The sequence below is a fragment of the Martes martes genome, assembly GCF_963455335.1.
Source record: "Martes martes genome assembly, chromosome: 2".
NCBI lineage: Eukaryota > Metazoa > Chordata > Mammalia > Carnivora > Mustelidae > Martes > Martes martes.
In genome coordinates, this window is record NC_137889.1 from 89,229,105 (window position 1) to 89,301,193 (window position 72,089).

The 72,089-nt window shown below is 39.4% G+C and overlaps 1 protein-coding gene across 2 annotated transcripts; it reads right to left on the minus strand.

Moving 5' to 3' along the window:
- Positions 1 to 1,060: 1,060 nt before the first annotated feature.
- On the minus strand, positions 1,061 to 47,602 carry SPARCL1 (SPARC like 1). 2 transcript variants are annotated; one of them, XM_080797544.1, is made up of 12 exons: positions 47,087 to 47,486; positions 46,198 to 46,271; positions 21,295 to 21,359; positions 18,069 to 18,242; positions 16,695 to 17,690; positions 15,110 to 15,182; positions 14,216 to 14,334; positions 13,379 to 13,499; positions 11,317 to 11,453; positions 9,266 to 9,414; positions 8,296 to 8,444; positions 1,061 to 1,750 (listed from the first exon to the last, which is right to left on the minus strand). In XM_080797544.1, exons 3-12 carry the CDS (start codon positions 21,346 to 21,348, stop codon positions 1,722 to 1,724), a joined length of 2,001 nt encoding a protein of 666 aa, XP_080653670.1. In that variant the 5' UTR covers positions 21,349 to 21,359; positions 46,198 to 46,271; positions 47,087 to 47,486; the 3' UTR covers positions 1,061 to 1,721. The 2 variants fall into 2 exon arrangements, with proteins under 2 accessions (XP_080653670.1, XP_080653669.1); XM_080797543.1 differs by lacking the exon at positions 46,198 to 46,271 and having other exon boundaries at positions 47,087 to 47,602.
- Between the last annotated feature and the right edge of the window lie 24,487 nt (positions 47,603 to 72,089).

A 72,089-nucleotide genomic window follows, 5' to 3' on the forward strand; every position in this document is an offset into this window, starting at 1 on the left:
AGTGGACAGAAAATTTAAGGTTCTAAAATTTTCTATTATTAAATAATATTTGTCAGTCCAAAATGACCTTATTTTCAAATAAAACATGTTAAATAAACAGGTAGTGTCTTTATAATTAAAATCACTTTCACTGTTCTAAAACATTTAAAGTGGTAATTTAGTTCTAATTAATACCTCCAAATATAATTTCACTGTTCCTAACAAATTCATAAATTTATAACTGTAATTAAGACTTCTCATGTCATTTCTCTGCAGCTACAAATAAAAACATTCTGAATTTTGGAATAATTTCTAAACCTATTTCTGTAGCTGGAGAAAATTATATATAATATTTAGACTTTGATTAATCAAACTGAACTTAATTATTTAGAAATGATGGGTGTGATGTGATCTGGTTAAGAACAAGTGACTCACAAAGCTAAGAAAATAGATAATATGATTTTGAAGCTAATCAGAGAAAATTATCCTGTTAAAAAACAAGCTTTTCCAGGAGTTCCTTCAGATGAAATTTCTTGGGCAGATTCTCTCAGTGACTACAATAGACAAAGCTCTTAACAACCATGATGACACATTTTTGATTATTAAAAAAAAAAAGACAATTGCATTGATTATCTTTCATTTCAGATAGGAAAACATGTAACAAAACCATTTTATTTTCTTTTAAATATTGTTAAGTAGAATATAGAAGGTGTCAGATTCTTTTACTGCTTTGGTTCAGACCTTGGAAAAAGCTCTATTATGGTGTCTTATTATTTTCGCAATCTAGCCTTTACTGTATTAATAGTTACCAAAGAAGAAAGAGTTCAAATGAAAACAAAATTTCTCTTATGACCAATTTCTTGCTATCAATTTACAGTAGTAATATTTATCTCTGACTACACTGGACATTAAGACACTTCAGAGCTTTTTTACGGTCTGCATTATCTTTACATTACTTTTATTTTGAGGACACGAAATGTGTAGAAATTTTGTAGGGTCCCCCTTCCCCCCAACAGCTGCATGAAAGTTAGAATTAGTTGTATTGAGCAGTGCATAATCATCCATATTTTAAACCGAACTTAGTAGAAAGCACTTGAATTTATTTCTTTTCTGTTTAAATTTACAGTACAACGAAAGACATTAATAAACATCTACCATTTAGCAATTGAGTATTTGTTTCCTATAGGAAACATCTCCCCCAACCACACTCACTTCTTTAAAGTAGTAGGACCTAGGAAGCACAATGATAATTTGATTTGAAGTGTGAGTTCTGAGTTGGTCTTTCACATATGGTTGTTAAATAAATGACTGGAAATAAATTTGAGTAAGCATTTAGAATTTTATTAGGACGTTAAGATGCTGAAAATAATACACATTAACAACAAAAGAACATTATACCATTTTCTTGAAGTATACATGATACTATGAACAAAATGAATGTAGTATTTTCTTGAAGTTTTATAATTAGTAAGTATCTCATAAAGGGATGCAGAGAGTGATGACTTAAACTCCTGTTCACAAACAGTACACAGTATTTTGAATATGCTGACTTTATTTAAAGTTTTATTTCCAAAGCTAATGTTAAATGCTTGGTGCATACACTGTTAGCAAGCAATGACTCTCATTGTCTTCTCATATATTTTGCTAAATATAATCTACAAGTATTGCGGCTGCATATATTTTCAGGAGTGGTCAGGAACACAGGAGGATGCTGGAATGTTTGAATTCTCTCAAATCTTTATTCAAAATAGGAGGTTTTCATCTATGTCTTCTGTAAAAAACAAAAACAAAACAAAACACACTTTCAGAAAATAGCCAGAGTAGTAATAGAAACAAATAATGTCAGAGCTAAGGGATTAGAGAAACCATCTAATAAGACTGTAGGATGGTTCTTGACCCTAGTAGGGCATCAGCATCACCTGTGAAGTTTTAAAAAGATACCATATGCTTTCAGTTATATGTGGAATCTAAAAAACAAAACAAATGAACAAACAAAAGGCAGAAATAGAGAACAAACTGATGCCTGCCAGAGGAGAGGGGTAGGGAGATGGGCAAAATGGGTGAAGGGGAGTGGGAGGTACAGACCTCCAGTTATGGAAGTCACAGGGATAAAATAAAATAAAAGGTACAGTGTAGGGACCCCTGGGTGGCTCAGTAGGTTAAAGCCTCTGCCTTCGGCTTGGGTCATGATCGCAGGGTCTTGGGATCGAGCCCCACATCGGGCTCTCTGCTCAGCAGGGAGACTGTTTACTCTTCTCTCTCTCTCTGCTTCTCTGCCTACTTGTGATCTCTGTCTGTCAAATAAATAAATAAAATCTCTAAAAATTTTTTTAAAAAAAGGTACAGTGTAAGGAATACAGTCAATGGTACTGTAACAATAGCTTTGTATGGGGACAGAGGGTAGCTACACTTGCAGTGAGCATAATGGTAACATATAGATTTGTTGAATCCCTATACTGTACACCTGAAACTAATGTAACACGATGTGGTCAACTGTACCTCAATTAAAAAAAAAAAAAGATGTACCCTCAAGCCTTATCCCTGGCCTCCTGAATCAGAACTTCCAGGGGTGGGCTAATGGCATGTATACATTTAAAAACCTCCACTGATAGTTCTTTTTTTTTTTTTTTTAAGATTTTATTTATTTATTTGACAGACAGAGATCACAAGTAGGCAGAGAGGCAGGCAGAGAGAGAGGAGAAAGCAGGCTCTCCACGGTGCAGAGAGCCCAATGCGGGGCTCGATCCCAGGACCCTGGGATCATGACCTGAGCCGAAGGCAGAGGCTTTAACCCAATGAGCCACCCAGGTGCCCCCACTGGTAGTTCTAAAGTAGGGTTGAGAAGCACTGATAGAGGCCCAGCCAAGAAAGTGTTGAGTATACTAACCTCTAAGGATTGTTAAAATATAATAGAAATAAGTAGAAGTATGGTGTCAATTAAATCCAATTTCCAACCAAGTAATTATTATTTTTTGTGCATGCACGAGAGAGAGTTAGAGAGAGAGAATGCACGCACCAGAGTTGGGCGGGGGGTGGGGGGAGAGGGAGAGGGAGGGAGAATCTTAAGCAGCCCTCACAGCCAGTGTAGAGCCCAACACAGGGCTCAATCTCACAACCCTGAGGTCATGAAGCTGAAATTGAGAGTCAACTGCTTAATGGACTGAGCCAGCCAGGTGCCCCTCCAACCAGGTAATTATACAAGAACTTGTTGCCTCACCTATGGAAGAAGACAGCATCTCTTAGGGGTTATGAGACCACTCCTACCTATGTGGCCCACCCTCACTCAATAATTGTTGAACAAATGCTTAAGCAGATGAACTTGAAATACATTAAACTAATACCCTGTCTGGAACACCAGGTAATTTTCCTGCCCAATATAAGTCTCTGCCTAAGAATAGGAAAGATTACAAACTTTGGCATATTTCTTTTGAACAATGGTTTCATTTGTAAAATGGACATTTTAGGCTCATTACTTGTAAATTTACTTACTGTTGTGCTCATACTTTTTGTCTTCTTTCCGTTGTTTGGATGAGAGATGTCCCTCCTGCTGACTTTAGGCTAATTCTCTGCCTGTGCCCAGGATCTCTTCTGACCTCCGAAATTCTCCCCTAATTTTCCTCTTTTGCTTCTTTTTCTTATATCCTCTACCTTTCCTTCCTCCCTGGGCCCTTCCTATTAGCATTTAAATATGCTGCAGATCCAGCCTTGAGAACAGCACCTGGCTCTATGTGGACCATCTGTAAACATCTGTTGAATGAATGAATGAGCCAGTGCTCAAGCTTATTTTATTCCCCGAAGTGCTTCTCTCAACTATATATGCCTCTTTAGCTCTTTCCTGCCTTTAAACAGCCACTCTTTACCATTTCTCATCTATTCTTTCTTAGTCTATAGAACCTGGCTTCCATCTCTACCATTCCTCCAAAATCGCTCTTACTAGGGCCACCCAGGATATCCTTAGGTCTATGTAAAAGGAACATTCTTCTTAGACTTTTATCTTGACATCTCAGCAGCATCTGGCACTGTGATCTCTTCCTCCTCTTCAAAAACCTCCTTTGACAAGGCGCTCTCCTGTTTTCTTCCTTCCTTTCAGGAAACTTTTCATTCTTTTTTGTGAACTCCTTCTTCCTCCTCTATCTATCATCCAGATGTTGTTGTTCCTTGGTGTTCAACCCTAGAGCCTTCTCCATGTAACTCAACACATTTTTCTTGGGAAAGCAATTCCCTTCTATGGTGCTAATTACTTTCTGTATGCTCATAATCCTCAAATATGTACTTAAGTTCCAAAATCCCATCTTGAAAAGCTGACTTATGTATTTATCTATCAACTGCACCTTGTCTCCCACATACTTAAAAGTTCAACATGTCATAAGTGGAAGTTATCATCTTCCCCAAATCCGCTTCTGTTCTTGTGTTTTCTATCTCTGTTTCTCTGTTTACCTGCCTGGCCTGAGCAGGGAACCTGAGTCTCATACTTCTCTTTCTCTCAATCTCTCTACTATCTGCTCCCTGCCCCCACATATTTCCTAGCAAACTTTGTCTTAGATATAGATATAGATACAAAAATATCTATAGATATAGATACAGAAATATCTATACACCTTGAATATGTTTATATTCTTAAATATACCTGCAATATGTTTATATTTTTAAATGCATCTTGAATAGGTTTCCTTCTTTTCCCCCACTGTAACTGCCCGAGTTCAAGTTCTCATCAACTATACGTGAACTTACCACAAGTCCTCTCAACTCTTTTCGGGCTTCTCCACAATGTAACCAAAAGAATCTTTCTTAAATACAGATCTAGTGAAATCACTCCCTTGTTTAAAACACTTTCATGATCCTCCAGTACTCTTAGCATAATGTCTTTAACTGGTTTAGTTGGACCTGCATGATCTGACTCGTTTGCTCTGTTGGTCTTGAACTTGGAAGGTTCTTCTGAAGATTAAAGTGGATACACGGTATGTCATGGGCACTAAATAAGTAAGACTCCTTCACCTTTTAATTAAACCTCATTTTTACACATAAGGAAAATGAGACTTGCTGAGGTTAAGAGGTATGCCTTAATTCACATAGCTAGTGAATGACAGAGCTGGAATATTTGAGCACATCTAGCTCAGATAAAAGTCAGTTAAAATTCAGGAAAACACTGGCTAAAATTTATCTCGTCTTTCTGTGGATTTCTCAGCCATAAGGGAAGGAAGGACATGCTTAGAAATATTTTGTTTTGTTTTGTTTTCCCTAGCTACATCCCAAACCAGTAACTTGTTTACTTATTCTGACGGAATATTAAATATCTGCTTTATTGGTTTACTATGTGATAATTCTTTCCCTTCTTCGAAATAATGTAATCATGGCCAAACCACAGTGAACAAACAAGATCATTAGGAGCTTTTCGAGTCACTGAACTCTAAGCCCTTCCGGCTCCTCCCAGACAACCACCCTGCACAGAGCCTGAGTGAGACTACATGCTGAAGAGCTGCCAGAAGTTTCAGAACAGTGAAGCACAACTGGTTTCCTTAAATAAATGGCCTCTGTTCCAGTTCGATCACTCCGTTAAAATCAAGTGCAATATAAAAGGGCACACACAAATATGGTCTGTCCCCAGATTTGGGGAAGATGATAAACTGAATGGGAAAACTTAGTTTTCCCCCTCTTGATAATGGTGGAGTAGAGGGAGTAGGATGCGGTGGCTCTACTTGGGTATATTTTGTCCCTTTTTAAAAATTTGAACTCAATCAGCCAACATATAGTACCTCATTAGCTTCAGATGTAATGTTCAATAACTCATCAGTTGCGTGTAACACCCAGTGTTCATCACTTCATGTGACCTCCTTAATGCCCATCACCCAGTTACTCCATCCCCCACCTACCTCCCCTCCAGCAACCCTCAGTTTGTTTCCTAGAGTTAAGAGTCTCTCATGGTTCCTCTCCCTCTGATTTCTTCCCATTCAGTTTTCCCTCCCTTCTCCTATGATCCTCTGCACTATTTCTTATATTCCACATATGAGTGAAACCATATGATAATTGTCTTTCTCTGATTGACTTATTCCGCTCAGCATAATATCCTCCAGTTCTATCCACGTTGATGTAAATGGTAAGATTTCATCCTTTCGGATTGGTGAGTAATATTCTATTGTATATATATACCGCATCTTCTTTATCCATACATTTGTCAATGGACATATGGGCTCTTTCCACAGTTTGGCTATTGTGGACATTGCTGCTATACACATTCAGGTGCAGGTGTCCCTTTTGATCACTACATTTGTGTCTTTGGAGTAAATACCCAGTAGTGCAAATGTTGGGTCATAGGGTACCTCGATTTTTAGCTTCTTGAGGAACTACCATACTGTTTTCCAGAGTGGCTGTATGAAAAGCCCACAGTGAATATCGTTCTCAATGGGAAAAAACTGAGAGATTTTCCCTAAGATCAGGAACACACCAGGGATGCCCACTCTCACTAGCTGTTCAACATAGTACTAGAATTCCTAGCCTCGGCAATCAGATAACAAAAAGAAATAAAAGTGCTTGGGATGTCACATCCATATTGGCAAAGTAGAAGTCAAACTCTCACTCTTCACAGAAGACATGATACTTTATGTAGAAAACCCAAAGACTCCACCCCAAAACCGCTAGATTTCAAATTCTGTCCTTTTTAACATAGCAATTAGAAAAGGCAGTTTCAGGCATTTTTAGGAATATATTTGAATTTATAAGTACTGTGCTTATAGAATAGATGTTAGAAAGGAAATTGGTATTATTTATGCAGGTCTCAGTCTTACTAGCTTGTTAATTTCCTATCAGTGTTAACAGGATATAAACAGTATGTCATGGCCCACCTCCAAGAGCTCCTCCCATATTATAGCAGGGTTGTCTGTCTGACCAACAGAATATAGAAGAAGTAATGTATGTTACTCATGCAATTAGGTTACAAAAGACATTACAGCTTCACTCTTGGATTCTTTCACTCTCTGTTTTCTTTCTGATCACCCACTCCGGAGGAAACCAGATGTGGTGCTGTTAGCAATCCCATGGAGAAGACCACATGGTGAGGAAATGAAGCCTCCCAACATAGTGGCCATGTGGGTGAGCTTAGAGGAGATCCCAAGCCAGAACCATCCAGGTAAACTAATCTTAGATTCCCGATCTTGGAAACTGTGAGATTTTAAGCTTCTAAGCTTTAGAGTAATTGGTTTTGCAGCAATAGGCAACCAATACACAACAGCTGGTGCTCACAGAAATACACATTCTTTGCTCATTACAATTGTGTTTATTTCACAGAACAAAATTGCAGAGGAAAAGAGCTAAGCTTCTCTGCTTACCTACTTATCAATAAGTATATTCTCCTACTCTCAGCTCTTTTCTTTAATATCAAGGCATTCTACATACCATGAAGAATATTTTTAAAGTGAAGGTCATACAAGTTACCTCTTTTTGGGAAATTCTGACCTTTGATGAACTTACTTCTCTTTATTGATTGGCTGGACATTCATCCTACTTGTATGTTGTCAACATATGTATAAAACCCTTGCTTTAGAGATTTGATGTTTACTGTTGATTTACATTGTGCAAGCGGTTCTGATTTTTCATTTTTTGAATATCTTTCAAATCTTGGTCATTAAAAACATGCTTGCTCATAAAAATCAGCTTTAACTTAGGAAAATAAAAGGAAATACATTAAGACATAACCTGGCAAAACAAATGTCTAAAACAAGTTCCTCCATCACAGGAGTAATGAAAGAACCCTCTGATTATTATTATTATTATTGTCATTTATATTATTATTATTACAACTACTATTATTTTTGTCATTGAAGATGCAGTCATGGATTAAAGGCATAATATCTGGACACATCCTATTGTGATAGGAGGCCCAATCTTTAGTGTATCCATAATGAATTCTAAGATTTTTCTGACATCTCCCACTGGCAGAATCAGACTTGTTCTTTTACTCTTTACCTATGATTTTTAGAAGTTTGGACCAATACTCTGGCTAAGAAAGGATATAAAATCCCTCCTTTCTCAGATGGGTAGTCTTCTGATATTTGGCACAGCTCTTGGGATTGATGTTATTTTCTTTGGTTTAGCCAACTGCTAAGACCTCGGTGTATCATAAAAAGAGTATCGTAACGGAAGTAGGCAAGGACCTTGCCATGACAGTGTGTGCACTGAAGGAGTCCTACCTGTGGTGCTGCCACCTTCCTGCCTGGAGGTTTCCATCTGAGGATGCCACAGGACCTCTCTAGGAGGGCTGCAGGGCTTAGGGCTCTGCTGGAGAAAAGGACACCCCTTTCCCCCGGCTGATGATGAATTTACCTTCTTTAATTCCAAAGCAGTGGCCCCACTCCATCAGGGTGATGTGCTTATCCTTGTTGGGGTCACACTCCTCAAAGAAGCGAGTTATGCAGTGTTCCATGGGCACCAGAGATGCTCGCAAAGGAGCTAGCTCAGAATGAGTCAAGACTCTGCAATAAAGTGAATGACACTATGTTAAAGAGTAGCTTACATATTAAATTAATTTTTAGGATAACCAAGGTGTTTTTCTTCCACAAGGTTGATAAGTATGCCAAATAAATAGTATACTCATGAAAAACTGTAAATGAAATAAACTATTTAGGGGTAAGACAGACAGTGCTTGGGATGTCACAAGGTTTCCTTCCTCACTGGGAAGTATCCTCCCACCATCTTAAATTTATAGGGATGCCTTCATGTTTGTACAACCTGGCTCTTACCCACTGACCACAACTGATTGTTCTAGGTGTAGGCATTTGACCCAAGTTGGGCCAATCAGATTATCTTGGGAATTTAGGATCAAGAATGAGAAAGAAGGGGCGCCTGGGTGGCTCAGTGGTTAAAGCCGCTGCCTTCGGCTCAGGTCATGATCCCAGCGTCCTGGGATTGAGCCCCGCATCGGGCTCTCTGCTCAGCAGGGAGCCTGCTTCCTCCCTTCTCTCTCTGCCTGCCTCTCTGCCTACTTGTGATCTGTCTGTCAAATAAATAAATAAAATCTTAAAAAAAAAAAAAAAAAAAGAATGAGAAAGAATTGAAGGAGTCTCTGCTGCAGGCTAGGTCTTAACACCTAAACTTGGGAACCGTGGTGTGGCCATATTCTGTTCTTTTCAAAACAGTTTTGTGTTTAGACACCTAACCACATATTTTTGGGATTGCAGTGTTCTAAATCAGAGCTGGGAAACTTCTAAATTTGTTTAGAATTATCTTTGTACAGATAACTAAGACATTAATGTCTGGGCGATGACCTAGTAAAGGAAAGGTAAAGAGTTTTTACCTGTCCATAGGATGTTGGTCGAGTTCACCAAACTGCCAGTGCACAGGATATACATACATGTGGTAGTTTTTCTTAAAGTCCCTTAAGAGAAGGTCAATGGAATGGTCCCCAGCCAAGAGCCTCTTTTCATCCAGGTAAATTTTCTTGACCTGGGATTAGGAAGGGAGAAAATCATCAGGGAATCAGACAAGTGTAATGGAATTATCATTTGCTAAACTTTACTTAAAGAGTGATAGTGACATGACAGAGGAAAATAAGCCCAGACCATCATATGAGACCAAAAAAAAAAAAAAAACTTTCTAATCAACACTATCGATTTTCTTAGTTCTACAGAGAATAACAGCTAACATTTAAAAAAAAAAAACCCACAACCTGTGGTTTTCAGAAGAGATTTAAGTATTTTTTGATTTTTCTTTTAACCAGGTACTATTCATCACAGTAGGAAAATGTTTTAATGAAAGGGGCTGAACTGACTCAAGCAAAATTATTGGTTAGTAAAAAGTCTTGTTTTTCCCCTGGTGGCATATTCCATTCTTAGTTCTCTGGGTATTTTTGTACAGTGTGTGCTTACAATCAGTCTAGCTGTTGTGTGACACCACTTGGCCATTCTCATTAGATTTTCTCTGTTTTGTATATAATGCTCTCAAGGTTTTCATGATGATGTATTAAAGAGAGAGGACAGACATTATTTCCAGACAATTCATGTAAAACTCTCAACTTGTGATGTTACTCATGAAGTAACCGGAAGCAATTCGAACAGAACTTCTACTTATTCCCATGGCCGCCTCCACCAACCTCCCTCCTTGTTATCATGGATGAACTTCCTGTGCTCTGAATATAAGCCCGACCTTTCACAGGTGCTCAGGAGCCTACCCCTTTTCACCTCTTCAAGAACACTCAATGGCAGCTGGGCACCTTTTCTACCACTCATTAGTTTTTCCTTCTTTATTGGATTACTAGAGAGGCATACAAACGTCCTCTACCATCTCCCACTGGTAGATGGGACTCATATTCCCTTCCATCTGCCCCCCATTTCATTTTTCACCTTTATAGCAAATGCTTTGAAAATATTGTGTGTATTTGCTGCTTCCACATCTTTTCCCCTATTCTCTTTTGAACCCTGCCCACTCAGGCTCTTCTCCTCTCCATTCTGCAAAAACAGCTTCTGTCAAGGTCAACTCTAGGACCACCACATGCCAAATCAGTGGCCCACTCAGTCCTCATCTTAGATCCTGTAAACAGCATTTGACATAGCTAATTCACAGCTTCCTTTTTGCTTAATTTTTTCTTCAGAGCATGTTTTATCCCATCTGACTTTTCTTACACATGTTTGCATATTTATTTACATGTTTATATATGTGCATGTATGTTCATATTTGCAATATGTATATACATACATACATCTACACACACACACACACACACACACACACACACTTATTTGTTCAGAATCTCTTTGTCTAGAACGTAAGGTCACGAAGGCAGAGATTTTGTTTGGTTTATTGCTGTACCTCCAGTACATAAATCAATTCCAGATACCTAAGATGCACTCAATAGCTATTTGATGAAAGAATTTTCTCTGAGAACTTCTGGAATAAATATTCTAAACTTTAAAACCCTGATATATTACTGACTTTGCAAGTAAGGAATTTCTCTTATACCATAAATCTGTATGGCCTAGGAAGGCAGAAAATATGTTTAAATTTAAATACTATGCCTGGCCCTGAACATAGAAATGCTGAATTGAGGTTTACTTTGCTCAACCAGGGTTTGCTCTGGGCGTGAGTTAAAGAGTCCTTGCTCGGGCCACTGTCCTTTGAGTAGGAATGGGGTGGTTTGGCCATGTCTCAAGCCTTGTGGCATGAATGGTGACCCCTACTATTCTGTTAGTACGTATAAACTTACCAGGTGCGGGGGGAGGCAAAGTGGGCTCTTGCTGATATGCAGAGGGAGGTAGGTCCCTCTTCCCCGCCCCCCCCACATCTTTTTTCCTCAGGCCCTGTAGGTAGACACTTAGGGATCTGACCCCCGGATGACTTTGGATAACTTACTTTATTTCTCTGCTTCTCGTTTAGATATCCAGCATGTTCAGGGTTTGCTTCATAGAGCTGCATGAGGATATTCTTGAGCCAGTCTCTCATCCTTAGGGGAAACTGAGTCACTTCAAAGTCTGTACAAATAGGAATGGCTGTTCCAAGAGGAAAGAAAAGGGATTTTTTAAAAAGATTATTTATTTATTTGACAGAGAGAGAGACAGCGAGAGAGGGAACAAGTAGGGGGAGTCAGAGAGGGGGAAGCAGGCTTCCCGCCAAGCAGGGAGCCCGATGTGGGGCTCGATCCCAGGACCCTGGGACCATGACTTGAGCCAAAGGCAGACACTTAATGACTGAGCCACCCAGGTACCCCAAGAAAAGAGATTTTAACCTTTAGGTCCTACTCCTATCTTAAGGCAAGTCGTCACAACAGGAAGCCTAACAACATCTGGTGGCCGAGCGCTCCCTCACTGACTTAACATCACAACAGTGTCCTTAACCATGGCGGCCCAGCAGGACTGCCTAGCGTGCTTTATAAACACCCCAGACACGGCTTCCATTCAAGGAAATTCTGATGTGATTGCTTCGGAGTGGAGCTTGGGCATCAGGATGTTTTAAAAGATCCAAAGAAAATTTTGAAACACAGGCAAGGCTGAGAACCACTGTTCTAGAATCAGAAAGTGGGCATGTAGAGGTAGAGGACACAAGAACTCTTCATTAGGAGAAAAAAGACAAAAGTGGAAGTTAGATTATGCTGTGGTAACAAATAATGTTCAATCTCAGTGGCTTAAAAGAACAAAGGGTTTGGTTCTTTTTCTTAGTTTTATTGAGATGTAAGTGAGTAAATTCAAGCTTACTGTGTAAGTTCAAGGTGTACAGCTTAATGCCTGACATCCATATTTTGTGCTAGGACTACTACAATAAGTTTAGTTAACTGTTATCATCTCATCCAGTCACAAAAGTTTTTACTTTTCCTTGCATGAGAACTTTCAGGATCTACTCTGAGCAACTTTCAGATATACTATTTAGCAGTGTTAATTACCATCACTGTTTTGGACGTTCGAGTCCAATACAAGTTGGCAAGAGGGCTCTGCTCATGGCAGTCTCTCTGGGGCTCAGGATCATGAGGACACCACCATCCCCAGACAAGGTTGGGGGAACATAGACAACCACACACTAGCTCTTAAATACATCTGCCCAGAACTCACATGGAGGCTTTTGACTGAAATTTCATTGAGCAGCTCATATGGCCACATTTAACATTCAGAGCGCTGAGAAGTTTAATATTCCTGTGCGTCAGGAAGGAGAAGAGAACTGGAAATATTAGTGAGCATGGTTAACGTGGAGAATTACTTAGTGATAAGGAGATCCAAACACACTTGAGAGTATCTTGGGGGAAGGAAGACAATTAAGAAAACTTCTGGAAGGATATATTGTTATAAAACTTCTTGGCGGAGACTTAACGTACATTGAAAAGAGGACAAGTAATTTAGCAAAATTCCAATGACTTGTCTCAGTTATTAAGTGGTAACATTATCATAGTGGTTCTGAACCCTGGCTGCACGTTAGAATTGTCTAGGTTACTTTAAAAACAAATGAAAAAACAATGCCAAAGCCCCAACCCCGTCCAACTCTATCAGTCTCTTATAATTAAAGCCTGGGCATTTTTCTTATTCTTTCTTCTTTTTTTTTTAGATTTTTTTTTTTAAATTTATTTGACAGACAGAGATCACAAGTAGGCAGAGAGTCAGGAAGAGAGAGAGGAGGAAGCAGGCTCCCCGCCGAGCAGAGAGCCCGATGCAGGGCTCAATCCCAGGACCGTGGGATCATGACCCGAGCTGAAGGCAGAGGCTTTAACTCACTGAGCCACCTAGGTGCCCCTGGGCATTTTTCTTTTTCTTTTTCTTTTTCTTTTTTTTTAAGTCTCTCTAGTAGATTTTAGTGAGCATCCTAGGTTCAGAACTACATTAGGCTTTTTCCGTTTGCATGTATGAGTATGTATATATATTATTCAGATATACAGAGATTCACCCCAATCCTCTCAGCAATGGTGGTTGGCAGAATAGTGATGGAATCTTACATTTGCAGGCTCCAAAATAATCCAGCTGTAGTTGGTGCCCTTTTTTGGTCCCTTCCAGTTTACATTTAGTAGCAAACAGATGACAGGAGCTAGCATAGGTCTGGTTGTCAGTGCCACAAACCTAGGACAGACAAGCGTGAGAAAAAGCTCATGTTTCTGAACGTACAGTGGGGAAAGACCCTGCTCCTTAAAGCTTACAGACTGACTGATCAACTGTGCCAACAATGTGGTCACGTAAGTGAAGTTATTAAAATGATAACTGTCCCATTTGGTAAAAAAAAAAAAAAAAAAGAAAGAAAGAAAAGTCAACTAAATTATACCAGTGGTGAAGAATTTAGCTCTAGATAAGCTCACTAGAATGCAAACTGCAGATGTTCCAAGGATACAGTGAATTTTAAAATGAGTTCTAAAGATCAATGCCATTATTACCCTTTTAGGGCACCGTGAAAACTCCTTGTTTTTTTTTTTTTGTTTTTTTTTTAAAGATTTTATTTATTTATTTGACAGACAGAGATCACAAGTAGGCAAAGAGGCAGGCAGAGAGAGGGGGAAGCAGGCTCCCCGTGGAGCAGAGAGCCCCATGTGGGGCTCGATCCTAGGACTCTGGGATCATGACCTGAGCCGAGGGCAGAGGCTTTAACCCGCTGAGCCACCCAGACGCCTGAAACTCCTTGTTTTTACTGGTATTTGTTCCTGTTCAACATTATTTCAAGTATTAGATGATAACCAGGACATCTGCCTTTTTTTTTTTTTTTTTGCCAAATATTTCAATTGCAAACCACTTTCGTTCAAATCGCTATTTGGGACCCTTTAGAGACCCTTTTGTAGAATACTTACCTGGTCAAGGAGTTTTGTAGGAGGACAAGTCACTGAATCTTGGCAAACACAGTGGGGTTTTCCCTGTTGGTCAGCCTTACAGATGTGTCCTCTTTTACACTGGAAGTTCATGCAAGAATCTAACAGAAAATTTTGGACAAGAAGCATGAGCAAAGCTGAACTGAGTATGCAATCTCAAATTCATCCAGATGATTAGCTCTGTTTGCATTAAGGAGAAAAAATTTGGGAAAATATTAGAAACCATTTTAATGGACATGTTAATGTCAAGATAGGGCCCTCTGGCATTAGACTGTTTTACACAATAGTTAAGATTTTCTGTGCAGTTTGAATTTGGAATTTAAAAACAACAACAACAACAACAACAACAAAACCAACCAAACAAAAATTAAAAAGAACAAACAGCTCTTCTTGGCCTGCCTACAATGGCCATAGTCTGGAGTCTATAATTCAAGGCTGTCCAAGTTGGTCAGAAGTTAAATAAGTCAGGAAATTTTTATCATGTTGAAATTAAAAATGTCTGTGATTGGGGTATGCAATTGGGAATTAGGTCTGAATTAAATAAGGTGTCTAAATTTACTAATAAGTTATGGATTTGAGATTAAATAAGGTAGAATTCATTCTTCTCAGAAGCAAAAGGATTTTGGAAAAAAGAAGAATCTAGATTTCATACTAGTATTACAATAAGACTTCCAGATTGTAAACACATTTGCCCATAGTTGTATATCAGATGTGTGCAAGTGAATGTCAACAACTTATGAGAACATTTTCTTGGGGAGGATTTGGGAGAGGAAATTTCTGTGAAGCAGTGACAAATGATGGAATGGGGACAGCCTAAGTAACCATTCCATTTCTTCCTTGATACCGTCACAAGCTGCCTGCTTAGCCCGTACTCACCGATACCATGCACCATTCTGTTGTCTTCATATGAACTTTCATCTTCTTTCGGTGAGCTCTCTGCTTTCTTGGCCTTTATAATAACAAGAGCAGAAGCTGAAGTCTATTTAGGGGAAAGCCATTATAATTTGTATTCCCACTGCATACCTTCACAAAGCTTTTCATACCCAAATCATTTCAGATCTCAAAAAGGTACCACCTGTAATTGTGAAAATAGCAACACTTTGAGAACAGGAGCCATTTGTGTCTTCAACTGGATTCAGTGCTATATCTCTGGGGATTACTCAATCAAAGTTGGAACTAACATCTGGAGCAAAGTTGGAACCTTCCCTTTGGATTTTGGAAAACAGTAGAAATGTAGTATTATCATGTGATTCCATACTTAAGACACATTCACATCAGTAATCCCTATGAAGCTGTTGATAAAGTTTTCTTATCAGATTTCCTTTTTTTATTTTTTCAAGATTTACTTTTTTATTTTAAAGAGGGAGAGAGCAAGTGTGGGGAGGAAGAGTAGAGGGAGAGGGAGAGAGAAACTCAAGCATGTTCCATGCTAAGCGTGGAGCCCTACATGGGGCTCAATTTCACGATCTTGAGATCAGGACGTGAATTGAAACCAAGAGTCAGATGCTTAACCAAAGGAGCCACCCAGGGGCCCCAGGTTTCTGAAGGGTAATAAAACTCTTACCGTAAAATGGCAGCAGAGGTCTCAGAAAGCAGGGTTACTGTTGACTTTGATCACCAAAAGCTATGTCAAGTCCTACTGGGTGGCTGCTAGGGTTTTGCATGAAAGCTCCGAATGATTTAAACCCAATAACAATATGCTTCCCCCCACTCCCACTATGCTGTGGTTTCCTGATGATCATTTTGGTGTGTGTTTGCTTAATAAAGTTACAGCTGAAGTCTTTATTCTTAATCTTTATAGTTAAATCAACAGACATTCCTGGATCTCTTACTACATTAGAGGCATTTTGCTATACATTGGTGATTCAACTTGAGTATTACATTGCATTCACTCTCAAGACATTGGAACAATAGTTGTCAGTGTCTCCCAACCCTCAGATCTGTCAGAGTTTATCATTCTAGTTCACTCCAGCCACTTTCAATTGCCTGTATCTGCCCCTCTGTGCCCAAAGTATCATGGCAATCTATCTGGCCTGCTCAAAGGAGAGACCAAAAGCGCTGGGGAATTAATACCTCTTCTAGCAATTCTCAGTCTGTATAAAGCCCTAGCTCCCTCGCTCTCCAGATGGGGTAATTCAGAGGAATTTGCTTTACATGGCTTTAATTATGTACCTTTGATTAGCTTCCTTTCCTTCCCTGTATCATGTTCCACTCCTCTTTGTTCCCTGAACTTGTCAAACTGTACTAAAATCCAGGATCTGCTTCTAGGGGAACCCAAACTAAACAGGCACTTTCAGCCTAGTGATGGAGATACAGAGGGAAATAAATAATTTTGATATATTTTCATAATGTGCCGATAGAGATAGGCATAACAGACTGTGAGAGCACAGAGAAAGGTCATGGCTATGTCTTGATAAAGCTAACTGCTCTATCAGAAAAGCATTATTGTAAAGAGTCTCACCTCTTGGTATTCTCCAGGCTCACTGGCATCTACGTTCCCATTCTCATGTGCTCTCTCTTTTTCTTTTTCTTCTTCATATTTGAGGTTATAGGCAATGGACTGAGATCTTTCAGCCTCTACGAAGGTCTCACTTGGGATGAATTCGTAGTCATCACTTGCATCGTGTCTGGGGTCATCCTCACCATCAGCATTAGCTCCGTGATTTCTGGGCATGTTACCAGCTTCAGTAGGCTCCATGGGCAGAGCTTCAGAAACAGACTTCTTATCTATCTCCTCATGGTTGCTGATAACATCAGGTTTTTCTTCTTGGCTCTGCCATTCAGCATCTTGATTGTGCTTGTTAATTTTTGATGCAGTTTCATCTTCCATTTCTGCATTGGAACTATCCTCTTCTTGTTCTTGGTTACTCTGATCAAATTCATCTTTCTGCATCTTGCTTACTTGAGTTGGCTGACTGGACTCTTCCAAAACATCATCAGATTGGGTACTGTCTTCTTCCTCCTTGCTGTTAGAATGCTCCTTGGGAAGTTCTCTCCCCCTTTCTTGGTTATCATTGTGGGTACCAACTTCTCCTCGTTCTTCTTCCCCTTCCTCTTCTCCATTGGAAATATCTGGATCCTGCTCTTGGTTTCCTTGATCACTTACATCTTGGCTATCTTTGTTGCTCCTATTCAGCTGAGGATGTAAATCATTTATTGGTTGTTCCTGTTCTTTTTCTGTTTTTGTGATGCTTTCTTGTTGGTTAGGATCTATAGTGGAACTAACATTAGGAGCAAGGGAATCAATGTTCTCTGGGACTTTTTTCTTTTGAGGCTCACCCATATCTTCTTGTAGGTCCAATATACCTTCAGATGGTATATACTCCAAATTCTCACTTAAGTCACTTTCACTTTCCTCTTCATCCTGTAATCTGAGCTCTGGGCTGTAACTCTGGTCCTGATCTGCTGACTGGTCATGGTTTTCCTCCTTTGACTTTAGTACTGAAGATTTGTCAGTCTTAAAAGAAAAGAAGTTTACTCTTGAAACAAATGATAATGGAATATCTATATTTTATTTATAATTCATAAGACAACACTTAATATTATTACTCTTTATCATCACATAATATCAAGTAAACTCATATATGATGTTCTCCACATTCTATAGCTAAAAGTTTAACCTGAATTCAAATTTTGTGAAATGACATGATTATATAGCACCTTGGCCGAAGGTGTAAAACTCATTCTCACAGTTCTTCTGGTGATTGATGTGATCACTGTCTTTTAAAAATTAAACTGACATGAGTGAGAATGAGGTAATATCCTTGACTACGCTTTGAAATCGAGACCTTTGGAAAATTTTAAAATTGTAATAGTGTAACCATGTTTCTTTTACCTCATGGTTTGGATGATCTACAGACACTGCAATTTCCTTTTCATTTTCTGCATCTTCAACCCTTAACATGGGGCTTGCAGTGTTGCTAGGTGTTACTAGTATTTCAGCCTGTTGGATGGAACTCAAGGAATCAGCAGTTGGTTTGGAATGATCAGACAGGAACCTTGCATTTGTCTGAAAAAATTAGAAATTAGCTCATGTTATTCATGTCTAGATGTTAACATTTAAAATTTCCAGTTACTCTTTTATTGTCATCATTATTAGTAGCAATATGCTTCATATATAATGTCCCTTAAAAGATTCTCTCGGGGCGCCTGGGTAGCTCAGTGGGTTAAGCCTCTGCCTTCAGCTCAGGTCATGATCCCAGGGTCCTGGGATCAAGCCCGGAATCGGGTTCTCTGCTCGGCGGGGAGCCTGCTTCCTCCTACCTCTCTCTGCCTGACTCTCTGCCTACTTGTGATCTCTCTCTATCAAATAAATAAATAAAATCTTTAAAAAAAGATACTCTCTAGAATTTTTAAGAATATAAACAAATGTCCATATTATAATGTTAAACTAAAACAGAATCACAAACATATTTAAGAAAATGTTATATATGCAGAGACTAGGTGAAAATGGAGCAAAAATTTTTTCAATAATAGTGTCTTTGAGCTTTCGAAGTATTTTCTGTGCTTTTCAAACTTTTAAAAAAATATAATATTCATACTTTATAATTTTGAGAACTGTTGTTTAGTAGAAAGTCCAAGTGAAATTAAATTAACCAAAGGATATAACACTACATTTCCTTAAGTTAACTTTTAAGTAACTGCTGCTAATTAGCAGAAAAGATATAAACTTTTTATTCAATGTTTATTTTCTTAACACTATCAGCCTTATATCCAACAAGAAATCTTACAATAAAAAATAATTTAATGTGGAACTAATTCAAAAGTAGTGTGAAACAGTACACTTTATTCTAGTCAAGAAGAAGAGCTATGGAGTATTATTTCAAGGAGAGGGATGGCTCTATTTCTAGCAAGACTAAAGGCATAGAGGAAGAGCAGGCAGTGATACAATGGAGAAGTTTAACAACGGACTTAGAAGAGATCTCCCTTCAAGTCTTGACTCTGTTATTAAGAATCTGTCACTTGACAAACTGTAAATCCCTACCCTGTCTTCTATCAAGGATTTCATAAGCAGAAATATCAAGATAAGTTGACACATATATAAAAGTCTGGAAATGGTAAAAAACTACCCGAGTGAAAAAATGACTGTTGTTAGCAGTGGTATGATACAGTGGTAACACTGTGAACTGTCTGATACCGTAAGCAGGCATTCACCACAAATCTTTATTGGAGAGATACTATGGATGCTCAGATGCCAGGCAGATCTAGGTGTAAGTACAGAACTCAGATTCTATTTGCACTGACTTGTCTTTATGATTACATTCTGTTGTACCGATTATATAAGGAAAGACATGGCATACAAGATTCATTTTAGATGCTGTTTGCTTTCTTGCTTCTCATCACCTTCTCAACTAAAAGGAGTAATGATATTTGAAAAAATTTCCAAAGAAGCCATTTATAAGAGAGAAAGGAGAAAGAATGGTGGCCAGTCTGGCAGATTGCCAGCAGGGACATCATGGAAGGCAATGGAAGGAGGAGATTTTAGCTTATTAGTGGGGAACCGCGCCCCCTCTCTGCACCCTTCTCCCTCTGCTCTGCCTCCTTAAGCTGGAAGAAATGCACAAAAAGCACGGCAGCTTTTCTTCTTTCAGAAATTTTCTGAAATCAAATTCTATTTTATTATTATTCCCACAGCTATAACAACATAACATCTAGAAATTTGTGTGGAATCTCCTAACCACACAGAATTCACTTATTCTGTAGAATTCAGGCAGGTGAGGAAAATGATACAAGATTTTTAATGGGTAAACCGTATGAGAAGATATTTAGCATTTTAGCATCTGACTGGATCTGCACAAGGAACTGTCCTAAAGAAAAAACATCTAAAATGTGTCTACATGTAGATGTGTTATTCAAACATTAGGTTGAGAGACACTTTTGATGTCTGTTTACATAGTGGCAACAGCTGCAAGGGCAAAACACATTTTTAGGAGAAAACAATGGGTCTGTGGAAGCTTCTTTCTGTCCTGAACATAATTTATCCCACTTTTGTAATTTCAAAGGACAATGTATAATTTCAGCTGGAGTAACTCCAGTTACTTAAGCATAAGCCCTAGCAGTGTTGTCATACACTCTGTTTTCTAAGAACTGCCTGGTCTGGGCGGCATGATGTTTGTCTTTGCTGACACATCTGTCAACCAAATGTTAGCCACCAGCTATCCAAAAACCAAGGACAAAAGCCTAGACAGAGTAGAGAATGAGGAAGAGAAGGGATGAGAGAAATTACTTTGTTTCTTTAGAGGAGACTGATTCCTCCATTTGGTGAAAAAGAAAAAATGGCACAAATCCTTTGGTTTGATTATAGATTAAATGGATCATTTGGGAGACACCTAGATGATCATCCAAGCCATGGTTCTGCTAACAACAGCAACAACAAAAACTTTCAGGTAATTTTAAGGGGGCTGACATGGTCTCAAATGATTCTGATTTGTGTGTAGACAATTTATTGCTGTGTGAATGGTGGGGACAGTGTATCTGATCATGAAGAAAAAAAAAGTTCTAGTTCTATTTTCAACAACCTCCACACCACCCCCCACCTCAAAGGATGAGTTAGGAGCCGATTTATGATTACGATTCCATTTCCTGCCCCTAACCCATCGGTTCCTGTTTTATTACAGACTCAGAATTGATCAGCCAGTATATATTTGAACTCGAAGAAAATGATGCTGAAGGGTATGGGTATGCACTCCCAAGACTTCTCATACTAATTTCTTGGGCTTCTCATGCTAAGTGATGAATTTTCATAGGACAATTTATTTCTTCCCGTTCTCGTTGGCATTTATGCCCTGGCACATCCCCTTTCTAAAAACCGATAATCGACATTTTCAGCTTTTGATTTATTCTATCTTGTGGAATCTGGTAGTTCTGAAAGAAGAATTCTTTTAGAAAGTATTTTATCTCAATTTTTCTAGTTGTTTGTTCCCTGCTTGGGAAAAAAATGACATTAAAATTAAAAAGAGAATTTCAAACCACTATATGCATACATTTTCTTTTTAAATGGAGGATGTCTAAATTAAATGTCAGGAAGGAGAGATGTAACAACAGAAAAAAAGGATATTTACCGGGATTGCAGCTGCAGTTCCCAAAATGTATAGGAAAAAAAGCACAGTCTTCATGTTTTCTAGGCCTGTGAACCAAGAAGATAATTAGCAGTGGTGGGTAAAATTTCCTTGTGAAAGATTAAAAGATAATCTCAGCAAATATTGAGCTTGATATTGATCCTTACAGTTAAATGTGATTATTGTCTTTGTGTACACTAACATATCTGGAAAAATGGATTAATGAGTTTTTACCCAATTGTGTCTCTGTGAGAATGACTCCTTGATTTTCCGGCCCAGCTGTGTTTGGCAGAACTTACCTCTCTTTATGCTTGTGTTTCCTTGAATAGAGGCGCTATGCAGATTTGGGTCTTAAGATTTGTGAGTGTTCACAGTGAAGATAAAAGTGACAAAGTGAAATAGTATATAGTATGTCAGGTTAGGATAAAACAACCTGCCTCTTCGGGGGTGAAGAAACACATACATTCAATGCAGAGTTTTAGGAATGAGACATTGTGCTGCCTAAAGCAGTCATCAGTGTTCATCTAATTTAGAGGTCTCACACTGGCAGTCTGTGTGGGTGGGTGGGGGCCTGCAGATGGGTTTGGTTTGGCAGGCACTGCGTATTTTAAAAGAGCATTTTAAAGTCCAAAGATTTCATGTAAAAACCCAGATCTGAACAACAACAACAACAGAACAAAACAAAAACTCCACCCTCCCCCACCGCCCCCCCGCAACTCCCCCAGATCTGCAGTTTCTCCTGAACCATTGGGCCTCTTAGCAACCACTGGTCTTCCCAGCAACAGCTAGCTGGATCTGAGCAGAGGCTCTCCTCCAAAAGAAGAGCTGGCATTTGCCCCTGGTCTGTTTCAGTTCTGTTATTTGCTTTGAATTTGAGTTTGGTTTGCTCTAAATGAACTTTTTCAGTTGAGAGATGAGGCAAGAGAAGCTCAAAGAGGTGAAGTAAATTGGCCTCCTGGGGAACTCTCTTAAAAGGAGTGGGTGATGTACATTTCCCTGTGGAGTATTTCTAAACCTGGCAATCCAACTCCATCTGGGATTAGGAACAGAGTTTCTAGTCTTTAAAAGATATTCTCTGGGTCTCCTGGAAATAGTAGGTGACTCTTTTAAATTATTTTTGCAATCTTTTATACATAAATGTATCCATAGAGCTTTAAATAATATTTTGAGGTTTATAAAGAATGTAAACAGTTTCTTCTACTGGTTACCTCAATATTTCAAAACAGATGCTTAAATAGACATTTAAAATAAATACATGTTTAAAAAACATATTAATGTTTAAAATTATTCTATTGATTTAATACTATAATAGCTATCATTTAACACACATACCATATGCATGCACACAATGCACAAACATACTCTTCTCCTTCCCCATTTCTCTTCCTAAACTAATGACATCACAATTCTTACTTAAATCACTATATAACATTTATGAATAATGTGTATATTCCTCACAGCTGAGCCAAGTAGTAATTTCCTGTGTTGAACCATACTTACATTTATTCTTGAACAATATTTTGTTTTGTCTGGCCTTAGAAATTGCCTCCCTTTTTTTTTTTTTTTTTAAGATTTTATTTATTTATTTGACAGAGAGAGAGATCACAAGTAGGCAGAGAGGCAGGCAGAGTGAGAGGGAGAAGCAGGCTCCCGGCCGAGCAGAGAGCCTGCTGCGGGGCTCGATCCCAGGACCCTGAGATCATGATCTGAGCCGAAGGCAGAGGCTTAACCCACTGAGCGACCCGGGTGCCCTGAAATTGCCTCCTCTTTTAATATACTTTTCCATGTATACTTATTCTTCCCCAGTTTTCCAACAACATTTAAAAACTCCTTTTAATATGGTAACAATGACAACACTAGAACAACAACAAACCCGTAAGAGAATCCCCAAGGCTCTTTTCCCCCTTGGAGTTGTCTCCCAGGTGTTGGTTGTCTTGCTCCACATGACTGATGCACCCCAGGCAGCCGGCCTGCTTTCCTCCTGGCAGGCTAGTCACCACCTCCCTGGGAATCCCCTTTCCTTTGCTCTTTTCCTGGGTTTCAGTTCTTGCTTCCTGGGTCCCATATGTTTTTCTTTTTTTTGGTGTTTTCTTTCATTTCATGGACCATATCCTCCAGAAGCTTCCAAAAGAAACAATATATACGGGACAGAAGTTTTGAGACTTCGCATATTAAGAAAACATGAGTATTTTATCCTTCACTTGATACAGAATTTTAGATGAGAACATTGCTTTTCTCAGAAATTTAAAAGATATTCCATTTTCTTTTAGTTTCCAGTATTGCTAGTAAGAATACCAATGTTGTTTTTTCCCTAGTTTTTTAAAAATGAGAATTGGTTTTTTTCTTTATGTAAGCTTTTAAGTTTTTTCTCCAAGCTTCAATATTTGTTCTTAGTATCCTAAGGTATTACAATCTCTGCCTTATTTTGGATCCTTTAAAAAAAAGAAACAACTATTTTTTTTTTAAGATTTTATTTATTTATTTGACAGACTGAGATCACAAGTAGGCAGAGATGCAGGCGGGGCTGGGAGGGGAGCAGGCTCCCCACTGAGCAGAGAGCCTGATGCGGGGCTCGATCCCAGGACCCTAAGATCATGACCTGAGCCAAAGGCAGAGGTTTAACCCACTGAGCCACCCAGGCACCCCCTATTTTTTATTTTTGTAATCTCCACACCCAATGCAGGGCTCAAACTCACGACCAGAGATTAAAAGTTGCATGCTCTTCTGACTAAGTCAGCCAGACACTCCAGTTTGGATCCTTTTTAATTTACTTTAGGCCCTCATTAGGCCTGTTTCATTTGGAAATTCATATATTTCAGTTCTGAGAAATTTTTTTTAAAAAAGATTTTATTTATTTATTTGACAGAAGGAGAGATCACAAGTAGGCAGAGAGGCAGGCGGAGAGAGAGGGGGAAGCAGACTTCCCGCTGAGCAGAGAGCCCAATGTGGGGCTTGATCCCAGGACCCTGAGACCATGACCTGAGCCGAAGGCAGTGGCTTAACCCACTGAGCCACCCAGGTGCCCCCAGAGAAATTTTTACATGTTAATTCTTTGATAATTTTTATTACTCTATTTTTTTGTATTTTCTTTCTAGAATTCATGATAGTTAAATGTCAGAATTTTGGGGTTGGTTCTCTAATTTACTTACAATTTTTGCTCCTTTTTTTCATCTTGTTTATATTATTCTGGGAAACTTCCTCAATTTTATCTTTTTTCTCTACTACTAATTTTTTAAATGTTTTGCTCTCACACTTTAAATTTATTTCCTGATGTTCCCCCCTTTAGATGTTATCATCTTTTTTCTTTAGTGTGATATATACTCTTGTTTTTGACTATATTAATTTAATATTTTAAAAATGTTCTCTGAACCCTGTATTTTCTGTTTCCGTATTATCCCTGTTTTTCTGGTTTACTTTGGTCTTTGATTTTTATGTTGAAAGATTTTCTCGAATGTGCAATGTCTTGGTTGTATGATAATATTTAGTAGCAAGTCACTAAAAAGCCAGTTCAACATTTCACAGGCAGGGCTTGTCACTTTGGAGAGCTACCATGGAAGGGCTCAGACAGTAACCTAACACTTTTGATGCGATGCCCTCGATGTCATTGTCAGGTTTTTTTTTCTTGGGGAGTTCCCCCCCCCCCGCCCAGGGAAGATCTTTATACTTTCTACCCCATAGGGTGGGGTAAAAGCCTGGTTGCTCCATGCTGTGAGATGAAGGAGTGAAGGGACTGGAAATCTCTCAGGGCATACACAGACTCTCACTTAGTCCCCAGATTTCTGTATGGCATCACATCCCACCCTCCATAGTGCCTATCTAAAGCCCAGGGCCAGAGAATAACCTTCTCTTTCCTGTTTAGGGTGAAATGGGGAGTCCTCTGTCAATGCCAGCATGAGGAAGAATCTGGCATCAGTTTATCTGAGAGGCTTTCAACCAATCCCCCTGATTTCAGCCTCTACCCTTGCCTCAACTTCCAAATGACCTGGTACCTCAAATTCTGAAACTTTTTTGAGTTCTGCGGTGGGAACTGGCTTCTTTGTTTATGGCACCCTTCTCTGAACATACTTAGATTTAAGCTTTCCCTGTTCTTCCAATTGCTTGCTACGTTCCAAAAATTTGCCGATATCTTTTATCTTGTCACCCTCTCTTTTTTCTTTGTCATTGTGAGTTTATATTATTATTTTTCCTTTCCTATCATTATACTGGAATTTTAGCAGAGTGGCAATATATGCATATGTTTCATCTATACTATCTAATGAACAGATGATTTCTATTTCTTCATCTGATTTATATCTCTGTTACTACCACTGCTGCTGCTGCTGCTACTACTACTATTTCTAGGGGGCACCTGGGTGGCTCAGTGGGTTAAGCCTCTGCCTTCAGCTCAGGTCATGATCTCAGGGTCCTGGGATCGAGTCCCGCATCGGGCTCTCTGCTCGGCAGGGAGCCTGCTTCCTCCTCTCTCTCTCTGCCTGCCTCTCTGCCTACTTGTGATCTCTCTCTGTCAAATAAATAAATAAAATCTTAAAAAAAAAAAAAAAGAGTACTTACTACTACTATTTCTAGGACAATAGGAATTAATAAGGCCTTTGGTTCTAACTTCATTAGCAAATAAAGTTTTTATTAAAGAAAAGGAGCCTACAGGTGGTAGGACAGACTTCCTTATCATGGTAGAAAAAATAAGAACACATTTTTCACCTATCCCATTATTCCGACTAGGGAATAGTGTGTTGCAAGAATGGAGATTAAAGATTGAGTGTGGGGGAAAACGTAAATCACTTGTAATCTTATATCACCTCAAATAAGCTAATCTGTTCAATTTTTAATGAAAATAACATGTATGTACTCAGCTTGGAGACTTAAACTTAATTCCTCTAAAGGACCCCTCTGAAAATGACTATCCATAACTTCAGGAATTCAGAATACTAACAGAGGAATGTGTGTTCTGTTTATATCCTTAAATAAACATTATTTAGAACTAGTAATGATGTATAACAAATACTGGAAGTTTATATTATCAAAGTGCTCTGGGTTTACCAAACAGATTTACAAATGGGATAGTATCTTCTTCAACCTTTGCAATAACCTCATGATGTGGGAGATGACGAACAGGGCTAGAAAGGCTATGACAGGACATGCTGGAGGCCAGAGAGCTGTTAAGAAAGGAAACTGGCCTTGAAACCTGCTTTCCTGGCTCCTGTGCTGGTGCTTTCCCAGCTCCTTTGCAAATAAAGATCTCCATTTACCTCATACAAAGATGCATGGAAGGAGGAAAAAAACCCCAAGCCAGTATGGGAACAAATTGAGAATTCACTTTAAATTTTTAAATAAAGAATTCCAATATTGTAAGGTTCAAGATTTTGCATACACAGCAAATATATTTTTCTATGTTGAGGAAAAAGTCTTATCATAGAATGCTGGTTGGGTTATTTGATATCAAAAATCCCTTTCAATAATGCTTTTTATTATCTAAACAAGGCAAAAACATAGAAATTCAATTTCCTTTGGATGAAGTACATGTTTAAATGAAAATATGCAGCAACACCCCACACCCCAAATTCTAACACTTCAGGGATATTGAAAATATACCTTGGAATGAAAAAAGCATGTAACTGTCAGGAGAGCTGAATTCTGGTTCCAACACTGTCCTTCACTAGCCAAGAGACCTTAGGTAACTCACTTACCCTTTCCTAGATACAGTTTTCTTAAGTGATGAACAATGAAGCAGGTGACCTTGATGATCCTTCAGCTCTAACATTTTATACTGCTAAAACGAGATAATTCTATGAATCTCATGAGCCACAAACTGCTGTTATCTCTTTTCCTTAAACTACTAATACCATTGAAAATATATTGTATGATTTTATAGTATCAAAACGAAACATTTTATATTGTGGTATTTAATGTTTTAAGCACATAAGTGGTATCTATTTCATATTTCTATTATTGATGATAATTTAAAATATTTTATTCTCTTAGTGAATGCTAATGTAAAAAGTCATTGAAAAATGCAGTTTCCTTCCCCTATATTCAAAATTTAACATTCATTCATTCATTTAGCCAATATTTATTAGATTTATGGAACTACAGTCATTTATATTTTAGATCAGCATATTACTATTCTACTAGCAGTAGGAAACGGTAAAAATACAAAATAGTATAATTTAGTGCCGGCTTTCTTTATCTTGGCACTATGAACATTTTTGGGTGGGTGATTCTTTGTAGTATGTAGAATGTTTAGCATTCTTCTGCGTGTAGGATGTTTAGCAGCAACTGTGAGACTTCTACCCATTAGATTTCATAGCAAGTCCCTCATCCCCCACCAGTTATGACACCAAAAATATCTCCAGATATTGCCAGGTATCCCCTGGAGGATAAAATTGCCCTGATGGAGAACTACCAGTTTAGTACAAGGAGAATGGTGCTTTGGGGTTAGGAAGATGTGTATTTGAATTTGGTCCCGCAGCTGCCATCTATGTCATCTTTAGCAAATTACTTAACCCTCTGAGCCTCAGAGTCCCTATCTAGAATGGGGATAACATGTGTGATGGTTAATTTTAGGTGACAGCTTAGCAGGGCTGCAGGATGCAGGAATCTTTGCTACATTCATCACAAATAACAATGAAATGAGGCTAAGAGACTGTTACCACATTTTCTTATAAATGGTAGCAACATAAAGAGGAAGGAAGAATCATCACAAGTACTGTGGGTTTCAAGACTAATTTCCCTTGATTTTAGTTCTTAGAGCAATGTGTATAGCTCATTAAATTTGAGGAAAAAAAATTCCCTTTAACTTGATCATAGGATCTTACATAATTCCCTTTGTTTTCTTAAATGGAGCGCAGCTGAATGGATCAAGAAGAAACATGTCAAGTTGGCCAGGGAGTACCTCACTCTTTAACTCTTTTATCCATTTATTAAGTGCTTACTAGACACTACCTAAGCACAGGGCTACATGGTTCCTGTCTGAAGAATGGAAAAGGAGGTCAAGTAAATCAATGATTTAATATAATGTGATGTATACATAATGCAACAGAAATAGGGATAAAAGACATTTGAAATCAGATAATGCTACCCAACAACCCCAGTAGCCCCACCCCATCCTGTCCAAAGCTGATTGTTAAACACTTACCACTGGATAGTTCTGAGAACTATTTAAAGTCAGAACAGATAAGAGTTAATGACCAATTGGATTCTGTTGGAAGAAGAAAAGGAAGAGTCTTGGGTTATCACATTTCTAATTTGGGCAGCTGGGTAAATGGTGGCATTCATCACCAAGATAAGGGATTATAACAGGAAGATACAGTTTTAGAAGAAAGATGATGAATTAGTTTTAAATTCATTGCATTTGAGTAGTGACATACTTGGATAAACAGGTGTAGGGATATGCACAGAGTTTGGGGCTAAAGATAGTTTTGAATGCTATTAGCATGAGAAGCTATATAGTGAGTAGGGCAGAGATCAGGAGCTACAACCCTGGTGAATGAAGACCATTTAGTGCCATTAGAGGATGAGAAAAGATAAAGATACAAAGGATCAGAGAAAGGAGTCACATAAGAAAGTGTTAAATGTCACAGAAAGGTCAGGGTAAACGCGGGCAGTGAATTATCCATTGCCTTTGGAAATACAGAGGTTATTGGAGAATTGAAGGAGAGTAGGTTTGGTGAAATGGTGTTCGTGTGGGCCAGTCTGCAGTGACTGGGGAGTAGGAGAAGGAATGAAGACAAGAAAAGTAGACCACTCACTTAAGGTAGTTGACTATGAAAGGAATGTAAGATGGTAGCTAAAGGAGAATGTGTGGTCACTGGAAATTTTTATTTGTGGTCATTAAAGTATCTTCTATGCTGAAGGGAAAGCATAAGTAATGAATGAGAAGATAAAGAGAGAGGAGATGTGATAAACAATGATAACCCTAGTGAACTACAACTTTTGGGCCTTATTCCCAGTGACTTTGGCCTTGGTCTTATGACTTGTTTTGGCTAATGGGACAATATTAGGTATGATGCCGGCAGAAGCTTAGTAGGCACTTACATATTGGGATTTGTCTTCCTATGAAAGCCATTCACCATGTTGTAAGAAAATTTGGACTAGAGACTAGCTGGGACCTCTGAATGATAAGTGGCCACATAGAAGTCTGGGAAATGAAAGACGATCTTGGATGGTTCAGCTTCAGCTGAGCTCCCAGCTTGCCGGAGCCACGTGAGTGACTTTAGACAAAAATCACCAGAAGAACTACCCAGGTGAGTCCTGTTCAAATTGCAGAATCTAGTGCAAATAAGGGGATTGGTTTTAAGCCATTTAATTTTGGGGTGGATTGTTATGCATCACTGTTATGCAACCACCCCAAATTTGGGGTAGATTTCAATTATGCATAGATAACTGAAACAGGCGGAAAACAGAGAAGTTGCCTGAGTCATTGTGAAGGCAACATTGCATGCATAGTGATTAAAGACAAAGGCTCTGATTCAGAGCTCTACTACTTAATTTGCACAATCTTGGATAAAATATTTAGCTTTTTGATGCTAATTGTTTATCTGTGCGATGATGATAAAGATGAAGGAAGATGATAGAATTTGTTAAATATTTGCTGGTCTATTATTAAAGTACAGGTGTTAGGTTTAACTTTGAAGAGAAGAGGAATTCTTTGTTCTTTCAGACAAAAGGAAAGAAAGCTTAACAATAAGGATATGTTGAGGCAAGGCCCCAGGAATTCATTAAGTTGCACTTAGCTATACCTCTTTTTACATTTATATAACATTTCACAGTTATAAAAAACTTTCTTGTATATGGTCTCATTTGATCCAGGGAAAGGAGGTAGACAACTTTTGACTATAAAGAGATGGAAGCCTGAAGAATCTAAATTACTTGGCTAAATGCGCAAGGCTTAAGAAGTGAGCAAGGATTAGAATGCAGTACTTTGGACTCAGAATCCAACACTCTCCCATGGCTTCAGAACAAGCTGCAGACTAGAAATTAGAGATTCTGGCTTTGGGCCCTGGCTCTGTCAAGTACTAAATATTACTCTGAGCAAATTACTTCATCTCTCCAAACTTCACGTACAGAATGCAAATAACAATTCCTTGCATTGTCAGAGGGAGCTGCTGAGGTAGAGAAGCTCTTTGTGAACTCTTGAAGTAACATATACATGTAATTGATTGTTATTTCCATCATTGTGCCTGGTGCATCTCATCAATATTATCATTGTAGTCATTTATGTCTTGTATTAGTTGTGTTATAAAGAAAATGAATCTTTAATGTTCCTTTACTTTTTTCCTTCTGTCTTCCAGGTCTTCCTCCCCTTGGTGATCTTAAGCTGCCCCGATGTCTTGGTTTTGGAACATTTCTACTTTTAGTTCACTCTTTAAAAATAAACTGAAACGGACATGTCCTCTATTCCACACATTTAAATTCTAGTTTTCTACATGCATCTAATCCATACTTAGGAGATAAGGATATTCCTGAATTAATGTCTTTCTGGTCTCAGGTAAGAGGTATTTTCACATTGTTCTTAGCCCAAAGGAGCTACTACCATGCTGAGAATCTTGGCATAGCTGTGGGAAGACGTACTCAGACATGAAATAAGTACAGGGTTTGTCACATGACCTATGGTGATTAGTCATGCAGGCTTTTGGAGAGTCAACCCGATATTTCCTATATGGTCCCTGATTATTTACTGTGTCTAGAATGGAACTATTTTTTAGTTCTATTTTTTAGTTTTCATGTTTATTTTCATCCTGAAATAAAAGACAAAATTTAAAGACAGAATATGACTGTGTCATTTAGAATGACCCAAGTGGGAAACCACCTCAAATTTTCACTTATAAAGCAGATGACTGTGTTATACTTTTAAAGACTAGACCTCGTGGAACAATCTAGTGTTCAGAATGTAGAAGGCCTGCAGTTCTTGTGCTGTGTTCCATTTTGTCCTTCAGACCAGTCACTGGGCATTTTTCCTTACTGAGCTAATTGTATTTGCCACACACGGATCAAAATAATTTCACAGCCTTTAGCTTATTTTAAGAACTGAACAAATGTGCTGATTTGTATAAAGAAGACAGAGTGGAGAACTTTCCTGGGAAATGAGAGATATTTTGAAAACAACTGTCATACTGAAGATGACAGGGAGGCTTAATTAGCTGATGCTTGCAAAGTACTTTGAAAATGAAACCATGATGTCCTTGCTAAGCATGACGAATACCATTTAATCTTGGATCAGTAAAAAGTCATATATTTTGAGACATTCAAATTTGGTGTGTGCACTCTACAAAATGCAAATTGTTCTTTTTTGTAAAAAGAACAAATACAACTCAGTGAAAAGTGCAGAAATAAGACAAATTTTTGAATACAAAGTTATTAGTCTAGGGACTTAAATATGGAGAGTTGATGTGAAATTAGATAATGTTATTTCACCCAAATTTATGTGTCTATTTAGAGGCATCAGCATAGCCGAGAGAACACTTGGTACTGAGTTGGAAGATCTGAGTTCCAGAACCGAGCTGCCTTTGCCAGCCAAGAGACTTTTTGTCAAGTCACTGATTTCTTCATCTACAAAACAGAAAAAAATACAGTACCTCTCCTATTTATCTTCTAGGGTTGTTTTGAGACTCAAATGTGATCATATAGTCATTTGGTGATTTCACTTGTACAAATGAAATGAAAGATATCATTTCTTTGAAACATTCATAAAGGAAAAATGGCTTAATAAGTCCAATCAATACTTTGCAGAGACTTTAATTCATCCCTTTTGAGTTCTTTCCTTTGTACCACTCTTTCTTTTTGTGGGTCTAGAGAGGTTAGGGATGAGAGATGGTGGAGAACTTTGAGGAGAATCTTTTCCTTCCGTTAGAAACAGAGTGTCTTGTTATCAAACTTTCATGAGAGCCTCATCTGGAATTTTAAAAAGATGACAGCTAGACTGAATTTTATAGGAGTGGCCTTTCAGGGGAAACCTAGGATTTGAAATTTCAAATGCCTGCAATTCTTCTACTGGACAGCCCATGTTGCATCAAAACAAACATCTAGATGAAACATTTGGTATGACAGAAACAGGTCTCCCCTTTAAGAACCAAACATCTACGAATGTCAACTCTATTCTAACTTGCATGGGTAGCTGTCTTGAGACAACTTCTAACATTTCTTATTTCGCACACATAAACATTACAGGACAGTAAAGATAGCTGTCAATTGTTTGCTGTCCCTCCTATTGAGAGGTCTAATTCTCTGTCACTCGAATCGGACTGGCTTTAGTTACTTCACCAAATGACTGAGGTAGAAGTGATGTTCTAGGACTCTGGAGTTTAGCTCATAAGGAGCTTTGGAATTTTGACTTATGTTCACCTAACCATAGCTTTATTGAAAATGGAGGTTTTTGTCATTAACTGTTATATATAATAGGTAATATAATGTCCTGTATTTTTTGAGATTTTACTATATGCCAGCTACTATGCTAAGCACTTCACCTGTGAACCGTCTGTTATTCCTGTCACTTCACCTCCACTTCATAAAGAGTACCCATCCAATGAGAGCTTCTTGAGTTCTGTGCCACTGTGCCCAATCATGAACGACAAACATGCAAGATTTCAAAAGGAATTGTTTCTCAGGGACATTCTCAAAGATTTCTCTCTCTCTCTCCAGCTTGGAAGAAATTAGTACATTCTTCCTCTTCTACAACATATAATTAAAGGATTACTTTAATTATATTTAGAGGATCCCACAGGCTTATCTTAGGCAAGACTGTGCGACAGCTATGTTTCCACACCTCTTCATCATTCCTCCTGGAGTTCCTCATCTGATCGTACCACTCGCCACTCACTAATCTCACTGGGTCTCATTTCACAACTATACATGATGGACCCGTGAAGGCAGTGCTCTGTTCTTGCCCTCAGGCATTTGCCAGCCCTTCCGAAAGTTTCTGTCAAGGCCTATGTTAAAAATGATTCCAGGGGCGCCTGGGTGGCTCAGTGGTTTAAAGCCTCTGCCGTCAGCTCAGGTCATGATCCCAGAGTCCTGGGATCGAGCCCCGCATCAGGCTCTCTGCTCAGCGCGGAGTCTGCTTCTCTCTCTCCCTCTGCCTGCCTCTCTGCCTACTTGTGATCTGTCTGTCAAATAAATAAATAAAATCTTAAAAAAAAAAAAAAAGATTCCAATGGGCTAAGAGAGCATGAAGACCTGAGCAAACATGGTATCTTTATTTATTTATTTAGTTTTTTAAAGATTTTATTTTTAGGTAAACCCCGCACCCAGTGTGGGGCTCTAACTCACAACACCCAGATCGAGTCACATGCTCCACTGTGTGAGCTAGCCAGACACCCTGCAAACATGGTGTCTTAAAACCAGTTACAGGTTTTCACTGACATATAGACAAGGTCAATTCTTCTGACTTTCATAAAATTCAGGCTGTGATCCCACCGGCTCCTATCATATTATATAGATGATTCTGTAACTGAAGTTGAATCAAGTATAGTAAAAATGCTTTGCTTTGGGAGCTATTTGAGAGTGGTGTACTGTGAAAAATTATTTTGGCCATATTTATTTTTATTTGCTGAATCATATTATGATATCTGGCCTTTTATTTCATTTTTCTCTGTGCATGCAGGGTTTTCTCATATTTACATTTATTTTTTCCTACCCCATTTTTCGCATATATTTAAGCTTAAGCTTTAAAGTTCCCCACTTGAATGTGCTCCTTACAAAGCCTTGTACCTAATTTTGATTTTTCTATTTTAAAAAAGAAGACCCAATACATACAGTAAACTTCTGGTTCACAAATTCTGAATCTACTCCCGAGTATGGCACCCCTGAGGGCCTGTGGCATTTGTCATGTTGCAGGACTTAATAATACCTGAATGAATTGCTCCATGTTGTTACTGGCATGACAATTCACCTTCGAAACCTAGTCCATGATATGATCAGATATATTACTCCTATTCTTTCTTTGCCTTTAGCTCTTTTCTCTACAACCCACCGCCCAACTCCAGCCCCATTTATTTCATTCCCTACTTCCCTGAAATTTCTTTCCCCTGAATGCCGGGTTCTTAGCTTTCTGCTCTATTCTTATTTGACTTTCCCTTATTAGTTAAACTCAACAAGCACAATAGAAAACCTCTTTGGATTCAATGGAAATTGTCTCCCTTTTGTTAATAGAGTAAGTCGGTTGTTAAGCTCTGCTAGTTGGGAGAGGAATTTCAAGTGCTTTCAGTTCTGTGAATGCACCAAGAACTATTCACTGGGGTAGTTCTCTTCCAGGATTAAGAAAAACAGCAAATCATACCTAAGAACAGTTCCAAGTAGCCTCATTCTCATGGTGTTGGGATCTGCTGGGGAACAATGGTGGGCTTTGATGAGTAGTGTTTGTGAGAACCACTAATGAAAGGACTCACTCCAAGCAGAAGTCCCTCCAGGATTCAGCACATGGTTGAAGTCTCTCATGTGCCTTGGTGAGGGCCAACACATTAAACAGGGAGAACAATGGCTTTTCCCAGTGGTGCACTGCTACACACTGCCTTCTCTGAAAGAAGCAGATACAACAACCTTAATGAATCTTATGGCTGAGGTTTGAGAAGTTCTTTGAAAATAGGATGAAAAACCTGGGCATATTCATGCCTTCCAAAGGGAGGCTCCAGACGATTCATTCTAGCAAGGAGAGGACACAGCTGGTCTACAGCTGTTAATTCTACCTCTCCCATACTGGGAAAAGATTTTCCCCCAACCGAACATCTAGAAACCTTCCACCTGCTCCTCCAGATCCACTCTACATTCACTCTCCAAGCCTTCTCCAACTTGAGCTTTCCCAGAGTCTGTGTGAATTACATCTTCAGGTTCTCTTGCCTGATGGTTTTTGTTGGGTTCAGCAGGTGGGGTGCACTGCAGGAGAAATGTGAGGGAAGGAGGAGTGCAAAATCAGGGTATGCATTTTCTCAGCTCCCTCTCTGTGACTATGCCCCTCTCTTGAAGGTCACAGCTCCCCTCAGTGACCCTCTCTATGCAGCATTTTCTGTCTGAGTTTAGAAAATGCTCCCTCCCCTGGATGTACAAACTTAGTTCTTATTTGCCTGTTCTCAGAACCCCTGTGGCTTCTCTATACCCTGCTCACACTGATGAGGGAACAGAAGGCCCGTTGAGGACAAAGCAAAAGTTGACATCCTCCAACCTTCCCCCACCCCCACTCCTGGGTGGGACATCTGTGACATTCTTTAGGAATCTCGCCACCCATCTTAATGTTAATACCTTGCTAAAGGGCAAAACGACCTTGGCAATGGCAAGGCCTCTGGTATCCAGTATCTTGTAGGTCTTCTTTAGCATATAAAAGTTCTGTTGAAATCTCCCTTTTCCTTAATTCCCCCAGCCCCACAGTACATAACCTGCCACCCCTCACAACCCCAGGGCAGCAGCTCTCCCTGCCCACGGGTCCTGTCCCCTTTAATAAACCACCATTTTGCCCCAAAGATGTCTCAAGAATTCTTTCTTGGTCATCGGCTCCGGACCTCACCCCACCGAACTTCACGTATATTCTAGAACTTCATCAACACCCGATAAATAGTCCCTTAATACATTCTCTCAAATCCCCAAATTCAATTTTTCTGCCTGGATCTATCATGTCCTTGCTGGAACCTTGACCAAACAACACTTGACTCAAAATTTAGGATTCATGGGTTTGAATATTTTCAGATCCCCTGCCAATGAAGCTGCCTCCTGCTCCCCCGTGCTGCCCTGTTTCAAGTCTGTCTAGTAGTTGTTGTGGGGACCTACTTGGAACCCTTGAGCTGGTATGAAGATTATTTTAAGCTGAGGGCATTTGAGATTCAACAGATGCAGAAAGAAGCCTTCTTGGAGCTTTCCTTATCTGACTAAAAGCAGAACCTTCTGAGAAATGAGAAATGCCATAAATTCCCTCTTCAGGGTAGCTTCTACTCCTGGGAGAGAGACCAAGAGTAAACCTACCATAAACTCCTCTCCAGGAGAGTTTTATGGCTCTGAAGAAGAAAAATCACTTATATAATAAAACATTTTCACAAACTCTCTTATCTCCAGTTTGTTCTACAAACCCATTTGTCTTTCCTAAAGAAATCTTTTGTCCTTTCATAGAAGCTGTTTCTTCCCCCACTCATTCCTTTCTCCTACTAAGTTAGGTATATAAGCCTTAAACTTTAACTGTTTAAGGAGCCTGCTCCTGGTTGCATATGGATAAATCTTTTTCTCCTGTTAACCTGTCTTTTGTCAGTTTAATTTGCAGGCCCCAAACACTGAGGGTAGAGGGTAGAGGGTAGAGGAGAACGTTTTTCCTCCTCTGTAGTGCATTACCTGGGGCACGTTCTTTTTTTTAAATGGAACATAGCAGTCCTCATCTTTGGAAAGAATCTAAAGCTACAAGGTATTCAAAAGTGATTAGCACTCAATAAAGATGGTTTTGCTGATGTAATCATAAGATTTGAAAGGTGGATTGAAGAGTTTTAGAAAGAAATATGGGCTGGTAGCTCTGGGAGTATTTGGTATTCAAACACGACTTTAAAGTACTCTCCCATTTTGCTTTTCATGCAATCTCCAGAATGTTAGGACACCAGGATTAATCTGGAACCTTAGGAAGTAAATTAGTCTCTCTGTTCTTTCCTCCTCCATTTTGTAGTCCTTTCCTATGCCAAAAGAAATCCAATTCATTAACTGAGGCTGACTAAACATTGTAAACATCTGTTCTAAAACCACTGTTTGGGGTAGTCTGAACATGTAGAAAATTGCCTAATCAAGAGTAGTCTAGGGGCGCCTGGGTGGCTCAGTGGGTTAAGCCTCTGCCTTCAGCTCAGGTCATGATCTCAGGGTCCTGGGATCAAGCCCTGCTTGCATCAGGCTCTCTGCTCAGCGGGGAGCCTGCTTCCCCTCCCCCCCACCCCCGCCTGCTTCTCTGCCTACTTGTGATCTCTCTCTCTCTGTCAAATAAATAAATAAAATTAAAAAAAAAAAAAGAGTAGTCTAATTAGCCACATTGAAACAAAGTTGTATTTTGCATGAATAACACTGTATAAGGGAATCTGCTGTTAATTCTTTTTGGACAATGACTATTTTCAATAGCTTCAAGGCACTAAAATGTACATACTACATTCAATAACTATGCTATGGATCTTCAGAGATATTAGCCCTGTTATCAAGATACTGCGAAGTGTGAGGTGACTCAGCCACCTCCAGCCAGGATGACAACCTCAGGCCTTATTTGGCCACCATCCAAATACTGAGGATTTGGGAAAAATAAAACAAAGAACCAAACATAAAATAAGCATGGGCTAGACTTTTGTCTGTCACCTTGTGGGAAAAGAAAAGAAGTTAATCATATCCAGAGCTCAGACTATAGTAAACTTCTGCTCTCCTACCCACAGTATTTTTCAAACTATAAGAAACCATTTGCTTTTGAAATCAATCACTTTCAATTGCTTTCAGATTACAAGGAAGCATCAATCAGCTGTTTTTATCAGTAAGCTAAAACCATACTCCTCCCTTGCCCCCATAGGTATCTAAGAAGCTATTAAACGCAAGATCACTGGGAGTTTAAATCAAAAGTTTTCCCAGTTTAAAACAAAAGCTTCTACTATCTACCTCTACTTACATTTTAGGAAGTTGCTGAAAAGTTTCCTGGAAAGAGCTTAACCTACACTCCACTATGAGGTCCTCAAAGGTTACTGTTATGTGCTGACATTGGGGATCAGGGAAGAGAAAGAGAGGGAAAGAAGAAGAGGGTTCAGCATTTGTGTTTTGATTCTGCTGAACTCCAACAGAATGCTGCATGGATTTAGAGTTAGCTCCAAGTTGTTTGGTTCCCAATAACGCGTTGAGGGGACCCTCTGAACTAATGGCTTGAGAGTTAAAAATGATTCCAGTGAGCTAAGAGAACATGAAGGTCTGAGCAAACATGGTGTCTTAAAACTAGTTACAGGTTTTCATGACCTACAATCACCATCAATTATTCTGACTTTTGCAAATCTCAGTCATCTTTGCTACTGGCTCCCTATCATATTATTTAGATGATTAGGTAACTGAAGTTGAGTCAACTATAGTAAAAATGTTTTCCTGTTGGAGGTATTTCAGAGTCATTAAGTGGTGAATCTTATCTTTGTTTATATATTTATATTAACTTTATAGATGTGGCACTTTTATTTGAGCCTATGGTAATTTTATCCTATTAAAAAAAAACCCATTGCGCCACTCGTATCTAATTAAAAATATAATAGATAACTGGATGCTCCTTCTAAAAATTTTGCCCATTTTTTTGGGATAAGCTGCAAATCTGGATTTTATACATATTCTATGACTACAGTGATTTGTAGTAGGGATAGATACTTGATTAGAACGTGGTTAAAATTTTTATTGTTTCAGCAATTATAGACTTATGCCAGCCAGGTACTCGGAAAATATGTATTTCCACAAACGACTATTTTGAGAACCGTCTCTTTATCTTATTTAGGGTTCAGAATTTGGGATGACCCTTCTTCCAGCAGCACTGCAGTTTCTCATTTTCCACAAATGAACAGGTACTTGAAAAGGCAGCACAGGACACTGAAGATATCAGGAACAGATTATAGGAGGATACTGGATTTAATAACTCACTTTTTTCTTGCTTAACATATTCCAAATTCAATTAAAAAAGTCATCTTGCTGAATCAAAAATGTGTGTGTGCAGAGTGGCTCACAATTTGCTTTGCCCAACTTATGGATGCTTGAGAAAATCCTGAGAAACTCCAGCATCAGATATAAAAATATTTTTCCTTTTTATGAGGATGGGAGTCATGATAGATTATGACCATCATTCCTACTCCAGGCGAAAGAAGGTCACTGCAACCTTTCTGCATAGTTGCCTAAGAGAAGGCAGAACACAGGCACACCCCCAGCTTGAAGCCTTTTGTTTGGCTTCCTCTTGCATCAAAAGGATTGGCTTTCACCCTGGGAGAGGTTGTAATTGGATTTTAGCATGAAAGGAGGTTGTAATTAGATTTCTCAGCAGGTCTACGAGCTCTGTCACTGGAAAAACAAGGAAAAGGCCCTGGATATCCTTTCCTCTGGCTGGGAAGGTAGCCCAGCTGAGCCCAAAGGGATTGGACTGAAAGGCACAGCAAAATAGGTTATGGGTGTGTCAGCCACCCCAAATTGATGGAGCTATGTCAGCTCTGGCCTCTATGACCAGTGCCTGGTCCTTTAGATGGAGGGTGGAAAGCAGTGCATGTGATAGCTAAATATGGCTTGGAATGCTGCTTTGTTAGGGAATACTTCTGAATGGAACTCTCTGACTCTTGGTCTCTCTAGCTCCTGATACCCAGAAATTTCTGTCTCTTAGAAAAGGGAAGGGAGCCTAAAGTTTGGCACTCCCTAGAATGTCACTCTCCAACTAGATTTAGGAGTGAACTTACACAAACCAACAGAATATATTCTGGGTCCTCTGATTCATTTTGGGTTCTTATTTGTGACTGGTTGCATTTCAGTTTCTAGGATATTTTCTAGAGGTTTAAATTAGAATAAGATTGGGTCAGAGTAGACTTTTGTATTTCAGTTTCAGTTTCTATAGTTCGGTAGGACATTCGTTCAATTGATTCATTTGATATACTAATTTAAATTAAAATTTAAAAAGATAAATTGTATTTTTGAAGTTCTGCATGTTCTCTCGTGGCTGAAATCTACCTGTTTGAACCATCTCTCTCCACTGGGTACTCCTTGTGTCACTATATACCTCTTCTCTCTCTTTATCTCCCTTCTCTTTTTTTTTCTCTTAAGCAGTAACAAGCTGTCTGACCACTGCACTAGGAATGGGTACATAGCTATCCATTCCTCTAAGAGAGGAACAGGGTTGGAATCTATTCTTTTCTATCCCTTCTGTTGGCCATGTAAATAACTCCTTGGAAATTTTAGTGCTGGTAGTTATTGTTTGAAGTGAATTTCCCTCACGTTGCCTGGAAGTGCCCAGGCAACTGAGCTGCCAACCTCTCCCCAAGGATGTTGGTTCCTTCACAGACAGCTTCAGATAAACTTACAGGTCCTTCCCCTTACTTCCAGGCCAAGGAAACTAAAAAAACCTTCCTTCAACATTTTTGGTTTTCAAGGCAGATTATGACTATTGATCTGTTGTTTATCTTACCTTGTCTAAAGTCCAACAAACTGAGAAAGACACACCACATATACCCTAGAAAAAAGAGAGGTTTGCTTTGACTGTTCTCTCTATTTTGTTTTTCTTCTTACGCTTGGCATGTCGTTTCTTAGACCATGTACATCCATGCTTCTAGATAAGTCCAGGTAGATTTCTGCTGAATTCATTTACATCAGAGGAAGACTGTAGGCTGCTATTTTTAGTAATTATTAAAACTATGGAAGAATTTCCTTTCAGGGAAATGTGGTAAACAAAATGATTATCCTAGGTATTTCATAATCAAACTCAAACGGACCGTTTTTCCTTCACTCTGTCTTTATAAGATAGCCAAAGGCTTTGTTATTAGAGAGGAAACCCTTCAGTCACCCTTCAGTTACCCTTCAGTCATTTCGGCTGACATGTGCATATGGTTACCTGATCCAGAGTTAACACTGATGTTTCAGGCTTTTAAGGTATTAATGAGTCTCTTGGGAGAGCTCTGTAGCTTGACGTTACAGTTATCTGAAGGATTAACAAAAAAAGATTCTCTTCTATTTTGAGTTCTCTGCTGAGTCACCGTCTACATCAAGGTGTCCCAGCCCTGTGAAAGATAGATTTTCTGGAGCTCTGACTTTCAACTGGCTGTCATTCTTCCTAACCCAACCTACTACCCTGTGGGGTCAAGTGAGGGTTAAACACGGTTAATGCCAGTTGGGGCACTGAGTCTAACCAGAATTTGACAGAGATGGTAAAGATACGCATTAAACATGAATCAAGCAGGGGGAAAAACACTTAGTGCTCAGGGAAGAGGGCATCATGAGGAGAATTGCTTAGGATTCGCATTTCCCATCGTTCTGCTCTTTGCTCTCACAGGAGCTGGCCTTCTCTCTGTTCCTCAAATAGCCCATGATCCTCCTTGCTACAGGGTCTTTGTCCAAGGTATCACAGAATTCTCTTGCCAGCTCCCATTCATCCCAACACCACCACCCAACACACACACACACAGGGGCATACAAGCACACACAGAGATACCAGAGAGTAACACCCATTTAGCTTCAGATCAGGGAAAGCCATCACTGACCTTCCGCAGGGGTCAGGCTGCTTACGTACTTTCTTAGAACAAAGGTGCTTTGTCCTCTTAACACTTATTTCAGCATATAATTATATATATACATATTCAAATATACTGTGAATTTTTCATCCCCAGAATTATGTTATGAAAAGGAGGTATTTGCCTTATATTCTAATGTTTCTGAGATCTCTCCCATTAAAGACCACTGTCTCAATGACTTCATTTTGAACAGCAAAGTACCATTTCAGGAAAACAGCCTGAAATGATCTCAAGCAATGCTTATTTTTGTCATGCTTAAGGCGGTCATCTTCACAATAAAAAAAGGAGATAAAGGTATTTCAAGCAGATGTGGTAATTATTCTTGAGGTATGATTTCATTATTGCAAGTGTTAGAACTGCAGTTTTAGAAAACCACACCTTACAGACTCAAGTGATTTCAAATAAGTCCTTCTGATGTGGGAAACTAAAGGCAAAAAAGAAATTCAATTTCTTTACTTCTTACAGCCCATTGACAAGTCCTTGAAACATGCAGAGTGACATTGCTGTAGGAACTCAGCTGCCTCAATGTAACACTTTGCTAAGGACAAAAGGCAATCTTAGCCTGACCCCCCCAGGATCCTGTAAGTCTGCTTTAACATATAAAAATTCCTTTGGAAACTTCCTTTACCTCTCCTCCTCAAGATACATGTTGGCAATCATACCCAAAGCATACCGAACCACCGATATACATCCGAAGGGTCTCATGAGTGAGACTTTGTTTTTACTAAACAGTAATAAATGACCTTTTCCTAATAATAGCTGGCCCCCTCAAGGTCCTGGAAACCTTGTTTTCAAAATACCTTGGAGGTTTGTGTTATCCCTAAGCCCCTCCCAACCTGAAAGTACATAATAATCAGCCACTAGTCCTGACCCCACTGCAGCTCTTTCTGCCCATGGGTCCTGTCCCCGTGCTTTAATAAAACCAGCTTTTTGCACTGAAGATGTCTCAAGAATTCTTTCTTGGCCCTTGGCTTCGAGCCCTAAGATCTTTCCCACATCACTTGAAAGAGGGCTAGGAAAAGCAATAAAGTAATTAATACATAGAGATCACTACCATAGAAAGAATTCATGCTTGGGGATCCAATTTGCAGCATTGGCAGATTTTTGAGAAGTGTGTTATAAACAACTTGCAGAGGACTGATGATGCACTAGTCTGTATTAGAAAATTACAGAGTGGGTTCAGTGAGTAGATCTTAGGCATCTTAAGTATACATTACAACATACTCTCCAGTTGTGCATTTAGATCCTTTGCGCATTTAGGCCTTTGGCTGAGGATCTTTTCATTAGAAAAATAAAGATGGCTTTGTATTTGAGGTCACCTTGTGCACAAGCACTTGGGCATAAGCACTTTTTATTAATGTGATGATTTGTTGGGGCACCTGGGTGGCTCTGTGGGTTAAAGCCTCTGCCTTCGGCTCAGGTCATGATCCCAGGGTCCTGGGATCGAGCCCCCATCGGGCTCTCTGCTCAGCAGGGAGCCTGCTTCCTCCTCTCTCTCTGCCTGCCTCTTCATCTGCTTGTGATCTCTCTCTGTCAAATAAATAAATAAAATCCTAAAAAAAATTAAAAAAATTGATCTATTAATGTGATGATTTGTTGAATGACAGTATCCCTACCTACACAGTAAGAGCCACCAGAGCACAGCCCTTCTCTATATTCACTCCTGCAGCACCTCTGGCATTTCTCATGGTACAGAACATTGAATACATGAATCGTTTGAGACAAAAGATTACTTGTTTACATAATTGCATGGCATGGACAACACTGGAGAAACTAAAACAGAAATTTTAATATAAAGCATCTTAATAAAAGCTAAGATATTTTAATAACCTTTTATTCTACTGTTAATCAGAATGAGAATTTTCTTTAGTCTTTATAAATGTAAGAACCCTTCTTTCCTTTTTTTTTCTCTTCAGGCATTCACTGGTTCACATTTATATGATGATAATTCTGAGGACTGCGTTCATTACAGTTACTCATTGGGAAATTTTGAGTTGGAAAAAAGCTATTGCTATCAGAGTTAGATACAACGATGAAAAGTATTAAAAGAACTATGACTTACTGAGCATTCTCACCCATTCTTTCAGTTAATCCTACAACAGTCTTACGAATTGCTGTTATGCTCATTTAACAAACAGGGGAAATTGAAGCCTGGAAGCCTAATAGTCAACCTTGAGCACTGGTCAGACCCTGGAATAAGAGCCTTACACGCACAACCTCATTTGATTCCCACAACAGTTTCATGACTATTATTAGCTCTGCTTTACAGATGAGAAGACAGAGGCAAGGAGAGAGAAGACTAGAGAGTGCCAGGCTGTGAGCCCAGGCAGGCTGCCCTAGGATTCTCCTGGATAACCATTCTACTGCGGTGTGTCATGAAGATGGGAGGAGCCAGTGGGAACTAGGAAAATGGATTTATTCTGGCTGTGCAGTGTGTGCTATGAAGGGAGGTTATTTCTTTTTCCCTCTGCCTTCCCAGTTGTTTTTCCCCTGCACTCCAGAGGAAACTGGTCACTGTTCCAGTAGCTTTCTTATTCATTTTCTTAGCATTGATTCATTGACTCTCTAAAGGAAACATTTAGCTCCTGCAGTTGGTGTACATAAGTGGGTTGCATAATAGGAAGGAAACAAGCCAGGACTGGAGACGTCTTTTCTAAAGAAGGATTTGAGGGCCGACTAAGAGTTATTTCACAGAGTGGGTCATGAAACTCGAGTCTCTCTATACCCTTTCATTGCTATGACGACAGGCTGCTCCTGCTACGTGTAGCCAGAAAAAGCAGCTGACATTTCAATGCGGGGAGCATAGGGGAGAGGTTTACAAAAACAAAAAACAAAACCCAAACCCTTTTGTTTGAATTTCAGTTAGAAAGGGGAAAAAATACCCCAGAACAAGCCCAAACCCCTATTCTCGCCTTTAGAGAAGATAAGAAAGGAGAAATATTGGGGGCCTTCTCCCCTGTCCAACTAGGCCAACGAAACAGAATTGACTGCAAAGCAGCATTTCGTCTCTCTCTCTCTTAATGGCACTCTGAAACAGAGAACTCCCTTTGGTTTCATTTGACTGGCCATTAAGAAGCAACTAATTGATGAAAGAGTAAAAGACAGTAATAAATACTTCACGTGGAGCCCCTCCACCCCAGGGGAGTACAACAGAGTCAGATTTATTTTTGTATTTCTTTGGGTAAAAAAAGACAATTCAAAGAATATTTCCTTCCTGATCCCCAATTTTGTTAGCAGAAAAATCACTTCAAGGGCATAACTGAACACTTTCTCCTGGCATGCCCTTCTGTCAGGCGCTGTACTTAGTATTTAAAAACTACCTCATTTAATTTCCACAACAACCACATTTGTGGGTATTATTATTACTACTTGTTTAATAGATGAGTAAATAAAAGACCTTGAGGGAAAACCTACAGTAAATTCCCTTCTTACAGAGTTCTCTTTGGGACATATAGATAGGGTAGTGTGTTCATATTAGCTATGATTGATTGATTACTTCATATGCACCAGGCAGAGCTGTTTTCTTGACTTAATGTCACCACAGATCTCTGAGGTGGCAACTAATTTTATGACCCTCATTTCCACAAATGAGAAGCCTGAGGCTCAAAGATTCATTTGCCCAAAGTCACAGAGCCTAGCAAAGCCCAGATGGAAACCAGGTCTGTATGTTTCCAGAGCCCCTGATCTGACTCACTTTATTAAACCATGTCCCTACAATCAGTCAAGACCACACACTCTGTTCCCCAGAATTCTGTCCATCTTTTGGTGCCCAAGACAAAAACCAGGCTAGCCTCAGCTGGTACTACCACTGCAAGCTGAGCCTTTGGTGAAGATGCACGGTGGGCCTGTATGAACCAGACACTCCAGCTTCGCTAGGCATCTCTTGGACTGGCAGGCCAACTGCGGAAGTTCCTCTCAGTTTAAGGGGCGCCTTTCTCCTTCACTGAAGGTTGTTCCAGAAGGATATGTGGAGGGAAAACTGTAGTTGGTCTTGTTCTTTTTGGTGGAAAATGATTCCTAACACATTCTGGACATTGTGCTAAACTTAAATAGCAAGGCTTGTGTACTGTTACAAATTAATGGAATAAAAATGACAAGCTGTCAAGAGGAAATGAAATGAATAATGTTCGGGAGTTGTCTAGAAACACTGCCTTTCATTTCTATCATCACTGTTTTTTTACGTAGTTGATAAGTGGAGCTGCACATGAGAAAGACTGGGAACTGAATCCCAACAGACCTGGAAAAAAAGCCTCAGCAACTGCTGAATGGCTGTAAGAAATTCCATAAAAGAAAAAAAAAGGGCAAGATTCATTAATAACATGTACATATTCTTTTGGTTGACTGAGCGATAAGTGGATGAAATAGACTGCTCTGCTTTGCTAGATCTTGTTGAATGAACAAAAATATAAACTTGTCTTTCCTAAGAAGAGTGTCTTTTTTTAAAATAGTCAAAGTTAACAGTAGTCATTACCATCCAAGTTTAGGTGAATAAGCTCTGAACTGAAAAAAAGTTGGCATCTAAGAGAAAGGGGAGAATTAAAAAAAAAAAAGATTTCTGCTGAGTTGGATTGAGTGAACATTTCTATTCAGTGTACTTAGGCTGTGGGCCAGAAGAAAGCTCAGATACAATGCCAAGGTGACATACTTAACCTCTTTGCAGATTAAAGGCAGTGCAAAAGAGATACTCTTTCCGCATTACCTCTTGGTTAGAGTATCAACAGCATCAATCTGCAGTTGAAAGCATGGTTTTCTCCTGTAGGGGGACTCTAATACCTAGGAGGAATGAGTGAGCATGACTTGCATTATTGTTTTTCATTTCAACAGAGCCAGAAATGATAGTACCTTATGCTAGAGGAGTTACCATAACCTCCTTAGCTCTTTGGCTCCCCTCTCTTCCCTTTCCCTCCCCAAATAAGACACCATTACGAATTAGAAAAATTTTATGTGTGTGCATCTTAAAAAAATGGTAGAAGGAGACAAGAGATAATTAGCCCTAAAAGTATAAAAGGGAGTTAGGAAAGGAATAATAGTCATAATAATTAAAAAATAATCAAAGATCATAGTAGGATAGGAATTTTCCTACCTTTTGGAAAAGCAAAATGTTCCATTTCTACATTGCTGTTAGGTAGAGACTAGGACAATGACAGTGATGAAATAATTTCAGGTAATTTAAACATGGAAAACGCTTTGATTTGAAAGTTTCAAAAAAACCACATCCCTTATGATTTATTTAATATATTTAGCAAAATATTTCTACAAAACCCATTCCCAGATTCAGACGTCATCAAGATCTGAATGCTAATGTGACCAGCAACGGTTCTACATTTGTGTTTGTGGGCGCCATTAAAAACCATCATTTATTACTATTTACTATTTAATCTTGGAGAAGAAAAGGAAACATGAATATGAGAGTTAAACTTGCCTATTTAGCTTTTCTGTAAATCACACAAAAGGATTTTTGTGTGTGTGTTTTTTTTTTTAAATAAATGGCTTTGTACTAGGAAAAAAATTTTAGACATCTTCAGCAGATCATACAAATTAGTATAACAAATGCAATGAGATGACACAGTAAACTTATAAAAATTTACCTTCAGGGATGTGACTGGACCCAGAGCCTTGATACAAAATTGGAGCTGAATCTCCTCTTTGCACACAGCCAGGAAGTAAAAGTTGGATAGCCAAACTCTTTAAAAAATCTCTTCCCTCGTTAGCTCTGCTTCTCTTCCCAGAAACACACTGAACCTGCTGGAGTTGAAATTCTGCTGCTCTGTCAACTAGTCGGGGTCTGAGGTGACAGACAAATGTGGAGGTTGGCAGCGGGTGTGTTTCAGGCTGTCATCGTTTTTGTTGCAGATTCCTGCAGTTCTCCGGCAGGCTGGCCTCTCAGAGGGCGCGAGGAGCTTTCCAGGCAGTGCAAGCCAACCGGGAACGAGCTCATCCTGCCTGAGACGATGGGGTTAACAGTCCTCTCCTCTAGCTCTTGTTCTCAGAGGCTAATAACTTGGCCAGAACAGAAGCACGTGGCTCTTTATGCATTTTTTTCCTTTTTCAAACAACTCTAAAAGCAAGCAGGATCCCTTTTTTGGGGATTTTTATTTTAAGACTTTGAAAAGAAACTCTGCTGTTGTTTCTTCTTAAAGGAAATTGGGGGTGGGGGTAAGGGAAGGGGAGAAGAATAATTACAGCAGATGCATTTTTACACTGCTTAATTGGAAACTGTTCTCACGAATACAGTCTCAGTTTTAATAGAAGCGGGATACTTGAGATACTTTCAATTTTCTTTAAACGACCTTCTGAAACTTCTGGATAGATGAAGCATCACTCATTCATATTATACATCACTTGGATGCCAATTCAGAAATGGTGCGGTTCATGAACCATTATTCCCCCAACACCACTCTTTACTAAAACCCTCTGTACAAGGACTGGTCTAGGAGAAGAAGTTTTCTCATGAAATAGACTAGTGCTACCCATTTATTTTTGACTTGGCTTTAGGGTTATTTATGTAGGTGTCTATTCTGTTCTACTGCTACTTCTTTTTTTTTTTTTTTTAAAGATTTTATTTATTTATTTGACAGACAGAGGTCACAAGTAGGCAGAGAGGCAGGCAGAGAGAGAGAGAGGAGGAAGCAGGCTCCCTGCAGAGCAGAGAGCCCAATGCGGGGCTCGATCCCAGGACTCTGGGATCATGACCTGAGCCGAAGGCAGAGGCTTTAACCCACTGAGCCACCCAGGTGCCCCTCTACTGCTACTTCTACCTTTATTGTACATTTATTATGTGTCAGACACTGTGCTACCAGTTTTTTTATGCATGATTTCAGTTGATCCTCACAAGTCTATATGAGGCGAGTCGAACTGTGATCCCATTTTGGGGTAGTGCTGTTTAAATGGTAAGGTCTGGGGCACCTGGGTGGCTCAGTGGGTTAAAGCCTCTGCCTTCGGCTCGGGTCATGATCCCAGGGTCCTGGGACGAGCCCTGCATCGGGCTCTCCGCTTGGCAGGGAGCCTGCTTCCTCCTCTCTCTCTGCCTGCCTCTCTGCCTACTTGAGATCTCTGTCTGTCAAATAAATAAATAAAATCTTAAAAAAAAAAAGGTAAGGTCTGCATGCTTTGAGGCCTTGCAGCTTGGGTTTGCATCCTGGCTTCCCCACTCCCTAACTGTATGAGCTGGGACAAATTATGTAACCTCTCTAAGTTTCAGTATCCTTATCTGTAACATGGGGTACAAATACGGGGATGATAATCATCTCTATCTCAGGCAGTGGTTCCGAGTTTCAGGTCAATGCAAGTGCCAAGAATACCTCCTGCCACCCAGCAGACACTCAAATGGTGGCTACTGTGGTTTGTATGAGGAAACCAAGGTTTAATACAGCTGAGTGATTTTTCCAGGTCTCCAGCTCATGAGTTATAGAATAGGATTCCAACCCAGCGACGTTGGCCAATTGCTGTGCTTGCGTTAGCCAACCTCCAGGCATAAAATACCTTCTTGTGAGCGAGCTGTGAGTTCCTCGAGGGTAGGGATGTGCTCCTTCTGCCTGGCACAGCGCTTTGTTGACTCTAAGCGCGCCATTGACATCAGATGAATGGTTATAATTTAATTTAGATTTTTCTACACTTAATGCCAAAGTCGGGCCAAAAGCAAAATAACAACAAAAATAAACAAAAACCCCACCTATAGTTCTAGGCAAGTCTGTCCTTAGACAATTGTTTCCAACCACTTGAGAAACATTTGCCCTCTTTCTTTGTCAGAACTCCTCAAAAGAAAGGTAACAATAATTATCTCTATTTTGCAGTTGGGGAAATTTGGAAGCAGAGGAAACTGGGCAATTTGCCTAGGAACCGAAAACAAGTCACGGTGCAGCTGGGAACTGTCTCACGTCTCTATAATCAGGATTACTTGTTCTGAAAGGCCCTTTGCAGGCACAGGATGAAATGACGTGATGTCCTTTTGCCTCCGACAATGGGATGTTTTTCCTTAGCCAAGGTGTAGGGTGTGAGCCATCTCCTCAGAGGCAGGATCAAAGGAATGGGCTGTGCTTGACTTTGCTTGTCTTCTGCCTCTGTGCACATCGGGGCCTGCGAAGTGTAGGAGACACAGGCGCCATTTTTTTCTGGCAGCTCCTGAGGGCCACGGGAATAGTGGTACTTATTGCAGGATATGTAGGACAAGCATTTCTGAAGATTTTGCCTGGTTTGGCTATGGAAATTTTCTCTGGGACCTGAAAAATTGACTTCGTATTCTAACCACATTCCCCATTTATTTGAGATAGCTTGATGAGACTGATTTCAGGTGATTATATTAATCCAGTGACAATGTGGAGAAAGTTGTAGCTGGAGGACTATGGAAAAAAGACTTGACCAATAAAAATATTCTAATACTAAAATTGATTTTTTATGTTTTTATGAAAAATCAAAGTGAAATTTCTTATAGAAAGGTACATTAACACAGAAATAACTTGGGTAAAGCAAACTGGATTTATATTTTAAGTGAAGATATGTGACTTATCTCTTAAATGTAATTATGTAGCTACAGAGTTCATTTGTAGGTGGCAAAGCTTGGGAATTTTGATTCTGTTATATTAGATGTTTTCTCTAGATCTTATTAATCTATAAAATGATTAAAAAGATCCACTATATTTCTTCTAACTACATAACTGATTTTTTAAAAATAAAAAAACCTTGAATCTACAATGCCTTTCTTAAAAAAAGATTATTTATTTATTTATTTGAGAGAGAGAGACAGAGAGAGAGAGATTAAAAGAACTAGTGGGAAGAGGGGCAGAGTGAGAAGCAGACTCCCCTTGCAGCAAGGAGCCCAATATGGGACTCAACCCCAGGACCCGGGGATCATGACCTGAGTTGAAAGCAGATGCTTAACTGACTGAGCCACAATGTCTTTTAAGTATGGCTTTACTTTGGGAAAGTTCATGGGCAGATATCCAAACTCTTATTGTTTCTAAGGCTGTTATTTCTAAAATAGTTACAGCTCATGAAGCCGAGGACAATAAACCTATAATACCCACTTAACAGATGAAGCTGGAGATTAGATTTAGAAACTTATCCAATGTCTAAATGTGATTGGAGAACTTTGACAAATCAAGTGCTTATTACATTACTGCATAGGAACTGATCCACATAACATTGGCATTGGTCAAAAGGGTCTAACGAAAGCCAGTATCAGAGTTGAAGTATTTTTTTTTAACCCTTGAGGACTAGGATTCCTTTTGAGAACCTGACAAAAGCTGTGGGTCAGCTTCTAAAGTCCATCTATGAATTACTCCCTTTCTCAGGGCTCCCATGAAGTTACGAACCTCTGATTTAGGAAACACAGAGAACATATGAATCAACCCTTAAACACTGAATAAGCCTTTGTCATATACATAGCACAAATCTCTGGGTGGTACAAGAGAAATATCGTAGTTCCCGCCTAGAAGTCTAAGACACAAAACATAACTCGTTTTCAGAAGGGCCGTGATTCCTTTGGAGTAGTGGGGAGCTCCAGGTAGGAAGTGGTTATGGATGAAGGAAAGTTGTGGTGAGAGCAGAGTTTTGATAATTATCTTGTCCAGGGCTTGGCCTGTAGGACCTTCCTCCCTGCTATGCCATGTATTAGTTTGCTAGGACTATCATAACAAACTACCACAGAATAGGTGGCTTACTTACTTAATAGAAATTTATTTTCTCACAGTTCTGGAGGCTGAAAGTTCAAGATCAAGGTGCTAGCTGGATTGGTTTCTCCTGAGGCTTCTCTCTTTGGCTTATAGGTGGCTATCTTCTCCCTATGTCCTCACATGGACTTTTCTCTATGCTCACACATTCCTGGTGTCTCTTCCCTTTCGTAAAAGAACACCAGTCACACTGGGTGATAGCTCCACCCTTATGACCTCATCTAACTCAAATTACCTCTTTAAAGGCTCTGTCTCCAAATTCAGTCACATTAGGTGTTAGGGCTTCAACATGTGGATTTGGCAGGGGGGTGGAATACAATTCAGTCCATAACACCCCCCGTCATCTTTCATACCTTGATATTTAATTCCCTGTGGGTCTTACTCCTGGGACCCACACTCATTTCTCAGTTCTGGCTTAGCTACTGACTTGTATTCATGCAATCTCTCCCACCTCCGAGTACTACCAACATATTCTGGCCCTGATTTCAGATCTTCCATCTCTGTTTTTGTCATCAACCTACTGGGTCAATTTCTGACCACAGGTTCCTGCAGGACTTTACTCTAGCCATCCTTTCCTAGGCTGGCTCTTCTGTGGCTTAGTCATACACTCTAGTTGGTCTTAAGCAGGGCTTGACTTACAGAAACAATTAATAAGAGAGTGGCAAAATATGCAAAATATTCTGCTAAATATAATGTAGCTAATGTGATGAACTGTTCTTTTTCTAGTAATAACTTTCAAAGCAAAAAAAAAAAATAAAAGGAGAAAAACTGGTTAGGGTCAGGTAAATTTTATGTCAGTCTAAGTAGTTTGGCTTTTATTCATTAGGTAAAAGGGAGCTCTGGAAGGTTTTCCCACTGATGGTTAGGAAGAAGAGGAAGAAATTAACATAAAATACTGTATTTAGGGGTGTCTGGCTGGCTCGGTCAGTGGAGCAAGCAACTCTTGATCTTGGGGTTGTGAATTTAAGCCCTACGTTGGGTGGAGAGAGTACTCAAAAATAAAATCTTTCGGGCACCTGGGTGGCTCAGTGGGTTAAGCGTCTGCCTTCAGCTAGGGTCATGAACTCAGGGTCCTGGGATCAAGTCCCTCAAGGGTCATGAACTCAGGGTTCTGGGATCGAGTCCCTCATCGAGGTGTCTGCTCAGCGGGGAGCTTGCTTCAGCCTCTCTCTCTGCCTGCCTCTCTGCTTACTTGTGATCTCCCTCTCTCTCTGTCAAATAAATAAAATCTTTAAAAAAAAATAAAATCTTTAAAAAAACCTGTATCTATCATGACAGGTTAAGCCATCATAACAAATATCTCCCAAACATTAGGGACTTACAACAAATGTTTATTTTTCATACATGCTACATGTTTACTGTAGGTCTACTGTAATTGTGCTATTCCTTGTCTTCATTCTGGGATCCAGGCTGGCCAACCAGTTCCCATGGCCGAAGGAAAAGAAATATGGCCAACGATGCTTAGTTTTAAAGCTTTTGCCTAAGTGTCATACAGATCACTTCCGACTACATTTGATTGACTAAAGCAGATCATGTGGTCACATCTTGAGTTCAGCAATGTGGGAAGGTATATTCCTTCTCCAGAGAAGAAGAACCATAGGCAAGAAAACCAGAAAATAGATTTTAATCAGAATGGAAATACAAGATAGCCCACTGAAAAAAGTATTAGGAAAAACGAAGAAAATAAAAAGGGCAGAAACAAAGTTAAAGAAAAAGGGGTAGACTAAAAAGGGGAATGGGGGTAGAAGAGAGAGGAAAAAATCAGAGGCAACTCTATTGAAGATATAAACAAATAACCGAGAAAACTGGGACAAGAGAAATATAAGGGGTTAAATTAGGGTAGAGCAATACTGACCAGATGGTTCTATGCACTTGTAAGTTATGTAGTAGACTCCTAGGGCTGTCATAACAAATTACCACAAACTGGGTGGCTTTCAACAACGGAACTTTCTTTTCTCCAAGTTCTGGAGTCTAAAAGTCTGAAATCAAGGTGTCAGCAGGCCCATGCTTCGTAAGAAGGCCTTAGGGAAAAATCCTTCTTTGCCTCTTCCTAGCTTCTAATGGCTCCCAGAAATCCTGGGCATTCCTTGGCTTGGAGCAGCATTATATCAATCTGTGCCTCCAGCTTCACATGACCTTCTTCCCTTTGCGTCTCCTCTGAATTTCTGCGGTCTCTTTTCTTTCTTTCTTTTTTAAAAAATATTTTATTTATTTATTTGAGAGAGAGAGTGAGAGAGAGCACGAGAGGGGAGAAGGTCAGAGGGAGAAGCAGACTCCCCATGGAGCTGTCAGCCTGATGTGGGACTCAATTCTGGGACTCCGGGGATCGTGACCTGAGCCGAAGGATGTCACCCAACCAACTGAGCCACCCAGGCGCCCCGTGTCCTCTTTTCTTATAAGGATATCAGCCACTGGCTCTAAGGCCCACCCAAATCCAGTATGACTTCATCTTAACTACATCTGCAAAGACCCTATTTCCAAATAAGGTCCCGTTCATAGGCATCATATGTTGAGACTTGAAACTGTTTTTTAGAGGGACACAATTCAAGCCACTACCAGGTGGGCTGCACATTTGACTCTACACTGGGCAACCAAAGGAAGGAGGAAATTAAGATTAGTGGTAAAATTCATAATGTAAAATAATTTCAGAAAAAAACTAGGAGACACTATGTGAAGCAGCAAATGGTACCCTTACAGTGTTCTTGCAATATCACATTTCTTTTTGCTGGGTCCTACAACATCCCTGGGTAGAAGGTAATGGGAAAGGGCTAAAGTCCAATTAAGTAAAATAAATTCTATAAGGCAGTAGCAAATGATCTGTGATAGTTTGGTTTTTATTCTTCAATGCTGACAATTAACAAATCTACAGAAACAAGTGTAACCACTATTTGTGATCAAATTCTAATCTCTGTTCTGTGGGTTCTGTTTAAACTTAGTTTCATGCCCCACTGAAAAAATCTGGACATGTACTGAGGGATGAGAGGGGTGGGTTCTTTAGGAGGAGCCAAGGATTTTGGGGAAAGACTCATTCTAAGGGAACAGGAAGCTAAGCAGATATGATTAGTTCAATTACACAGCCAGTGAAGCAGAGGGACACAGGTATATCATGGAGACATTGGGCGTTTGGTTCCAGATCACTGTAATAAAGCAAATACTGCAGACTAAAGCAAGCCAAATAATTTTTTTTGGTTTCCCATTGCACAGAAAAGTTATATTTACCCTGTACTGTAGACTATAAAGTGCGCAATACCATGTATCTTTAAAAACAATGTATATATCTTAATTAATAAATACTTTACTGCTAAAAAATGCTTACCATCATCTGAGATTTCAGTGAGTTGCAATCTTTTTCTGGTGGAAGGTCTGCCTCCAGGTTGATGGCTGCTGACTGATTAGGGTGGTGGTTGCTGAGAGTTGGGATGGCTGTGGTAATTTCTTAAAATAAGATGACAATAAAGTTTGCTGTGATTAACTCCTTCTTTGACGAATGATTTCTGTGTCGCATGTGATGCTGTCTGATATAATTTTACCCACAGGAGAGCTTTTTTCAAAATTGGAATTAATCCTCTAAACTCTGACACTGATTTATTAACTAGGTTTATGTAATAATCTAAATCCTTTGTTGTCATTTCAATAATCTTCACATTATCTTCACCAGGACTATATTCCATCTCAAGAAACCTCTTTCTTTGCTCATCTGTAAGAAGCAACTCCTTATTCATGAGAGCTTTATCTTGAGATTGCAGCAACTCAAATAAAATAATAATGAAAACATTCGAAATCTTATGAAGATTACCAAAATGTGACAGAGACACAAAGTGAGCAGTGTTGGAAAAATGGTGTTGATGTGATAGATGGTAGCTTACCCTCGTGGTGAGCATGGTAATGTAGAGACTTGTGCAATTGCTATGATGTATGCCTGAAATTAATGCAACATTGTGTGTCAACTATACTTCAGTAAAAAAAAAATGGTGCTGACAGATTTGTTCAATACAGGGTTCCCACAAACCTTTAATTTGTAAAAAATGCAGTATCCATGAACACAGTAAAGTGGAGTGCAATAAAACAAGATATGCCAGTATATTATTTCCCTTAGTTTTGACCTGAGCCCAGCTCTCAATGAATGCGAGTGCATCCTGGAAAGGCGGGGGGGGGGGGTGGGTGGGGTGGTGGTGGTTCTGGGTTTAAACAAGATAAACCATTTCATCGAATCTCTTCAAAAACCAGGGCGTGAGCAGTTTTGAGCTCATACCCATGTGACTCAGTGCAATGAAAGCACAGCAGCCTGTCGTGTATGCCTGACTCCAGAGCACAGTTACTAGGGCATCTCAGCAGCACCAGCCACAGGCCACAGTGCACAGTGTAGATCCTTGGGGTGTTGGTGGTAGTGATGCTGACTGGCATGATGGTGCTCTGCAGGGGCAAGGTGCCTGATGAGGTTGGTGGCGTTAGGCAATGAATGTGGTGCCCTCTAGAGGTAGTGGTGTCTGGCAAACACAGTGGAACCCAAAGGGGGTAAGGGGTGCTGCTGGTGAGAGGCGCCCCAATCATGGGCCTCAGAGCAGGGCTGCTGATCTCATGTAGCTTTAAATAACCCCAGAGGAGCCATGGCAAGAGATTATGAAATGGAAGACATCATGTGGTAACCAGGAATCTAGAATACATGAGAAATCCTTGAGGGCATCAGGAAGGTAATGATTGAGCATAACTTTGAGTTGGAGAGCTGAGTTTAAAGAGTAAAGTTGAAAGTAAAAGAAGTAAAGCTGCTGTGGTCTGAGAAAGGAAATAGGAGGTTTCTTCTGAAATTAAGATCATTCTCAGTTCACTAAAAATCTATAACTGTTTTTATGTGGCCAGTTCATGATATTTTCATACCTGTGTGGAGCAGATTTTCATTTAGTAGTTATGAGTTCTGTCTTTTTGCATTCCTTTTTTCTTTTTCTTTTTTTTAAGATTTTAAAATTTTATTTATTTGAGAGAGAGAGAGAAAGAGAGAATGAGTGGGAAGGAGGGATAGAGGGACAGAGGGACAGAGGGACAGAGGGAGGGACAGAGGGAGAAGGAGAAGCAGGCTTCCTGCTGAGCAAGGAGCTCAACGCAGGACTCCATCTCAGGACCCCAGGATCATGACGTGAGGTGAAGACAGACGCTTAACCGACTGAGCCACCCAGGCACCCCTGTCTTTTTGTATTCTTAAAGTCCTTCATCACAATAGCAAGAAATATTTCGTTCCTTCCTCCCTCCTCCCATCCCTTCCTTTTTTTTTTTTTTCTTTTTTCTTCCCTCCGGGAAATTTTAACCACCATTGAAAGCTTCCAAAAGAACCCACTCTGGTAGTACTTGGCTATGAATGTGGACTGTCAAATCCATTACCAAGGTGCAAGACACATGTCTGAGTTCCAGCCCCAAAAGTTACATGTAAGTACATACATCCGTTGCTTTGATTCAGAATTGGTGAATTCTAAAATGCCTGCTGTTTTCTTGTACCTCCAATCTTTTGTGCCTACCTCCCTATCAGGTACCAGATTACCAAAGGACATCAGAAAGGCTCGAAAGGATCTTGCTAATCACTGATGCCATTGAATACTACCAGAAATAAATTCTATTGCCTCTAATCTAAATTACACCAATCAAGCCTTCAGAGGATGGAACACATGTTCAAAATCCTTCTTCTCCCTGGAGGAAGTAGGAAGTAGCAGAGAGCTGATGGGTCAGACAGACCTGAATTCAAGCCCTAGCTCTGATGCGTCTTAGTTATGTGACCTTGGGCAAGATACTTAGCCTCTCTGTGTTTCCATGTCCTCATCTTTCAAATGAGGGTGATAATAATGCCTATCTTGAAAGGTAATTTGGAGGAAAAGAGAGGATGTTGACATAATGCTTTGTCCAATGTGTGACTGGACTAGGGCTCAATAAATAATAATAATAATAAATAATAAATAATAAAAAAATAATAAAGATAATGATGATGATGATGATGATGTAGGCCCCCAATAAGGAAGCTAGACATTGCTGGAGATTGTCCTGGAGCCTTCTGTAATAAGAATTAGCACGCCTCCTCTTTCCACATAAACTGTTAGTATCCTCTTGAGGGATGAAACACATCCTTTTAGTCAAGCTATGCAAACACAGCAGCTGCTCACATCAATCCCTGGAGTCCCGTGTCGTCTTTTCTCAGACAGAACCCTCATTGAGTTTGGGGGAGTTCGGGTTGGTTGTGTACTAGCAATGTGAGCTCTGCTAGCTGCTCTCTTATTCTGACCTCACCTTGGGAGAGACACAGAACCCAATCTATCAAATCGCCTGCGTGTGGATCTCTTATCCAAGTGAGGTGCAGCTGGACTTCATACTTCCGTGCATTTGACTTACAGGATGTGTCTTGTTCACCAACACTGGAGTTTGCACTCAGGCCATCTCACGGGTGAGGTCACTTTGCTGTTATTCGCCAAAAGCCGCCCTTCTCCAAATCTGTCTGATGTTTTCTTGGCTGTAGTGTTAAGTTCCCAAGGCAAGATGTTTCAGACTAAGAAGTACTGTTTGTGTAATGAAGTGATCTTATTCTGGAAATTTGTTCTGGTGCTTGTGTTTTTTCTTCTTGGTTTTGAGCAAGAGCATCTGTATTTTTGTCAATATTTCGGTTGTGAACAGTACTGGGTTTGTTACAGAGATTTCATGAGGTCTTTACACAGGAGCATTGGTGATGCTATGACTGAGGCTTGATCTCTCACAAATGATAAGCAAGCAGATTTGATCTGGTTAGAGTCTACCTGGCATTAACTGGCAGGCAATACAGATGGAGACAAAACAGATAATTTGCTCAAAGTCTGTTCTGTCTAGTATTTCTCAAATATTATTTTCAATATTACTCTCCCAAGGGGCCCTTTGAACTTTTTCCCCCTAAGTGTCTCCTCCCTATGCAACTGTAATACCACAAATAATTCTGTATACCCATCTATGTACTATATCCATAGCTGTGTTTTATATATTTAAAAAAATATGATTTTTTTGTCCCTCCCACGAGCCAGTTTGGCCCCCTTGACTAATGACCTCATCAACTGATTGAAACACATCTCGTGCCTAAAAATACAATTTACTGGGGCGCCTGGGTGGCTCAGTGGGTTAAAGCCTCTGCCTTCAGCTCAGGTCATGATCCCAGGGTCCTGGGATCGAGCCCCCATCGGGCTCTCGGCTCAGCAGGGAGCCTGCTTCCCCCTCCCTCTCTCTCTGCCTGCCTCTCTGCCTACTTGTGATCTCTGTCTATCAAATAAATAAATAAAATCTTAAAAAAATACAATTTACTGTGGTGTAATCAATTGACAATCATGCGTTATGGTGGGAGAAACTGAGTCATTCCTGTTTTTCTGTTTAACTCTGTATAATAACAATAATCATTACTCTAAAACTTTTTAGAAAGGAAAAAGACAAAATAACTTTTTTAGGGACATTATAATTGACTTTCTGAGGAAATGGAGTCAAACTGTTCATAATTATAATTTTTTCCATCCAAGTCAGCAATTCTCACATTGTATTTTTTTTTTTTTTCCTCACACTGTATGTTAATAGCTGGTTCAGATTTAGAAAAAACAGCAGGACAAGGATCTCTTGCAAATGCCCTTCTTCATTACCTGTGATCAGATTCTTGATGAAAGTTCTGGTCACCTCACATCCAACTGCTGTGTCCCTCTGGACTCACATTCTCAAATGCAATTGTCCCAATGAGTCAGGAAGTTCTCATACATTAAGAAAGAAAGTCTGAAGTAGGAAGACAAAACACTCAGGACAATGAGGACTGGCAGCTGACACCAAGCTTTTGTGTCCGAAGACAAGAGGCAGTGCTTGGGACTTGGAAGCCAGAAAATAATATGTGGCCCATGGAGAGATAGTAGCTGCTATTCAACTCTTGCAGTCTTACTGTCATGAGGAAATGACAGCTGGTGTCACCAGATCATTTTAGCATTTTAAAGAGAAGCCAGGGATCTGAAACTTTATGTGATCATTAAATACTGCTCAACAGAGGCAGAGCAGTGGGTTGTGGGGTGTAGGGAAGGGAAAAATGAAACAAGATGGGATCGGGAGGGAGACAAACCATAAGAGACTCTTAATCTCACAAAACAAACCGAGGGTTGTGGGTGGGGGTGAAGGGGTAGGGGTAGGGTGGTGGGGTTATGGACGTTGGGGAGGGTATGTGCTATGGTGAGTGCTGTGAAATGTGTAAGACTAATGATTCACAGACCTGTACCCCTGCAGCCAGTAATACATTATATGTTAATAAAAATCATTTAAAAAATAGTGCTCAACACTCTCTAAATAAAATAAGATAGGTCTATGGGCTGGATTGAGCCACAGAACACTAATTTTCGACCTTGGTTCCGGATACTTCCTCCCTTTCCAATCCAATCTAACTTGAACAGTAGTTTAAAAATTTATTCCTCTCAAAGTGTAACTCACATCACATCCCTCTCCTGCTTTTAAAAGCTTTTAATACCTTCTCATTGCCTACTAAACCGATTCTAAACTCATGAGCCAGGTGTTTAAAACGATCTGCCATGTTATGTACTAACTTTCATGAGCACTAATATTTTCTTTTCCTTGCCTTGTAATTTTCTGCCTCTGTGCTTTCGTTTAGGTGGCTCCCTCTGCTTGAAATTCCCATGCTTAAAGCCAACCAGTTTTTCAAGGTCCAACCTAGATGCTTCATTTCTAAGAAGCTTTCTCTGCTACCTCTAATAGGAAGTTATTCTTTGAACTTCAATAGCATATTTTTTAAAAGAATTTTTTATTGTGGTGAAATACACATAAGATGAAATGCACCTACTTAACCATTTTAAATGTACAGTTCAGTGAATTTATATGCATTTATAATGTGCAACCATCACTACCATCTGTCTTTAGAACCCTTCATGTAAAACTGAAACTCTGTACCCATTAAACAATAACTCTCATTCCTCCCTCCCATTAGCCCTGGAAACCACCATTCTACTTTCTGTAAAGTCTTATGGCTTTGACTATTCTAAGTACCTCATATGAATGGCTCATATAGTAATTGTCTTTTTGTGACTGGCTTATTTCACTTACATAATGTCCTCAAGCTTCATCCGTGTTGCAACATGTGTCAGAATTTCCTTCCTTTTTGAGGCTGAATAATATTCTGTTGTATGTATAGACCCCATTTTGCTTAGCCATTCATCTGTCAGTGGACTCTTGGGTTGCTTCTATATTTTAGCCATTATAAAAAAATGTTGCGATGAACATGGGTGTACAAATATCTCTTTGAGATCTTGCTTTCAATTATTTTGGTATATACCCAGAAGTAGAGTTGCTGGATCATATAGTAATTTTATTTTAAATTTTTTGAGGGACCTCCATACTGTTTTCTATATCAGCCGTACCATTTTACATTTTCAATTCGGTGCACGAGGATTCTGATTTCCCCACATCTTTGCTAACATTTGTTATTTTCCTTTTTGCATGGTAGCCAGCCTAATGGGTAAGAGGTAAATACTATGTTACATTTGATAAGGTGTTCAGAACACCTGATGCAGAGTAAGTGCTGCATCCATATTTGTCCCGCACTGGAATATGTTGGTTCAGAAGGAGCAATTCATCAACTGTCCCTCTTCACTTCCTGTCTCTGGCTTTGTCATAGCCAAAGAGCACATTAATTTTTTCTTTGGCATTTATCATTTTTCATGTAATGAATATATGTATACAGGTCCCTTCACCCTTCTGGGTAATATTTTAAGACAGGGAAAATTTTTATATAACTATGATTCCCTACAGTGACAAATACTCAATAAATATTTGTATAATGAGCATTTGTGATGTTATCAATTACTTCGTCCACCAGATCATTCCTTCCCACACTCCCCAAAAGTTCCAAATTTACTAATGTGCTACTTGAAGAGGAACAAACTGAAATAAGGTATATGTAATTAATGAGAGGTAATTTGCAAGAAATGATCAGGCCTCTCAGGTATTTGCATCAAACCCTCCACTGGCTTAAATGTTGAACTTTTAAAACATTTTTAAACTTCTATCATTAAAGATTTAAGAGAAAGTCTACTGACCCTTGTTTGGAGATGCTGTTTAATGTCCCACCAATTTTTAAAAATTGGTCTGACAATGAGAAGGGCTAAAGAATGAGTGATTCTCAGGTTCCTGACTTGAATAAAGGAATTTGATTTCTCATTTGCCTTCTACACTCCTATGTACAAGCCGGTATCCTTGAAAGTGGCCACAAGAGGGGAGTATGAACCACAGTCATCTTTCGCAAAGGCATGAACTGATGAATCATTCTTTCTCCAGCTGAATGCATGCTCAATTCTGAACAACAGTCAATTGAATAATCATATTCCTTCCGGCTGATTGTCAAAGAATGAATGTGGGCTTGCCCTTCATGTATTCACGGAAAATACAATCTTCAACTCTCAACTCCAATCATACCACAATGCTGATTAGAAGAAAAATTTATGGGAAGGGGCTGAAGGATACCACTAATGTCATTTTACCTTTGCATTAAACCAGAATCCTGAGAAAACTGTGTTCTTGGATTACCTGTTTGCCCCATTTAGAATCGTTTATGATGGATTGTATTAGGCCTGGGACAACATGCTAAAATCATAATTTGATACAATCACTCAGATGAATGTATGAACTACAAACTGAAAAGTGCTATGAAGGAAAGAAGATTCCCAGCATGAAAGTGCACAATGGGAGGACTGGACTTAATTGGGAAGAAGTGCTCTTTGAACACAAGGATGAATATGTTACCTGAGTGACAGGGTTGGGCCGCAGACATTCCTGACCAGAAGGGGACAGCACTGCGCATTCTGGAAACTGGAAGAATTCCAGCGAGCCTAAAGTACCGGTAAAGATAAGGAAGGTATGCGGCAAGTCTTGAGAGGACTGTCAGGTTTTGGTGGTTCTGTCGAGGCTTCTGTTTTACCCTCTATCTTTTGTCTATTATCCTTTCAGAATAAATACATTTTTGTGGAAAAGGATGGGGTATAAATATCAAGTTATTATTCCAAGTTGCACTACAACCTGGCTCCATCAAACACTACATGAAAACCATTTTACACATCCATCACCACCAAGGGTCGTCCATGTCCATGGGTTCACACTCAGACCCAAGTGTGCTGGCTCACTCTGGGCAAGCCCGTGGACTTGAGAACACGGACTGGCTTTGCTCTCATGGCAACTGGAGGCTCACATTATTCTACCTTCACAGCACATCCAGATCAAGGGTTAGAGAGTTCTTCTCAGAAGTTAGGTTTTCTTCTCAGAAGTTAGGTTTATTGACAATTTAGAAATAATAGCTCTGTCTTCTGGTTCTGTAAATACTACCATCAGTTGCCTCTTAAAAACACTTCAGGGAGGGGCACCTGGGTGGCTCAGTGGGTTAAAGCCTCTGCCTTCAGCTCAGGTCATGATCCCAGGGTCATAGGATCGAGTCCCAGATCAGGCTCTCTGCTCAGCAGGGAGCCTGTTTCCCTTCCTATCTCTCTGCCTGCCTCTCTAACTACCTGTGATCTCTGTCTGTCAAATAAATAAATAAAATCTTAAAAAAAACCACAACACTTCAGGGATGAACAGGCCAAGTGAATAAAAAGGCAGTATTTTATAGTTGCCCTTTTTTTTTTTTAAGATTATTTATTTATTTATTTGGCAGAGAGAGATCACAAGCGGGCTCGATCCCAGGACCTGAGATCATGACCTGAGCTGATGGCAGAGGCTTTAACCCACTGAGCCACCCAGGCACCCCTATAGTTGTTTTTTGATTATAAACTTTCATTCTGCTAGCTCTGCTGAGGATGAGAATGTGTTGGTAAAAGATTCCTAAAGGAAACCTCTATAGTTAGGCATTCTTCCCTTCATCCGGTTGCCTTTGTTCTCACTATTAAGTTAAACCAAGGCCTCAGTGAGGACAAAACAAAACATATCAATGTTGCTTATCTTTCCTATATCACAATGGCCTATTTGTTTATTTATTTTTAAAGATTTTATTTATTTATTTGAGAGAGAGAGAGAGAACATGAGCAGAGGGAGAGGGAGAAGTAGACTCTCTGCTGAACGGAGAGCCTGATGTGGAACTTGATCCCAGGACTCTAGGATCACGACCTGAGCCAAAGGCAGATGCTTAACCGACTGAACCACCCAGGTGCTCCAAAAAGGCCTATTTCTGAGCCCTTACTCACTATAGTGAAACATGTTTCATTTAGTGAGAGTGGTTACAAGTAGGGTAACTCACTCATTGTGCCCTAACCAGACAGAGCTCCTTCCTTTTTTTTTTTTTTTTTTTAAAGATTTTATTTATTTATTTGACAGAGAGAGAGAGATCACAAGTAGGCAGAGAGGCAGGCACAGAGAGAGAGAGAGAGAGAGGGAAGCTGGCTCCCTGCTGAGCAGAGAGCCCGATACAGGGCTTGATCCCGGGACCCTGGGATCATGACCTGAGCCGAAGGCAGCGGCTTAACCCACTGAGCCACCCAGGCGCCCCTAGAGCTCCTTCTTGATGCTTCAAAACACACCAGACACACTGCTGCCGCAGGACTTTAGAACTCACCACTCCCTCTACCTGGAATGTTCTTCCTCCACATAAACTATAAGTCTGACTTGTTTACCTCCTAGTTTTTGACTGAATATTATCTTCTCAAGGAAGTTCACCTAGGTCACCCTATTTAAAAGTGGTGACCCCCATGAACTCCTGATTCCTTTTCCCCTATTTCAGAGGTTGACAAACTATGGCCCCCTTTTTGCAAACAAAATTTTTTATTGGAACACAATCATATTCATTTTTTAATGTCTTGACTGTGCCTAATTCTGCCCTATAACAGGAGAGTTGAGAGACAATGTGACCTGCAAAGGGCATGGTAGGTTTTTAATAACTGCTTGTTGAATGAACGAATGAATGGATAGAAGTGTTCTTGGAAGATTAGACAGTTATGGTCAATATCATTATTTCAATGTATCTACAACTTTTCAAGAGGGGAGGATAAATATTACACCAGCATATATTCCCAATCTAACATGCAGAAAGTTGTGACTAGCACAAGACTCCCTCACCTACGGTGGGAAGTGCGCTCTTATGGGTTTGTCTCTAAGCCTTATACACCTGCTTACTTCTACTAAAACACCTACATGATCCCAAAATACACACTAGAGGAAAAGGCTTTTTTATAAAAGTAAACATCTTTTGCAGCTCTAAGACATTTGGCTTTTGTTGGGGAAGTACTATTTTCATGTTCAGACAGAAGAATGTCTATTTTTACACTATAGCCAGACAAGACTTAACTATCGAGCCAAATGGGTAGGTGCATTTTCAAACTCTGTCTTTATTTCACTTAAAAGAAGAGGGGAAGGGATAAGCTCACCTTTTGACCAAGGAAATAAAAGATTCAACCTTCCAGTTCTTTCAGCAGTTGACAAAATTTTTTTGTATAGGCTACATTTCTTGATCACATCAACAAACACCAATTTATAGAAAATAGTCTCTTGTCTATGCAAAATATTCACACAGTCACTGCAAAGGCATTAAGGTTGGATCCTATGTAACCAGGATTCTGAAATTTACTTTTGACGTCTGTTGACTTTTTAATCGCTACTTCACTTGTAGATTCCAAAGGCACAGACATATCAGCCTCCTTATTATTTTTAGAGAGTATTTGAGGATGAGCATGAGCTACGAGTTATGTATGGCACAACTGGATCACCCCATGACAGTCAGCCTCAACTGGGGATGATTCTGCGTTTGGCAAAACCTGGAGACATTTTTGATTGTCGTGACTGGGAAGGTGCTACTGGCATCTTAGTGTTACTTAGCATCAGCCACAGATGCTTCTAAACATGCCACAAACCCCTGACTTCCCAACAAAGAACTATCTTGTCCAAAATGTCAGTAGTGCTTAGGTTAAGAAAGTCCTATAATAGAGTTAACACTTTCCCTTTTCCTTTTGCTTTCTTGTTGCATTAGTGATGTCATCACACGCAACCCAGAATTAATAGGTGCCTATTTCCTCCATTACTGGGAGAAGATAATACAATACCATAAATCATTCAAGCATTAAAAACCCTAAGGAAGAGAGTTAGTGCTATTTATTATGATTAATTTGTGTCTCCAGATTTCATGGCTGTATTGATTCAGGGATGCTTCTTCAAAGTGTAAATAATTTAGAGAACCTACGTCCTCAAATTGTTATCGGAAGAAAGTGTGTTTGTTTTTTAATTTCGTAGAAGTCTTGGGTTCATGGTGGCAGAGGGCTGGTGTGGTGGTAGGGACTGCTACATAAATGAGGACCCAACAGGTAAGCTCCAAGTGTTGGAACCTCCTATGCTTGACACAGATCATCTTCTCACAAGAGCTTATGCAAACTAAAAGAATAAGTTTTAGGCTGGAATTATGTGCACTTCTACATAAATGTCTAGTAGATATTTAAGGGGAGGTTAATGATTAGGATATAGCACAAGGCTCTTCCACTCAGCAAGCTGGAAACACTTTAGATATAGAAGACTGAGTTGAATGGGCCATTGGTCCACCCTATTATGTTATTTCTTAAGTTTCCATATGTTTTCTTAAATGAGGAGAATATTTTTTCTATACCAATTAAATTGAAGAGAAAATGTAACATTTGTTCCCAATTTAATATACAAAGTCCTTGCATTGGTCTGTAAGGTCTAGAGGCTATGGTCGCCTTGATCTTGTTAACTGTCCCCTCACTCACTTACTCCGCTCTAGAACTCTGCCTCTTTGCAGCTCCTCAAATCCTTCAGACACATTCTGGCAGGGGCCTTTGTACTTATTCCTTCTTATGTCTAGAATATTTTTTCCTAATTTATCCACTTGCTCATTCTCTCCTGAACTTGAGTCTCTGCTCCAATTTCTTCTTACTGAGACTTCTGATCACACTATTGAATTTTTCAAACCGCATCTTTGCTTTCTCCCCTCAGCTCTCTTGATCCTTCTTCCCTACTCAACTTTCTCTGGTTTTATACAGTATTAATAACAAACAAATAGGCTAAATAATGTACTCATTTATAATGTGACATGTTTATTTTCTGCCTGCCTTTGCTAGAATGTAAGCTTCTCAAGGGCAGGGATTTTTGTCTGTTTTGCTCACCAAAGTATCTCAAGAGCCTAGAACAGGACCTGGCTCATAGTAGCCATTCCATACATACTTGTTGAATAAATGAATAGGTTGTTTAAACATAAGCAGGGGCAGAGAGCTGTAGTTAGGGGAGGGTTCTCTGTGAGGGATTTACAACTCTCAAGAGGGCAGTGTATAGACACCACAAAACAAGGGCAGAAAGGAAGACAAAGAAAGATGGTGGAGAAGGCGTGATATGTATTGTAATTTACATTTTTTTCTAGGATTGACCTTAGTGATACATATCTGAGGAACAGGAAAGCGCTTGGTATAGGTGCAGATAGGCAGCTGTTTCTAGTGGATTTAAGTGAGAGGGAGAGAGAGAGAGATAGAATGAGAGAGAAAGTGTGTGTGTGTGTGTGTGTGTGTGTGTGTGTGTGTAGGGAAGGCATTACAATAGTATGGCTAAGAAACTTCCTGTCACTTACTTGACCTCTCCTACCTTCCACCTCCATACACTCAACCATCATGCTCATACCCCTGCAGCATGCCATCTGGCTTTTATTTTTATAGTCAGACAAAGATGACAAACTCAAGATGTCTCTGGATATAACCTTAAATACCTCTCAGGGCCACAGTGAGACAAAACAACTTCATTTTTACCAGACACAAGACAAAGATGACTCATCAGACAAAACAAATCTAGTTTTACAAACCCACCTGTTCACTCCTGGGAAGCTGCTCTAACTTGATATTCCAGTGTGCTCCAGCTGAATTAGAAGGCAAAAATGGAAAGTTTATTAGAAAACAATAAGGCTATATTAGTTTATGCTTTCTTCCCCAGTATGTGGATTCTGCTCAGAGAGCACAGCTTTGAACATGAGCTCTGCATTAGTTTGGAGGATAGGAATCAGACTGCCTGGATTTAAATCTTTCTCCACTACTTAATGGCCGTGATTAAAGGAAAACTATCTAATTTTTTCAATCCTTAGTTTTCCCATCTGTAAATAGTACCGTGAGGTTATTGTGAGGATAAAATGAGCTGATATAAAGTGTCTAGCACAGTACCCCAGTTAAGGGTATCCAGGCATATTGTACCATACAGGCAGTCACATTGCCTGTATTAAAATTCCGGCTTTGCTGCTCACTTGCTATACAACTTGGGGCAAGATACTTCACATCACTTTGCTTCAGCTTCATTTTTAAGAGACAAATACCACAAAGGACTGTTATGAGAATCCAACAAAGTAGTTTAGAGAGATAACTTAGGAAAGACCTGACACATAGCAAGTGTGCCATAAAAATCACCTTCTCTGCCTCTTATTTCCCACTACAATTACCACTACCACTGTTACTATTACTGCACGCACTGTGCTGCTGCTGCTGCTACTACTATATTACTAGGCAATGGGAGGAGCTTGGAAAAAAACCCACAAAATTTTACTCTCAAAGAGACTCTTTGAAATGTTTTTGAAAATATTTTCTCTCACCTTCCCATCCGTATTCCTTTGTTTACCACTGAAGGGCAATCATTTATCCACAGAAATTGGTGAATGATATCAAGATATTAGAGTAAGGGGAGACACTTCAGATTCATGACTCTGGAGACGGTCACAGTGGGGTTGTAATTCGAAAGGCATCTTTGAATGCAAACGTCCCTGTTTTCCAGTTCATTTCATTTGTACGTGGACATCAGCATACTGAGAATAATGGCAAGGATGAGGATTTGGCTGTAACTGAGGGATAACTGGTCACTCTGGGAGAGGCAGCAACTTCTCTATGAATATCTATTTCATCTTTCTTCTCTAATATTAAAATTCCTGGGTCATAGTGGGGCACTCTGATTTTTAGTTGGAGACTCTTTTTCCCAGATTCACTTGCAGCTGGCTGTGCCCTTATGACTAAGTTCTTGACAACAGAGTGACAATATAAGTGATATGTAGCACTTCCAGGTTATAGCCTTAAAAGAAATGGGCAATACACTTTTCTTTTCCTTTCTTTCTTCTCCCTACCTGGGATGTATATATGATGGAGGGTGTTGGGGCAGCTGTTTTAGAAAAAGAGAAGGAAGGTTCTTTCTCTTTCTTTCTTCTTTTTAATTTTTTAAAAAAGATTTTATTTATTTATTTGACAGAGAGAGCACACACAAGTAGACAGAATGGCAGGCAGAGGAAGAGGGAGAAGCAGGCTTGTGGGACTCGATCCCAGGACCTGGGGATCATCACCTGAGCTGAAAGCAGATGCTTAACCAACTGAGCCACCCAGGTGCCCTGAGATGGAAGGATGTGGAGATGTCCTACCAACCTTGGATTGTCTATCTCTGGACTTTCACATGTGAGGCAGTGATAAACTTCCATATTGTACTGGCTGCTAGACTTTAGGATCTCATAGCTTATAACTAATACAGCTAAAATAACTTAAAAAAGTGGCACTCCACTCAACCACAATCATAAAGGAAGACAATGTCAAACAGTTTGAATGTAATGAAGGCATTTCAGAAAGGAAATACCATCCTTTGAGGTAGATCATTTTAAATCTAAGAGACTACATTAAGTTTTGAACTTCAAAGCATTTTCCAAACCCTTTTCTCATACTTAGTGCCCTGCTAAAGGTCCAGCTCTAGCGACCAGTAGTAACTCACAGTTATGTCTGCAACGGTATCAATTACCCTCACTCTTCAGGTTTGTGGTTAGATACGATTTAATATGGCTAGAATTCAAACAAATAGCAATGTTATTATCTACATAGCCTATATTTAGGGTTTTAACATATTCAGTCTATGGATTACAGTGATGCAGACACCAAAGTAAAATTGACCCTAAAATTTAGGATAAAAGATAAGTACGTTAAAATGCCAGCAAGAGGCCGATACAATCACATCAGGGAATGACATGCTCAAGATTTGCAAATCTGAATTATTTACTGTGAGTATGTACTGCTTTTATATTTAAAAAAAACTTAAAAAGAATTACATGCCAAAGTTGCGATTGATTGTTTGCAAGTTTAGAATTATCCTACAATTTGGAGGTAGTTTACTGCTCTATGAGAGTGAGTTTAAGCATCCTTAGGAAGTCAGCATTTTATACACACACACACACACACACACACACACACACACACACACACATTTGTATTTATTGAAGTTTAGCTGACATGCAGTGCTACATTAATTTCAGGTGTACAAAACAGTGATTTGATGACTCTATACACTACGCTATGCTCACCACAAGTGTAGCTCCCATCTCTCACCAGACAACACTTAACTATACCACTGACTTATAAGGAAGTCAGTATTGTAAAATATTGAAGATTAGTACTTTTGGGAATGAGCATGGTAATGGAAATTGAAAGGAGCAGGTTCGTGCTGCAGTATAAAATCCACCATAAGATAAGTGACCCTGCCATGGAAAGGTTATTAAAAATTGACCTTTCTCTTCAGCACAGCCACGGCCAAAGGATAATTTCTTCCTATACACTTTGATTGTGATTCATCCGGGAATACCTAAAGTGAAGGCAGCCTTTCATCAAGCTAGTACAGCCTTATCAAAATGCCTATAGGAACATCCATATTCTGCGCTTTCCTTCTGTAAACATACGCTCTGAGGTTTGGGCCTTTGAGATCACAGGTATTTGTATGCTAATTTTATGCTTGGGGAACACGATTCTTTTTTTTTTTTTTTTTACCTCTAAATTTTTTATTTTAATAAACATATAATGTATTTTTATCCCCAGGGGTACAGGTCTGTGAATCGTCTGGTTTACACATTTCACTCATCATAGCCCATACCCTCCCCAATGTCCATTTCCCCACCACCCTCTCCCATCCCCCCTCCCCCCCGCAACCCTCAGTCTGTTTCTTGAGATTGAGTCTTTTATGGTTTGTCTCCCTCCCATTCCCATCTTTTCATTTTTTCTTTTCCTACCTCCCCCCAAGCCCCCCAACTTGCATCTCCACTTCCTCATATCAAAGAGATCATATGATAGTTGTATTTCTCCAATTGACTTATTTCGCTAAGCATGATACCCTCTAGTTCCATCCACGTCGTCGCAAATGGCAAGATTTCATGTCTTTTGATGGCTGCATAGTATTCCATTGTGTATATATACCACCTCTTCTTTATCCATTCATCTGTTGATGGACATCTAGGCTCTTTCCACAGTTTGGCTATTGTGGACATTGCTGCTATAAACATTCGGGTGCACGTGCCCCTTCGGAGCACCATGTTTGTATCTTTAGGATATATACCCAGGAGTGCAATTGCTGGGTCGTAGGGTAGCTCTATTTTCAGTTTTTTGAGGAACCTCCACACTGTTTTCCAGAGTGGTTGCACCAGCTTGCATGGGGAACACGATTCTTAATAATTAAACAGTTCTCAGTTTTAAATTGGACAAAGAAAAGAAAGGTAATATTGAGCTTAAAAATAAATGATTACCCTACTATACGCCAAGTAGTCAGAGGGAAAATACTGATAGTAACTAAATGCTGACAAGAATACAGGGAAACTGGATCTTTCATATATTGCTGGCTGAAATACGAAGTGGACAATTGGTCTAATAAACATTTTGCAGTTTATTATAGAGTTAAATATATACTTATCATATAACCTAGCAATTGCACCCTTGGACATTTATCTTAGAAAAAGGAAAATTTATTGAACAAAAATCTGTATACAAATGCTCTTAGCAATTTGTAAAAAAAAAAATTTCAATTGTAAGAGACCTAACTGGAAACAACTCAAATGTTCTTACAAAGGTGACTGATTATAAAAATTAAGGTAAATCTGTATAATGTAATACTATTTTGAAATACAAAGGAATTATTTACACACACATCAACTTGGATAAATCTGAAGCCATCATGCTAAATGAAAAAAGCCAACCTGATATATTACCTACAGTATGATCCCAAGAATATCATGTTCCTGAAATAGCAAAATGATAGGGATCAGATCAGTGGAGAACAGATTAATGGGGTTAGGGATGGAGGTGGAAGGAGGTAAGACTATAAGGGGGTATCATGAGGGAGTTCAGTGGTGATGAAATCTATATACTGATAACACTTCATAGAACCATACCAAGGGAGTGTATGTGAAAACCAATGTAATTTGAGTGAAGTTCTATAGTCTAGTTAATAGCATTCCTAGTTTTGATAATGTGCTGTAGTTTAGTGAGATGTTACTTTAGGAGAAGCTGGGTGAAGGGTTCACAAGACCTCCCTATACTATTTTTGCAACTTCTTGTGAATCTATAACTATTTCAAAATAAAAAAATTTCAAATAATGATTATATTAAGTTACCAACTATTATAGTCTATTTTTAAATCATATTCTATTTTATTATTTTATTTTATGGGAGGTAATGCAAGGAGGGGTGAGAATGCCAAACCACTTAATCAGAACGTTCTGTTCTCATCTGCTTGTCCCTCTGGGAAGACTTCTTATGAAGACAGAGTTCCTGGGATACAGTTTGAAAATCACTTCTAAAAGGTTATAGAAATGTTTTGAGACAATAAAAATCAAATCATATGTAATAATTCAGTTTTTTTAAATAATTTAGTTTTTTAATCAAGAAAAGTAGATATGCTTTAGAAGGCAATTTGATTATTATTTATGGTAACAAAGGGTTATAGCTTCCAAGGGAAGTGATTACAAGTAGTCACATATTTTAGACGTGGAACGAGAATTGGTTCGTTATGAAATTATAGATGCTGATGTTAACCATAGCTGACATACTGCTTGTTGCATTGCAAGGAAATGAAATTGTTGGTGGACTTTTCCTAGAAGTCATTTAAAACTAGCAGTTAGCTGGTAGAACAGTGATTTTTCAATCTGAGACCCAGT

Bases quoted from the DNA above. Each gene is read 5' to 3' on its own strand.
- SPARCL1 (XM_080797543.1), bottom strand. From the start codon at position 21,348: ATGAAGACTGTGCTTTTTTTCCTATACATTTTGGGAACTGCAGCTGCA. The intron at 17,691-18,068 runs GTAAAAGAAACA...TTTTCTTTTAAG, and splicing joins TAGATCATCCAAACCATGAG to ACTGACAAATCTTCAGTACT. The intron at 14,335-15,109 runs GTGAGTACGGGC...ATTTTCTGTTAG, and splicing joins CAGAATGGTGCATGGTATCG to ATTCTTGCATGAACTTCCAG.